Source organism: Rhinatrema bivittatum, chromosome 3 (genome assembly GCF_901001135.1).
Source record: "Rhinatrema bivittatum chromosome 3, aRhiBiv1.1, whole genome shotgun sequence".
NCBI lineage: Eukaryota > Metazoa > Chordata > Amphibia > Gymnophiona > Rhinatrematidae > Rhinatrema > Rhinatrema bivittatum.
This window is the reverse complement of record NC_042617.1, coordinates 330,309,682-330,381,770: the sequence shown is the minus strand read 5'-3', so window position 1 is coordinate 330,381,770 and position 72,089 is coordinate 330,309,682.

Sequence of the window (72,089 nt, the reverse complement as noted above, 5' to 3'; positions counted from 1 at the left end):
ACTATGGGCCAAATCTTAAAATCTACGCCCGATTTTATAACATGCGCGCGCTGCCGCGCTCATGTTATATTTTCCATAGGAAATAATGGAAATACCCATAATGCGTTCCAAACCTCCCAAAAGCACTCCTTACCTAACCATTTCTATAATAAAAAATGGTTGTATAATGTCTGTAATTACCAGAAACACCAATAATTTCCTAGTGTACTCACCAAAAAGTTATAAAATGTGCCTAGCCTACCAGAAACAACAATTTCACCTCCTCTACCAGTTCCTTTACGATATTGCATATGGACTCTCTACCTGGATAACAACAAGCTAGGTTGAGAGAACATTGCACAAATCTCATCTTTGGGTGAGTTTCCTCACTCCAAAGGTCTTCAAATCTTCACAAGAGTGCACTGTTCTGTTTGTACGCCACACTCTGCATGTCAAAGTGGCCCCTAACCCCTACACTAATACCTACACCTCACCTCAAATAACTAGGTGGGCCTCATATAGGGGTATAAATATCTACCTAGTACACTCCCAGAGATGAACATCGTGGAGACATTCACCTCTCACTCTACTAATAAGACAGCAACTGTTAATAGCACCTTTAATAATTCCCATACTGAAGAATCTGATGAATTGACCTTGGATGGCCCAATCTGGGAATGTTTGGACCACATTACAGCATCTGAAACTACCCAGATTATTAATAACTTGAAACCATCATCTAATCCACTTAACCAGTGCCATACTACACTGATTAAACTGAATATTGCTCATTTTATCACTAAGTTCATTAATTCATCACATCAATGTGGTGTCGTCCCTGACCCACTAAAACAAACTTCAATCCGGCCCATAATCAAAAGACCTTCAGCTGACCCATACTCTCATCTCCAATTACCGCCCGATCTCCTCTCTTTTATGGCCAAAGGCTTGGAAACAGCAGCTCTTCACCAACTCTGCAACTTTATTGACTCTAATAATATCCTTAACCAATATCAGTTCACATTCAGGAAGCACCACAGCACTGAATTACTGTTGCTCTCCAGCTTTGACATGGTGAGATGGGGTTTTGACCAAGGCTCAGCATTCCTTCTGTGTCTCCTTTACATTTCCGCTGCATTTGACACTGTTAATCATTCCATCTTATTTTAAAGATTGAGCTCTATTGGTATAACTGGTTCTGTTCTGACTGGATTCTCTTCCTACCTCAACAACAGGACCTAACAAGTCCAAATTGACTTTACTTCCTCCATGGTGCCTCTGAGTTCTGGAATACCCCAAGGATCTGCTCTTTCTGCTGCCTTGTTTAACCTTGATGCTGCACCCTTTCTAACCTTGGAGTTCAATATAAAATTTATGCTGATGATATTCAATTCTTTTTTCATCTGAAAGAAACATGGGCCCTTACAGAATCTTTCCTCACCTACTGTCTTACTGTTGGATTCGTGGACCCTTGAGCCGGCAGGGACAGATGAAGACTCACCGTGGGAAGGCCCACAGTGGATGTCGAAGCCGGGAGGCGACACTGAACAGGAGACCAGAAGGATCTTCACCACTGGAAGCCCGAGGTCCCCCCAGGAGGAGCCCATGAGGATCCGAGCTGCTTGGACTTAGGAGGGGCCTCCTGGAAGTAAGCTGGAGTCTGAAGCCAGTAGTCTGAAGCCAGTAGTCTGAAGCCGGGGTCGGAAGCCAGTAGACGAAACAGCAACTAGTAGCTCTCACCAGAGAGTGAACCTTGTTGTAAGGCAAGGGAGAAGGGCGTCCAGCAAGGTTATATAGCTTCAGTGCCTGATTTCATCCTGAGAGGTGGAGGCTTCCTTTCCTGTGCTGGGGCCTTTAAATGTCAGGGCCTTGTGTGCGCGCGCGCGCGCCTAGGGGGCGGGGTTTGAACAGACGTAGGCAGCATCTCCCCTGCAGAGGGGACGCCGCGCCGGAGGCTGCAGGCCTGACCAGGCCTCAACCACGCTGCCGCTGCCACCAGATACCTGGAGATAGGTGGGGGGCCAGCCTGCGGACCTCCATGGGTCGGGCACGCAACAGTACCCCCCCCTTCTACGCCCCCTTCTTGTGGGCTTCGGTTTGGCAGGATGACATAGATGGAACTGTTGAAAAAGAGCTTTATCCAAAATGTTGGGGGCAGGCTCCCAGGAATTTTCCTCAGGGCCATAACCCTCCCAGGAGAGGAGGTACTCCCATTGTCTGAGGTGGACTCGCACATCTAAAACCTCTTTCACTTGGTAGACAGTGTCCTCCTGAGCCTCAGGCGTGTTCGGCTCTGGGATCTTTTTATGGAAGTCAGATAAGACCAAGGGCTTGAGCAAAGACACGAGGAACACATTGGGTATCCTAATCATTGATGGAAGACAGAGGCGGTAGGTGACAGCGCCCACCCGGTCCAAAATTGCGAATGGGCCGATGTACCATGGAGCCAGCTGCATCGAAGGAAGCTGCAGGCGAAGATGTTTACTACTCAGCCATACCTTTTCCCCAGGAAGAAATGAGGGGGCTGGACATCATAGGCGGTCGGCATACTTCTTCGCCGTGACAGCCACGTGGAGAAGGTTCTCCCAAGTAGCACCCCAGAGGCGTGCTACCTGGGAGAATCTGTTTGGCTGAGAGTTGTACGGCTGGGGACGGTACCATCAAAGGCAAAGGCAAGGGTGGTTATAGACGTTTCCCATAAACTATATGGAAGGGAGACCTGCCAGTAGCAGAGTGTCTATGGTGATTGTAGGAGAATTTTGCCCATGGAAGTAAGGCCACCCAATCATTCTGTAGGTCTCCCATGAAGACTCGGAGGAAGGTCTTCAAGGTTCGATTTGTGCGTTCCACTTGGCCATTACCTTGAGGGTGAAAGGCAGCCGTGAAATCCAGTTGAACCCCGAATTTCCTGCAGAGTGCCTTCCAATACTTTGCCGTGAATTGTGATCCCTGGTCAGAAGCAATATGAAGAGGGAATCCGTGAAGGCGAAAGATTGTGGTGTGTGAAGAGGTTCGCGAGCTCAGGTGCTGTGGGCAACTTGGCGAGAGGGACGAAGTGGGCCATCTTCGAGAATCTATTGATCATGACCCATATTACCGTTTTTTCTTCTGAAGCGGGTAAGTCCACGATGAAGTTGGTGGACAAATGAGTCCATGGTTCGGTGGGGATAGGTAACGGTTGAAGGAGCCCCCACGGGCGACCAGTCGGTGTCTTTTGTAGAGCACAGGTCAGGCAGGAGCTTAAGTAGAGGCGAACATCTCTCTTTACCTGAGGCCACCAGTAATGTTCGGTGAGCCGATCCAAAGTTCGTGCGACCCCCGAATGCCCTGCGGTCAAGAAGTCACGAACCCAAGACAACACCTTCTTGTGCAGGTGCACGGGTATGACCATTTTACCCATAGGAACCACCTCTGAAGCTGCAAGAAGGACCTTGGATGGATCGAGGATATAATGTGGTAGATCTGGGTTATCCTCTGTTTCAGCTGTGCGAGAGAGGGCGTCCGCCCTAATGTTCTTGGAGGCTGGCCTGTACCGGAGGAGAAAATTGAACCGGCTAAAGAAGAGCGACCATCGGACTTGCCGAAAGTTGAGGCGTTGGGCTCGGCACAAGGATTCCAGATTCTTGTGATCCGTATAGACGATCACGGGGTATTGGGCCCCCTCCAGCCATTGTTGCCACTCCTCTAGTGTGAGTTTAATGGCCAGGAGCTCCTTATTGCCGATACTATAATTTCTCCCCGCCAGAGAGAATTTTCGGGAATAATAGGAACATGGTAGGGATTTGCCTTTCGTGGATAATAGGCTCAAAACAGCCCCTACCACCACATCAAAGGTATCTACTTCCACGATGAACTGATGCTGCAGATTCGGATGGTGGAGACAGACATCAAGGAGAAAGGCTTCCTTCAGCTTCTGGAAAGCATCTATTGCCATCTGGGACCAATTCTTTGCATCGGCACTCTTCCTGGTAAGGGCCGTAAGTGATGCTACCATCCAGGAGTAATGGGGTATGAACTGGCGATAGAAATTGGCAAAGCCCAGGAAGCGTTGTAGGGCTTTGACCCCTACCGGCTGTGGCCAATCTCGAATGGCCACCACTTTATAAGGGTCCATATGGAAGCCTGTGGATGAAACTATATATCCGAGGAATGGCAAGGACTTCTCTAGCTTAGCAAAGAGACGATTGTCCCGAAGTTTCTGTAGTACTTGCCGCACTTGTACTCGGTGCATGGGCAAATCCTTAGAGTATATCAACACGTCGTCGAGGTACACTATAACCGAGGTATTTATTTATTTATGCAACATATCCCTCAAAACCTCATTCATGAGATTTTGAAAGACCGCAGGGGCATTGCACAAGCCAAAGGGCATGACTAAATATTCATAATGGCCATCTCTCGTACTGAAGGCAGTCTTCCATTCGTCGCCGGGTCGCCGGAGTCACCGTAGATCCAACTTGGTAAAGACCTTCGCTCCTTGCAGCCGGTCTAGTAACTCTGGAATCAAAGGCAAAGGGTACCTGTCCCGTCGCGTGATGGCGTTGAGGCTGCAGTAATTGATGCAAGGACACTGTGACCCATCCTTCTTGGCCACAAAGAAGAAGCTGGCCCCGGCAGGGGACTTAGAGGGCCGAATGAAACTTCTGTCCAAATTCTCTTGAATATATGAAGACATGGCCCGAGTTTCCGAAAGCGACAAGGGGTAAATCTGCCCCCTGGGAGGCGTCATGCCTGGGACCAGATTAATGGTACAGTCAAAGGGCCAGTGTTCCGGGAGAAGTTCAGCCTTCTCCTTAGAGAAGACATCTTCAAAGACTTGGTACTGTGACAGGAGAGCCATGGGCGTGGTCAAGAGCGGTACACTGGGATGAGGAATACTCGTCAGACAGGAGCCAAAACAAGATGGACCCCAAGCTGCGATCTGAAGGGTATCCCATTGTATGACTGGGGAATGTTTCTGTAGCCAGGGTAAACCCAAGATGATAGGATGCATGGACTTCTCCAGATAAGAAAGGAGATCTCTTCCATGTGCAGGAGACCGGTATGGAGGTACAAGGAGGACCAGAATAGCGTAGGTGCAGGTAGTAATGCTCCCCGGCAGGAGAGTACCATGAATCGAGGATACCCAGATAGGAGGAATTCGGGTTGGACCCCAATGTGCAACTGCTGAACGAAGTCTGTGAGAATGAAATTCCCTCCGGCTCCGAAGTCGACCAAAACCAACGTATCAAACGTACCCCAAGGGTAGATGAGGGTAACCGTTACAGTACATGAGGAGGCGGAACATGTATTACCTAAGGTCAGCTCCCCATTGATCCCTTGGTCCTGGCGTTTCCCGGCCGCTCACCACATCGGGCTAGGAAGTGCCCCTTGCCACCGGAATATAGGCACAGACCTTGAGCACGGCGTCTTCTTCTCTCTTCCTGTGAGATTGGACCCTGGCCCAACTGCATAGGCTCTATGTCTTGATTCCCTGGAGAGGCAGAAGAGGAGAGTACCGGTTGGGAAAATGTAGTTCCAGAGTTACTGGGTTTACAACCGGACCTCCCTTCCCGGAACCAGCATTGGATACGGCGGTCCACCCGACCAGCCAAATCAATGAGGCTGTTCAGTTCATCCGGGAGGTCCCTTGCCGCCAGCTCATCTTGGAATTTTGAGGAGAGACCCTCCAGGAATATGCCGTGGAGACTGTCATCCCCCCAGTTCAGCTTGGCTGCTAGAGTTCGGAATTCCACTGCATACTTGGCCAGGAGCCAGTTGCCCTGGCATAGCTGAAGTAACTCAGAGGTGGCAGTGGCCCTGCGAGAGGGCTCATCGAAGATATGTCGAAAGGCAGAGACAAACTGTTCTAGATTCCCTAGGAGGGGATCTTTACGCTCACATAGTGGAGAAGCCCAGGCCAGAGGCTTCCCGTCCAACAAAGAAATTATATAACTGGTCTTAATCCGGTCCGTCGAAAACTGGGAAGGCAGGAGGTTAAATCGGATGAAACACTGATTAAGGAATCCGCGGCAATACTTCGCTTCCCCCCGAGTACCGTGACAGTGCCGGGAGCTGGATGGGCGTTGCCGGTCCGGAATTGGCAATGGCAACTGGCATAGGAGGTACGGGTTCGGGTGTATGATCAATCCGATTGGCCAGTCTCTCTACGGTCTTTATCACGGAATCCAGACAGATTTGCTGTTGCTGCAGACGCTGGGCAATTCAGGGGATGGCTTTCAAGCTGGCTGTGTCCGCTGGGTCCATGGCCTTGCAAACTGTTGGATTTGTGGACCCTTGAGCCAGCAGGGACACATGAAGACTCACCGTGGGAAGGCTCACAGTGGATGTCGAAGCCGGGAGGCGGCACTGAACAGGAGACCAGAGGGATCTTCACCACTGGAAGCCCGAGGTCCTCCCGGGAGGAGCCTGTAGGGACCCGGGCCGCTTGGACTTAGGTGGGCCTTGCAGGATCTCCTGGGAGAATAGAAGTCCAGTGTGCCCACAGACAGAGGGGGAGCATGGTCAGGTTCGGAACTGGAGGTCAGGTGGAACAAGGAGGACCAGAATAGCGTAGGTGATGACAAGGCTAGGAACAGAGCCAGTATCTAGAGACGTGGTCAAGCAGGCAGAGGTCAGAGTCCAGGAGTCAGTCCGAGAAGTAGTCAGCAAAGCAGAGGTCAGACGAGATCAAAGGCAGGCCGAGGTCTTGAGGCAGGCGGCAGGTAGGCGGGCAGGTCAGGAGCAAGCTGAGGTCTTTGAGGCAAGTGGCAGGCAGGCAGAAAGGTCAGGAGCAAGCTGAGGTCAATACCAGTAAGACAGCCTGAGGGTACTACCTGGGTAGACAGACAGATGAACACAGGAACAAGCAGGATGCAGGAACTAGGATGCAGGAACAAGTCAGGAACAGAACTGGAACAGAAGAATCCTGGAATGAGACTAGGAACAGGCAAGAGCAGGAACAAATGCAGAGGCAATCTTAGAACAAACTGATCCGATTGCCAAGGCAAGGAAGCATAGACAGGAACTTCCTTATATTGAGGGATCAATCAGGGTGTGCCGCGGAACCATGAAGGTGAGCAGGCCCGTGTGCGGGACGGCCGTGGGCGGGGTGCGTAACAAATGATAGGTTACAAACTTTTACTAATGGGATCTGAAATTTCATTTTTTAGATCTTTCAGAACCCTGGGGTGTATACCATCCAGTACAGGTGATTTACTACTCTTCAGTTTGTCAATCTGGCCTACTACATCTTCCAGGTTCACCTAATTTGGATCAGTTCATCTGAATCATCTCCCTTGAAAACCATCTCTGAATGGGTATCTCCCCAACATCCTCTTCAGTAAACACCTAAGCAAAGAATTTGTTTAGTCTTTCTGTGTTGGCCTTATCTTCTCTAAATGCCCCTTTAATCCCTTGATCACTTTTTAACCATGCTGGCAATCATTTAGCCTTCCTTCTATCTTTCTTAATGCATGGAAGTAATCTGGACTGCCCTTCTAAGATGGTATTTTTAAACAATGTCCACACCTGTTGCACAAGATTTACCTTTGTAGCTGCACCTTTCAGTTTTTTTTAAACTATTTTCCTAATTTTGTCAAAGTTTCCCTTTTGAAAGTTTAGTGCTAGAGCCATGGATTTACTTACTGTCTCCCTTCCTGTCATTAATTCAAATTTGATCATGTTATGATCACTATTGCCACAGTGGCTCCACCACTGTTACCTCTCTCACCAGGTAGGTGGGGTTGGATAGGAAAAAGATAGCATGCAGGGATGGGAGAGAGAAAGAAACATAACACCAAAGGAGGAGGGTCATGTTATTGTTTTTTAAAGATTTTGCCTTTTGTAAGTCAGATCTAATCTAAAAGCAAAAAAAAAAAATTTAAAAGTTTGCATCACCAGAAACACCCCCCCCCCCACCCCCCATCTGCGAAAGCAGGAGAAAGTTCAGCGTGAGCAGAGAGCAGAATTAAAAAGTTCTCAGGTTTGGTAACAAGTTCCGTTGGGGAGCGTCCCTTCCCTGTTCCCCCTACCCCTTTAATGCCAGTATTTCCTCTTTTGATGATGATGAGAACCATGTGAGGAGTGAGGGGAAGCAATAGATTTAAGGTTTAGCTCAGGTACTGGAATTTTTTACTGTGGCCCTGAGGCAAACCCTTTTGGAAGATCCTTCCTGGACAGAGAGAGAGAGAGAGAGAGAGAGAGCGCATAGAAAGGAAGCATTATTGCTGATGGTGAATTTGCTAACATTAGCCTGTGACTAGGGCAGATTAAACTTCTTATATTGATTTGTATGTTTATTAAAATATTATTTCTTGCCTTTGGGCATCTTTCAATATAATAAATCCAAATACCAGATCTATAAGTAAGCTCAAAGTGGGAATATATATTCCAGGTGAACCCATCTGTCATGGCTCAGGTCCTGGCTGGATGTAGGGAACATCACCCTTGGAGTGGCGCAGAACTGCAGGGCAAGGCTAGAGCTGGTCTTCCGCCTAACCAGCCCCCTGCCCTGCAGGTTGAGTCCTTGAGTGCTGGAGGCCAGCAGGTCTCTGCAGCGGCAGGCCATCATGGTGAGTCTGGAGCAAGGCTTGGACATGAACAGAGTGCAGCTAAGGGCAGGAACTGGAGCTTGAGTGCAGGCAAGGACTGGAATTGGAGCTTGAGTGCAGGCAAGGACTGGAACTGGAGCATGAGTGCAGGCAAGGACTGGAATGAGTGCAGGCAAGGACTGGAACTGGAGCTTGACTAAGACAGGACAGCATTGAACGTGGAATATAAAGGCCTGAAGGCAGCATTAGGCAAGGAATGCCCTGAGGGGCAAGACAATGGAAAGGCCAATATAGGCCATAGAGCAAGAGAAGGCCTAGATAGGCTGCAAGGCAGGGAAAAAGTACCAGGCCCTTAGGCCACAAGGTAGGGCAAGGAGCAGGAAGACCCTTAGGCCACAAGGCAAGACTAGGAACGAGAAGACCCAGAGACCATAAGGCAAAGCAAGGAGTAGAAGGCCCGGAAACCACAAGGCAAAACAAGGGTAGGCTTGGTTAGGCCACAAGACAACTGTGGCTAGGGCAAGGAGCCAAGGGCAACTTGAGGCAAAAGTGAGTAGGGTTTGGCTAGGCTGGGTTATGTAGGGCTGAGGCTTGGGTGTGGTACAGGCAAGGAGGAGGAGCTTGGCAAGGCTGGAGACATGGTTCACTGAGGACTCCTGGTGGCTAGGAGGCTGCACCACATGCTGAGTTTGATAAGCTGTGAGGAGCTCATGGGGATAGCATGGAACAGAGTTCCGAGGAGACCTCTGCTGGTAGGGAGGCATCATATGGTACAATGAGGCTGCATAGCAGGTGAAATCATAACGCCATCTTACTACTACTACTACTACTACTACTATTTATCACTTCTAAAATGCTACCAGACATATGCAGCACTGTACAGATACAAATAAGAGACAGTCCCTGTTCCATGGAGCTTACAATCTCATCAGGGCAAACATTCAGGACAAACAAGAAGCTAGAAGAGCATTTATTTTAGAGGAGTTTTTGGATTTAAAAGCAGGTTCAAAAAGGTGAGATTTTAAACTGGATTTGAATATGGTCAGAGAGAGAGCATGACGCATGGTCTCAGGAAATCTATTTAAGGCACAAAGTGGAAAGCATGGAGTCGGGCCTTGGTGGTGGAGGAGAAAAGCACATATAAAGGTGATCTCATGAATGAATGGCGTGCATGAGGAAGGGTAAATAGAGAGAGAAGAGAAGCTAGATAATCAGGTGCTGCAGAGCGAATGCATTTATAGCCGAGGAAGAGAAGCTTAAACTATGCAGAAGCGGACAGGGATCCAGTGTAGCAATTTGAGGAGAGGGGTTGCGTGGCTAATACAGTGACGTTGAAGACAGTTGACTTGTGCAGTTGAACTTTGGATAGATTGCTGTGGATACAGACAGTTCAGCAGGAGGCCTGCAAAGACCCAAGTTGCAGTGGTCTCAGCGGGAGGTGATAAGAGAGTGGACAAGTGTTTTGGTGGCATACTCAGAAAGGAAGAGAGGGATTTTAGCAATGTTGTAGAAGAAGAGCTGACACACTTTAGCATTGTTTTGAATGTGCATAGAGAAGTAGAGAGAGGCATCAAAGATGACCCTCAAGGTTACAGATTGAAAGAACTGAGAGGATGAGACCGCCATCCACAGAGACAAACGAGGAGAAGAAGAGGGTTTGGGGGGTTGAAAACAAGAAATTCTGTCTTGGTCATGTCAAGTTTATGGTGATGGCGGGACATCCAGGTGGCGATGCCAGACAGATTTGGGACTGGATTTATGGTGACATTTCTGGTGTAGAGAAGCAGATTTAGGAGCCATCACCAGCATAAAATTGGTACTGAAAGCTATGGGAGAAGCTCAGAGCATCAGGGGAAGAAGTGTAGAGCAGCGGTGGAGGAAGGACCAGCAGAGGATTCGGTAAAAGTACGAGGGGAGAGGTAAGAAGAAAAATAGGATAGAGCACAGTCCCCAAATCCAATCGCGTACAGCCTGCCAGGGAGTAGATGGCAATCAATGGTATCAAAAGCAGCTGACGGATCAAGTAGGATAAGAAGCATCCTTAGCCTTGGAACTAAAAATCACTGGAAACTCTCACGGTGTGGGGAAGGAGCAGTCGCAGTGTCTTTCAGGGGTGGCAGGAAGACGCTCACCTGAACAAAAGAGCTATCTGGTGAGAATTTTAGAGATTAATGGATCTTTGCTGGAGAGCCTTGAAAGGTTGCCAGTGAGCGCAGTCTGCATCCTCATGCAGGAGAGTGGAGCAGGGAGATGAACCCATCCTTGAAGCCCATTGCTTGTCTAACCTTCAATGTGCTGGAGGCTTGGCTCGGTGGACTGGGAGAACCTCATTTAGCAAAGAGGCGTCCTTGTGCTTATTGTCTGCTGCTGATCACTGCATGTGCGCCAGTGTGGACTATGCAGAAGCGGACAGGGATCCAGTGTAGCAATTTGAGGAGAGTGGTTGCGTGGCTAATACAGTGATGCTGAAGACAGTTGACTTGTGCAGTTGAACTTTGAATAGATTGCCTTGGATACAGACGGTTCAGCAGGAGGCCTGCAAAGACCCAAGTTGCAGCGGTCTCAGCGGGAGGTGATAAGAGAGTGGAAGCGCGGAGCAGCGAAGCGCGGAGGAGCGGAGTAGCAGAAGATGAGTCAATCCTAGGAAACACCGTTGAATTGCTTCTTTTGAAAATATCGTCCTACCTCTTTGAATCGAGTTGGTGTGTGCCGGATCCGTTTTCCATGTTTGTCCGAGTGTACTCCCTCCTCCTCCCCTTACAGTCTCATGAAGTTGCTTTTCCACTGAAAAATGTTGCCTCCTCATGCATTACTTCTACCTTTCAAGTATTTGAATGTCTGTCTCATATCCCTGTCCCCCTTTGCTCCCTTGCCTCCCCCAGCTCATGAACGCTTTTAATAAGTCCCACTAAAATCCTTACGCAACATTGAAAAGTCCTCTTTCATCCCTGCTTTGTGCAGAATGATCCTCCGTGGTCTTTTAAAAACGTAAACAGACTGGTTGAGAAAGAGCAGTAAATGTGTTTGCTAACATCCTTTGGCAGTGTGGGTTCCTCAGCTTGGGAAAAGACAAACAAACCATGATCACCTTTGAACATTTCCCTGTGCAAAGCAATTGATGATAAGCAGCTGATTCACTACATTTTTATAGGCTGTTTCTTTATGGGGGGGAAACTAATTCCTCTGACTGTTCATTATTTTTTCGCCTCCCTGTCACGGCTCTGATTCAGAAAACTCTGGTAACTGAGCCCTGCTAAGGAAGGGATAACTGCTTCTCTAGTTTTATTTTTATTTATTTATTTAACTCTTTTCTATACCTACATTCATGATAAGAATCATATCACATCGGTTTACATGGAACAATGGGTGATAACTGTAAAACAAACCATTTAACAAGAAGCAAAAGTTACATTAAAACAAGGAGAGAAGAACTTGGGGGGGCTGAGGTAGCCAGAAAACAAAGGATAGAGGGTAAAAAAAAAAATAACTGGCAGTGGAGGTCAAACTGCTTAAGTAGCTGGGATGACTAGGTGGCATCTTGTAGGTTTCTGAAGGTTAAGGGAAGGCTTGAAGGAATAGCCAGGTCTTGAGTTTTTTTCGAAATGTTAGGAGGCAGGGTTCTAGACTGAGGTCCGGGGGCAGGGCATTCCAAATGGCAGGTCAGGCTGTCGAGAAGGCCCGCTCTTTAGTGGCTGCATGAAGTGTGGCTTTCGTTGAGGGGACTTGCAGGGTTCCCTTGTATGCTTCTCTGATGGGTCTTGTGGAGGTGTGAAGTTTGAGAGGGGTCTGAAGGTCGAGCTGTAGCTGTTTGTGGATGGTTTTATGGATCATGGTGAGGGACTTGTGTAGAATTCTGTAGTTAATTGGAAGCCAGTGAAGGTTCCGGAGGATGGGAGCGATATGAGCTACGCGGCTGGAGTTGGTCAGGATTCTGGCAGCCGCGTTCTGGAGCATCTGTAGCGGTCTGGTTGTGGAGGTTGGGAGACCAAGGAGGAGAGCGTTGCAGTAGTCTATCTTGGCAAAGAGCGTGGTTTGGAGTACCGTTCTGAAGTCATGGAAGTGGAGGTTTTGTCAGGTACCCCAGAGTGTCTTGGGCCCATGGGCTACTTCCAGCCTGATCTGGTGTCTGTGGACAGAGGTTGTCAGATCAGTCACCCACAAGATGTGGTCAGTACCACTGGGATTTGCCATACCACTCCCCAGTGTAGTGTTATGAAGATTTCCCATTTTATTGAAACTGGGGCAAGCCCACGGCCTTCTGTTCAGACCTCCTCCTCCAGCAGAAACAATTGCCCCCAGAGGTTGCCTTTCTGTTGTGTGTTTTTCGCTTGTCCAGACAGATTTTACTGTTGTTCCGGCCCTCGGCCTTGCATGAGAAAGGAGCTGAAGAGCCAGTGCCAGGGATCTCTGAACTGGAGCCTCAAGGTCACAGGGTGGCCTGATTTTTCAGTGGGCAAATTTGCCTGATTTCCTGGCCCAAATGCATGCAAACACATCTCAGGAATATTCATTGCAAGTATCCTGAATAACAGACCCTTGCGCAGCCCTGGAAGAGCAGAATTAGGGGCCTTTAATCCGGTGGCCACAGCACGTAACTTCAGAACTCTCCCCAGCCATTCGCTCTCTGCAGGTTTTCTCTCTCTGCAGCTTAGTAAACTTATTACTAATAGCTATGTCCCTTCTCCCCTGTCCTCTTCAGAAGCTTACCTGCAATTTAGGTATCAAAAATGTCCTAACTTCCTAGCCACACAGAGAAGGCTGCATAAGTAATAATATGTTTCTGAAGTACTTCCTTGTAGGGATATTTGCATAAAGGTGCTTGTCAAGTGGGGGCTTTTTTTCCTGCAAGACTGGGATATGGGGGAGAGAGGAAAAGGAGGAGGAGGAGGATCCTTCCCCTCCCTCACTCCCACCTTCCCACTGCTCACTTGCAAAAATATATGCACCCTGGCACACACCCTGAAAGAAATTAGAGGGAAGGTTGCTTCAGACCCCAAATAAGTTAGAAAGAAACCTAGGAGCAGAAGGAAAACCCAGCTTAAAATGTCTTGTTCCCAGCTGGGCTCTAGAGGCAAAGGAAAGGGAGAGCAACTTGCCCCAAGGTCACCCCAGGGAGTTGGGGGGGCAGAGGAGAGGATTGAACGCGGGTCCCGAGAGTTCTGTTGGTTCGTGGGCCTGGAGAATTAGCCGGTAGGGTCATGCCACCTCCTCCCTCATGGTGGGAATGGCTCAGTAGGATCTGCTTTTAAAAACTCTAAGCATTTATTTCTCTTTTAAAAAAAAAAAAAAGAAAGAAACATTTTTTAAAAGGGGATCGTAATGATTTTTACCTACTATGCTATTTCAAGTAGCACCCAAACAAACAAAAAAATTGGTCAGGAGCTGCTGAACCGGTGGATGTAAGGAAAAGGCAAGATGATTCTCTGCATGATACGCAACTGGGGGCTGGCGAGCAGAAACCATAAAAGAAAGCAAGAAAGCCTCATCTGATTCTGCAGGCATAAAATAAATCCCCCCCCCCCCCCCTTCTTGTTGATCAAAACCTTAAAATGGACCTCTGGCATTTCCCTGCTTGGGCTGCATATCAGATCGGTGCTCAGCACCTTGAGATAAAAGTCAAGGAAACAATAGGAAAGTTGTGTGTTTACCAGCTCTGCAAGTCTAGACAGGACAGGAGGCAGCCGTGATTTCATCCTGCAGTGGCTACTGGGCTACCTAGGACCCTAGGACCTTTCCTTTTTATGGCCCAGAGAAATCAGTTTTTACTTAAACTGGCAAAAGCAAATAGGCTCTCCAGCAATGATTTACCACAAATCTTGTGATAATAGAACAAGCAGTAAAACTTGGGTTGTTAGTGGGATTTATGAAATGCTTGGTATGCAGAGGCCTTGTCCTTGGCCTTGTCCGTTTTCTTATGGGGCCGGTCCAAGGCTCCCACCAGTGAGGATTAACTATTCTGCCGCTATGGCACCCAAAATGCTAAAACATGCAATTTTTTTTTTTTGGTCTGCTTAAATTGCTTAAGCAAATTTAGATAACGAAGCAGAAAATGTTCTCCCTTATCAAGTGCTGAGAGCCTTCCTGGCCATTTATCAAAGTCTAGCTTTCCACTTAGGCCTCTGGTGCTTGTGTTTTTCAGGATGGAAGAAGGTCTAGGAATGCACCTGAAATTCAGTTTTGACAATATTATTGATTTCATTGTTTCATGCTTTCCCCCCAAAGACCATTGGGCCTACGTGTCTTCTTGTTCGTTACCTTATTGACGTTCTTGCCATAGATCAATCAGTCTCGAACTAGCCTGGTTTGGAAGAGAACAGTAGATCATCTTTAAAAAGGAATCTTAATTTAGAAAAGCAGCTGGGAATTCTTCAACCATTGTGATTGGTCGGATGGCATCATTTGAACTTTCTCAAAATCCGTATCACCAGAAACATGGAAATGATGGGGCTGCTTTAATCATGCCTGATGACAACACATTTACTCAACTGTCCTGTTAGCAGCTAGCTCCATTTTTTTTTCAGGACAGGTTGATCCAGTCCTGGTTATATGCACTATGTGAATGAACTTCTAGTTCAGGTTTTCCTAAGAAAAACAGATTACACCAGCATACAGTTCAAGCTCCTCTTACCCACCTACAAGAGCATTCACTCTGCAGCTCTGCACTACGTCTCCTCTCTTACCTCCCCCTACACGCCACTCATCAGGCAGGTACCTCCTATCTGTGCCCTTCTTCTCTACTGCCTCCGTGCTTTCCACCTGCCTGCACTGTGTGCTTGGAAGAGACTTCCTGAACTGGTGTGCCATGCTCCCTCTCTGGCCTTATTTAAATCCTGCCTAAAAAGCCACCTTTTTGAGGCTGTTTTCAAATCTTAGCCTGATTGTCCCACTAACAGCCTTATTAATTTTTAACCAATATCTTAAATGAAATTCCTAAAGTCTCTTTTGCCCTGCATGTTTGTCTTGATTAGATTGTAAGCTCTACTGGGCAGGGACTCTGTCTTGCGTTTTTATTGTACAGTGCTGCCTACGTCACGTAGTGCTAAAGAAGTGGTAAGTAGTAGTAGTATCTTAAAAAAACAGATTAAACCAACTGGTGAATCTGCTGACACTAAGCCCCAGATAATGTCAACAAGGAGAAATGCTTTCAAAGCTACAACTGAAATATTATGCAACTAGGGCTTTTTTGCAGATGCGCCTATACTATGTAACGCGCCACCTGTGCAGACCCAAGCAGAGTTAAATCTTTTAAAGTTCTGTAAGCAAGTTAAGACCCTTCTATTCCCAAATTAGATGTAAAAGGGTTCAGAACAGCAATTTGTGAAGCAGCCATCTAATGTCTTCTTGTGTTGTAATGTATTTATTGTTTTTCTGTGTTCATGTTGCGCATGAAGTGGACCCTTGGTCTGGGGCAGGGTTGGTCGGATCCGGAGGGCGCCTGCCACCAGAAGGCGGAGTACAGAAGGAGATGATCTCAGGTGGGCCTCGTAGGATCTCAGATAAGATAGTTCAGGTTAGGCCCTCCACCACAAGGGTGCATGGTCGTTGTCCACGGAGGAAGGCCGGAGGCCACAGAAGGCCAGCAAGAAGAGTCCAATGGAAAGCTAGGGTCAGTACCAAGAGATCAGTCCAGAGTAGTTAGCCAAGGCAAGGTCGGGTTCCAGAAGGCAGTCAGCGTAGAAAGGTCACAGGCAAAGGTCTGGGCAGGTGGCAGGCGAGGATGGTCAAGGAACAGGCAAAAGGTCAGTACCGAGAAGACAGTCCGGGAATACTACCTTGGAAGGCAAGATGAGGGAACCGGAGACATGGAAGACACTGAAGACACAAGGACGTTGGAACAGAAGGACGCTGGAATGGAAGGCACTTGGATCAGTAGCCATCAGAGTGGCAACCTGGCGAGGAATCAACCAGAGCAAATGTTCTTCCAGACCTGGGTCCCAGCCACCACAGAAGCGGACACCGAACAGAACGGAAGTCCCAGGAAGCAGTCAACCAGGACATGGGATCCGGAGCAAACACTGAACCAGGAGCAGTGGAACAACCCAATTCCAAGGCGAAGACTGAATGTCCACGAAGCCCTTTTGTAGGGCTAGGAGTTAACTCCCTGGGAGGATCTTACAGGTGGGGTTCAAGGGACCGCGCCCTCACAGTCCCTTTAAATAGGGAAGAGAACCGCGAGCCTGCCCCTTAGGAGGAGCTGTAGCAGGAAGCAGGACCCTGGACAGCGGCCATGCTGCTGCTGTTGTTCAGGAGGAGCCGAGGGAGGGCCGAGGACAGGCCCAGAGGTAAGCGACAGCATCAAAGCCACTGAAGAGGAACTGAGGGTGGCTCCAGCCACAGGAGAGGTCCCGGCTTCGGGAGCCTCCAGGCCGCGAGGCGCACAGATTCACCAGCGGCTTCCTACCGCATTAGGGAAGGCCCGACACGGCTCCTGCTGTGCCGGCAAGATGGCGGCCAGGCTGTGGGGATCTACGGCGTCGGTGGCTCCAGGATGGCTGTGGGAGCGGCGAAGATAGCGGCCTCTGGGCTGCGAGGAAAATCAAGCTGCAGGGGAAATCAAGCTGCAGGGGAGGTGAAAGAAGCTATTTTAGCCAAAAGATCTTCATTCAAAAATTGGAAGAAGGATCCAACAGAAGAAAATAGGATAAAGCATAAACGTTGGCAAGTTAAATGTAAGACATTGATAAGACAGGCTAAGAAAGAATTTGAAAAGAAGTTGGCTGTAGAGGCAAAAACTCACAGTAAAAACTTTTTAAAATATATCCGAAGCAGAAAGCCTGTGAGGGAGTCAGTTGGACCATTAGATGATCGAGGGGTTAAAGGGGCACTTAGAGAAGATAAGGCCATTGCAGAAAGATTAAATGATTTCTTTGCTTCGGTGTTTACTGAAGAAGATGTTGGGGAGGTACCCGTAATGGAGAAGGTTTCATGGGTAATGATTCAGATGAACTGAATCAAATCACGGTGAACCTAGACGATGTGGTAGACAGGGCCGGTCGCGCTAGTCACGTGGTCTGCCGAGCGTGGCCGTGACAGAGCCAAGCTCGGCAGACCACGTGATATCTCCTGGGCCGGCCTGGGCGGCGAACCCCCGGGCCAGTCTTCATCGGGAATCCGCCGCTGGTGGTAGACCTGATTGACAAACTGAAGAGTAGTAAATCACCTGGACTGAATGGTATACACCCCAGAGTTCTGAAGGAACTAAAAAATGAAATTTCAGACCTATTAGTAAAAATTTGTAACCTATCATTAAAATCATCCATTGTACCTGAAGACTGGAGGATAGCAAATGTAACCCCAATATTTAAAAAGGGCTCCAGGGGCGATCCGGGAAACTACAGACCAGTTAGCCTGACTTCAGTGCCAGGAAAAATAGTGGCAAGTGTTCTAAACATCAAAATCACAGAACATATAGAAAGGCATGGTTTAATGGAACAAAGTCAGCATGGCTTTACCCAAGGCAAGTCTTGCCTCAAAAATCTGCTTCACTTTTTTGAAGGAGTTAATAAACATGTGGATAAAGGTGAACCGGTAGATGTAGTATACTTGGACTTTCAGAAGGCGTTTGACAAAGTTCCTCATGAGAGGCTTCTAGGAAAAGTAAAAAGTCATGGGATAGGTGGCGATGTCCTTTCATGGATTGCAAACTGGCTAAAAGACAGGAAACAGAGAGTAGGATTAAATGGACAATTTTCTCAGTGGAAGGGAGTGGGCAGTGGAGTGCCTCAGGGATCTGTATTGGGACCCTTATTTTTCAATATATTTATAAATGATCTAGAAAGAAATACGACGCGTGAGATATTCAAATTTGCAGATGACACAAAATTGTTCAGAGTAGTTAAATCACAAGCAGATTGTGATAAATTGAAGGAAGAGCTTTGAGACTGGAAAATTGGGCATCCAAATGGCAGATGAAATTTAATGTGGATAAGTGCAAGGTGATGCATATAGGGAAAAATAACCCATGCTATAATTACACAATGTTGGGTTCCATATTAGGTGCTACAACCCAAGAAGAGATCTAGGCGTCATAGTGAATAACACATTGAAATTGTCGGTTCAGTGTGCTGCGGCAGTCAAAAAAGCAAACAGAATGTTGGGAATTATTAGAAAAGAAATGGTGAATAAAACGGAAAATATCATAATGCCTCTGTATCACTCCATGGATACTTGAATACTGTGTACAATTCTGGTCGCCGCATCTCAAAAAAGATATAGTTGCGATGGAGAAGGTACAGAGAAGGGCTACCAAAATGATAAGGGGAATGGAACAGCTCTCCTATGAGGAAAGACTAAAGAGGTTAGGACTTTTCAGCTTGGAGAAGAGACGGCTGAGGGGGGATATGATAGAGATGTTTAAAATCATGAGAGGTCTAGAACGGGTAGATGTGAATTGGTTAATTACTCTTTCGGATAATAGAAAGACTAGAGGGCACTCCATGAAGTTAGCATGGGGCACATTTAAAACTAACTGGAGAAAGTTCTTTTTTACTCAATGCACAATTAAACTCTGGAATTTGTTGCCAGAGGATGTGGTTAGTGCAGTTAGTATAGCTGTGTTTAAAAAAGGATTGGATAAGATCTTGGAGGAGAAGTCCATTACCTGCTATTAAGTTCACTTAGGGGCGGATTTGAAATGCCCTGCGCGTGCCGGCATGTGCAGAGCCACGAGATGCGCGTAAGTCCCGGGGCTTTGTAAAAGGGGCGGGGAGGGGGCATGTTGGGGGCGTTCCCGAAATGACGCGGAGTTTCGGGGGCGGGTCCCGGCATTTCGGGGCGGGCCCGGAGGCGTGGCGCCGGCCCGGGGGTGTGGTCGAGGCCTCCGGACCAGCTCCCGGGTTGGGTGACGGCGCGCCAGCAGCTTGCTGGCGCGCGCAGATTTACGCCTGCTTTTAGCAGGCGTAAATCTGCCAACAAAGGTAAGGGGGGGTTTAGATAGGGCCGGGGAGGTGGGTTAGGTAGGGGAAGGGAGGGGAAGTGGGGGGAGGGCGAAGGAAAGTTCCCTCCGAGACTGCTCCGAAATCGGAGCGGCCTCGGAGGGAACAGGCAGCGCGCGCTGGGCTCGGCGCGCGCAGGTTGCACAAATGTGCACCCCCTTGAGCGCCGACCCCGGATTTTATAAGATACGCGCGGCTACGCACGTATCTTATAAAATCCAGCGTACTTTTGTTCGCGCCTGGTGCCCAAACAAAAGTACGCGATCGCGCAATTTTTTAAAATCTACCCCTTAGAGAATAGCCACTGCCATTAGCAATGGTAACATGGAATAGACTTAGTTTTTGGGTACTTGCCAGGTTCTTATGGCCTGGATTGGCCACTGTTGGAAACAGGATGCTGGACTTAATGGACCCTTGGTCTGACCCAGTATGGCATGCTTTTATGTTCTTATATTCTTGCCAGGCCACAGGGCAGCGGCAGTGGAGGTAAGAGTTGGCTCGTGGCTCCAATCACGGGCCGCATCACAACAGTTTGTTATGTTGGATGGTTTTAATTGGCTTTTATTGATTCACGTTTTATTTTGTTTGCCTTGTTTCTATGACAGGAATATGTACATTATGATGTAAACCACTGCTATAATTAATTACTGGCAGGTAAGTGGTATATAAATTTATTTAAAAAAAAATTCAGTTAGGAAAAGGTTGAAGATGGCAGAGCTTACACTTGGATATCCTAAAAACTTAACTTGCTGTGAGGGGATTAGCAGGACAGGTTTGGGAAGCCCCTGAAGACAGTGTAGAACCTTCCAGGTACTGAATAAGACCATGCCCACAAAAGAATGCAAACCACCTATCCTCCTTCTTCTGTGCAGCATCACTGCATTCCTAGGTGTGAATTTTAGTCTTGTTAGCCGCATTATCTTCTGCTGTGAGCAGGCAGCCTCCCAGCTATGCAGGAATTCCTGTACTGTGCAGGGAAAAGTTTCCCCATTAATGGTGCAGGAGAAAAGAAAAATATTCCTAAACAATTTAATCAAAGGGACAAATAAGTAAATGGTTAAACTAATGTGCAATTTCACTACTGGTTAGGTGTGACCTAAACGCCAGATGATGAAATGGAGATGGGAAAAACCTGGAGGGATGAGTGCTACATTTTTACAATGCCCGGTTGGCTCCAGGTCCATCAGGGGCAGGCAGAGCCAGCCCTCGTCTTATTTCCTTGCATCTATGGCTGCTGACCTCCCTAGACATACAGGGCCAGGTCTGTCTAAGCTCAGGCCACCTAAAATCCATCTCCCGCCATCCACATGCCCAGGCTGCTTAGACACTGCTGCGGACAGAAGATGGTCTTGCCATCAGCAGCTAAGGGGATCCCCATTCAAAGTGCCACTTGAAAATGCCACACGGAAGTACCCTAGTGTTGCGCTCGGAGGTGAACCCTTGTCCTGGAGCAGTGGAGAACGGCTCCCTGGTAGGAACCAGGAAGCACCTGCCCCCAGGGGGTGGAGCACTAGAGGAAACAGAGGCTAGGATGAGCTTCACCACTGGAAGCCCGTGGTCCCTCCGGGTGGAGCCCGTAGGGACCCAGGTGGGCCTCACAGGATCTCCTGGAGAGGTAGTAGACAGGCCTGCCCACGGACAGCAAGGGAGCGCGGTCGGACTCAAGGCTGAAGGTCTGATGGAGCAAGGAAGACCAGAACAGCGTAGGCGATGACAAGGCAAGGGACAGAGCCAGAATCAGGAAAAATGGTCAATGGCAGCCGTGGTCAGCATCCGAGGATCAGTCCGAGGAGTAGTCAACGAGGCAGGTGTCAGGTTCCGGAGGTCAGACGAGGTCACAAGGCAGGCAGAGGTCAGGATCCAGGCAGCAGAAATAATGGTCAAAGAACAGGCCGAGGTCAGTACCAGAGAGACAGTCCGAGGGTACTACCTGGGGAGTCGAGACAGACGGACACTGGAACAGAAGGACGCTGGAACAGAAGGACACTGGAACAAGACTGGAACAGAAGAATGCTGGAACAAGGCTGGAACAAGACTGGAATGAGATTGGAACAAGGCTGGAACAAGACTGTGAACGCGGAAACAAACTAGTACACTTACAGTGCTGACCCGATTGCCAAAGCAAAGAAGTGCAGGCAGGAACTTCCTTATATTGAACATTCAATCAAGGCGTGCCGCGGAGCTAGGACCCGCCCCTGGCCCTACAAGAGACCAGGCGGCACACGCGCACGTAGGGGCATGGCCAACACCACTGGAGACGCCGAACTCTGGCGTGAGGCCTGATGCTTAGTGGAAGGCCCGGCGACCGCCGCTGCGGGACGCTGAGGCCTGGAGGAGCTCGCAGCTGCTGCTGGGAGGGCCGACCCGTGACCTGCAGAGGAGCTAATGAGGTGAGCAGGCCCGTGCACGGGCGGGGTGCGGACCGGATGCGTAACACCTAGCTCCTGGATGAATTTGCCAAGATAGGTTTTCATCTTTTGCTTCTATTTCTGCTGTTGCTGCTCCCTATTTTGTTTTTTACTCGCATCTAGGATTTGTTTGTATGTATCCATTCGAGCTGGGCCTATCCTATGCTATTACTTTTTTCTTAATATTTTAGTCTCAGTGTATATTTGATTATCTCTTGCATATTTTCTTGGCTCCCGCCACTGTTAGCTTAGTATCTGCAGGAAATATCTCACCTAAGGCATTTAACTTTTTAACTTTTGAGAGGAGTGGTCACTAGGACAAGATGTTTCTAGAGAATTTGAGAAGGATACAACATCAGGAACTGAGAGAGAGAAGGGTTGTGACAGATACAGGCATATATATTATCTTTTTTTTCTAACTCAGTGCTCCCCAGCCAGTGTGCCATGGTAACCTGGTGTGTCCTCAGGCCTGATCATGCATGCCATGGAGAAATCACCACTGTCTGATACTCAGATCCCCACCAGCACCTGGGCTCTACTCTCAGCACTTTGCAGCTACAAGAGATGCCAGCCTTGGCCCTTAAACATGTAGGAGCTCCTTTCTGAGAACCCGTGTAATCATGCATGCCTCCTCTTCCTAGCTACAGCATGAGCCCTGGAGTGTGCATTCAGGATAGAGATAGCCGGGCCCCGTTTTGTGCAGCACATACAGGGGCCGACGCAATAAGACAGCCTCTGAAAATGTATAGCCACATTCCCTGTGCGCCCGATGCACTATTTAAATGAGAGGAAAATCAGAGCAGAACTGTGCTTCTCTGGCACTGAAATGCCAGAGATCTTGTAGGATCCCAGATGAGATAGTTCAGGTTAGGCCCATCACCACAAGGGTGCACGGTCGTTGTCCATGGAGGAAGGCCGGAGGTCACGGGAGGCCAGCAAGAAGCGTCCAATGGAAAGCAAGGGACGGTACCAAGAGATCAGTCCAGAATAGTTAGCCAAGGCAAGGTCGGGTTCCAGAAGGCAATCAGCATAGTCAGGTCACAGGCAAAGATGCCCAACAACTGCAACAGGTGCTCAATATGAGCATCCGTTTTGATCGTGCTTTTTGATTATTTTGCTGAGGTGCTAATTTAAATGCTGAAGTTTATTATATCAGGCGCCCATTGCTAAGGTGTCTAAATTGTGCGGTCATAAGAAAGATGCGCTTCCTTTTGATCAAATCAATATACATATATTTTTTTCACTGCAATCAGTAAATTTAAGAGTCAGGATGATACTAAGGAGGATGACACATTTATCGCAACACAGAGGACCATATTTTTTAATGTTTCTCATGAGCTCTTGAGTGCAAACTAACTTTATTCCATCTCCAGAGCTGGAGTTAAATTCCCCATGCAACAGATGCCCAACCTTTGGGCGCGCTTTTCTGCATTGGAGCCTAATAGTCAATGCCTTCATCGACATGGAATTTACAGACATTGAGCGTTATCGGGTACCCGTTTGTTAGGACATGCATTTTGGGAGTGCTAATCTCCTTGCTGCAATGGATGCTATTCTTGCACGCCCAAAACACGTGCCCAACCGCAAGTAAACCCGTGCACCAGGCTGGGCGCACCTTATTGCATCAGCCCCTCATTGCACACAGTACATCTTTAGCTTTCCTCTGAGTCCTTCCAGTTTCTGTCTTATCCCCAGGCTGAGTGAGATGGGAAGAACATGCACTGAGTGCAGGCCCTGACTCATTCTGAGTGATGGGAGCAGCAGCCATGGAGGAGCTGAGGTAATTAGCTGAGCTGGCTGCCCACCTACTTCTCCCTTCTTTTGCACTTGTATAGAGAGGGAATTGGTCCATTATGATAAGTTAATGTATGTTGCCCCCTCACCCTTTCCTTTTGTTTCAAAATTTGAAAGAGAAGACTGGTGGGGCTTTCAGTGTTTCCCTAGCTCTTCTTTTGGCCATACAAGTCCTTTCCATGTCCACACTGCCTGCTGCATGGAGGTTGGTGTGTCACTCAACATTTTTGTTTACATAGATGTACCTTGGATTTGAAAGGTTGGGAAACACTGGCCTAACTGCACTAATATCAATGGGAGGAACTGTCTTAGTAAACATTCCCTTAATTTCTGAGGGCACTCGGAAACCATCACTGCCCTCATAAACCCTCTCATAAAATCTCAGGCTTTTTAATGCTCATTCAATAAGAAATAAAATTCCTACTCTTTATCACCTGTTAATTGATGACTGTTGATATTGCCTTATCACAGAGATCTGGCTAAGGGATACTGATGTTCCTATTATTGCACAAATCTGCCTCTCAGGTTTCTCATATATTACACAATGAAGATTAGCCTCCTCACTAGCCTTGGGGTACACTAGATTATACACAGATGATATCCAGTTCTTCTTTCCTGTGAACTCATTTTGGGATGAAACTCAAAAACTTGCTTCACTTTGCATTTCCTGGCATTCTGTTCTAATAAGCTTTCACTTAACCTTGATTAAATTGAAGTTCTCATTCTCTCTCTACGTTTCTGTCTTCCTCTTTTCCATCATCAATCACACTTAATGACTGTCAAATACTTATCTCTGACACAGTGCACAATCTTGATGTTTTGATAGATCCTTCACTTTCAATGCATGCCCATGTCAACTCATTGTCTCGCTCTCTTCATTTCAAACTCCAATTACACAGTCACTTAAAATCTCTTTTAGAACCCTCTAATTAGCTTCATTCTTTCATGTTTTCAAGTCTTGTTTACTGTAATTTGCTATTAACTGGTGTTCCATTTCAAGTCATACAAAATTCTGCTGCTTGTCTCTTAACTAGCACACCCATCGAGAACATATTACACCTGTTTTGCAATCCCTTCATTGACTCCTAGTTTCCTATCGTATTCAATATAAACTAGTAATCATTGTACACACGCTAATGAATAATGTTGCCTCTTCATGGATCTCCTCGACTTCAAAGCTCTACACACCCTCCCGCTCATTGCGCTCCTCCGATCGTACTGTTGCGATGTGGACCCTTGGGCCAAGGCGGGGTTGACACTACCTACAGGGGGCGAACCACACTGTAGGTCCCCACCGTTGGCAGGCAGCCCAAGGTGTTGCAGAGACCCTACTGAACCTTCACCATTACCAGCCCTTGTTCCCCACAGGTTGAGCTCTTGGGTGCCGGGGCCAGCTGGACTTAGGTGCAGGTCTCTGTACGAAGGTTCCAGGTGGACGTTGGGCTAAGGCAGAGTCATACGGGCCAGAGTCAGGGTAGGGAGCGAGCAGATGAATCCAAGGGACAAGCTGAGGTCAAGACAGGCAGCAAGTGGTCAAATCCAGAAGACAGGCCGAGGTCAGGGTAGGCAGCGAGCAGGCGAATCCAGGAGACAGGCCGAGGTCAGGGCAGGCAGTGAGCAGAGGAATCCAAGAGACGTACCAGGGTCAAATCCAGAAGAGCAGTCCCGGGAGCTGGAGCGGGAACTGGAGCTGGAGCAGGATCAGGAACTGGAGCAGGAGCTGGAGCAACACACTACCCACGTGGAGCTGAGCCGTTGCTGAGGCGATTCTGGGAGGGGAGGGCAGAGCTGCCCTTATATAGACCTTCCTGCTGATGTCATCAGATAGGGCTGTGGGTGAGTTTTCCGCCGTGGCCCCTTTAAAGGTCAGGATGAGCCATGTGCACGCACGCGCCTAAGGAGCCCTATGGGGGAAGGCGCGCTAACGTTGGCATCAGGTTGCTGCAGAGGAGGGCGGCGAAGGCGGCTTCCTCGGGCTGCATCCATGGGGCAAGGTGAAGGGCCTTGGCAGGGAGTGAGTAGAGCTGGCCGCGGAGCGCGGCAGCCAGCCACCGCAACACACACCCTCTGCGAAGCTTGCCTACCTTGATGAAACTACGGAAGGCCTTTTCCACTGTTGCTCCAACTCACTTGAACTACCTTCCAGCTCATTTAAGGAGCCTAAAAGATATTAAATCTTTTAAAAGAACCCTCAAAACTTATTTTTTCAGATTGGCATTTGATACCACCTAGCCAAGATGATCTGTGAAACTTTTGATGTCTTTCTTTTGTCTGACTATCTGTCAAGTAAGATGATTTTATGATTTTTAAATGTATGTTTTCTTTGTACTCCACCTTGAACTATGGAAGTGTGGGTAATAATCAATATTTTAAATAAATACATTTACTTTGGGGAGAGGGGTGGCTATTGGTTTTTTTATTCTGACATTATTATCACTCATGTTCAGCCTACCCAAGCACATTTGTAAACATTGAGTCTAGCAATAAAATACTGTAATTTTATTATTGCTATATCAAGGCCCAAGAAATAATAATGTTTCTCTACAAGCTTACGAGAATTAATAACCAAACTATTTTTATCAACTAAGAAGCTTACTGTGTTAGGTGACTTCAGTGTCCTTTGTAATGATATTTCTGATAACTATGCAGGTGTTAGGTTTTTTTCATGTAATAGATGGTCCTACTCACATGGCAGACCACACAATACTTGCAGTATTTTAAAATGAGCTATTTGAGGATCAGAGAATATGTCTCAGATTACTTTAGAACATTACTTTCAACCTTTTATTAGCCAAAAGGGCAGCCCTAGATTGTCAATAGGTATTATACCTGTACCTAGGGCAGCAAACATTTAGGGTCAGCAGGCTGTCTAAATTTGCAGCCTTCCAACTCTGCTAAATCTCATTCAGCAGAGAACAGCCTTCTACTGTCCTGTAACAGATTCTTATAGGAGGTGGGAATTAAAAGCACCAAAAGTGCCTAAGGGACAGCAAAATCCTAAACCCGTCCCTGCAGAAGATGCAAAAAGAAAAATTCAGGCCAAAGGCCAGGTCAACCATCAGTAACTTGCAACAGGAATTAATAAGTATCCTAAATAAATTAATAGACCTTCTTGTAATTATGGTGGGCTCCTGGAATCTGGAAACGGAGAAAGTGAGAGATCATGTTGCTCCCATTTAAGGCTTATTTGGTTAAGCGAACTAGAAATGCCCCCAATGTATACCTACCTTCAGAGAGCTGAAAAACCACAGCAAGGAGGCTGCAAAAGAAGTGGAGGAATTCCCTATTAGCAGAGGATAAAGAGAGTTGCAGGTTAATTTAGAAGATGTACAACTCTGAGATCATAGCTGCCAAGAAAGCCACCTTTCTGAGTCTCCGTTTTCATTGAATAACAGACCCAAAATATTGTGTAGGGTGGTATCTGACCTGCTGAATAGCAGCTGTAGATGTATACTGTAAAAGATTTGCTGAATCTGCTCAGAAAATGTTAAGAAAAGGAAGAACTTAGATTTTAACACATTGTCATCTTCTCCATCTTGTTTAGTCTCTACATCAAACATCTGCTCAGTTCTTTGGAGGCCATTGACTTAGAGAAGACAATAGACCAGATCCTGAGTAAGAATAGACCAATCACCTGCCAACTAAACCCCTATAGTTCTTGGTGGTCAAATTGGCCAGGCACAATTATTAATATAATCTATGCATCCCTGATAGAAGGTTGTAGAAACTAACATGTTATCTGTTGCCGTGTTTGCAATATTAGTAAATTGATCGAAAGAGATGTTGCGACACAGTACAACTAATTTGTGGAAGGTCATCAAATTCTAGTTATTGTGTAATTCAGACTAAATTATTGACTTTGTTAGATTCTCTCCATAGATTCATGGATAACGGGATTAACATAGAACATAAGCTTTGCCATACTGGGTCAGACCAACATCCACCAAGCCCTGTTTCTAACAGTGGCCAGTCCAGGTCATAAGTGCCTATCAGGATCCCAAAAGATAAATAAATTCCATGCTTCTTATCTCAGGGATAAGCAATGGATTTCCTCAAGTCCACTTTGATAATGGTTTATGGACCTTTCCTCCAGGATCTTGTCTAAACCTGTTTAAATGCTGCTACATTAGCATCTTTCATCACATCCCATCACGGATCATTTTCAAAACACTCACTATTTTGCATAAAGCCATCTACAAAGATAACTTCTCCTGGCTGTCTGAACCGATCCGTTTCACACAATCAACCCGCCCCACCAGAGCAAACTACACTTGTACTCTGCAAATCCCTCCCATCAAGAGAGCCCGACTAACCTCCACCAGGGTTCGTGCCTTCTCCATTGCAGCCCCAACCCAATGGAATGCTCTCCCCTTAAATCTACGTCTGGAGTCATGCCCCACCAAGTTCAGAAAAATGCTAAAAACCTGGCTCTTCCTGGGATTCCACCAAGCCTTCCCGGACTAAATCTGCCTTACACTTCTCCCACCTACTGCTGTGTAAATATTCATCCCCCTTCTCCTTCCTAAGCCCAGAAAATAGTTCTCTTTCTCCCTCATACATACCCCTCCCCTATCGTTCAGTTTTATTTCTTCGGGCTCTCGGTTAGAGCCCCTCTAATTCTTGCTTGATATTTGTCCACTCCCCCATCCCTGTTTGATGTACTTTCCACCTGCTGTTACACTGTAAACCGATATGATGTGTATTTTAATGTCGGTATAGAAAAGCTGTTAAATAAATAAATAAATAAATAAATAAACATCCTTCAGCAACGAATTCCAGAGCTTAATTATGTGTTGAGTTAAAAATTATTTTCTCCTATTGTTTTAAATGTATAACTTAGTACTTTCATTGCATGTCCCCTAGTCTTTGTACTCTTTGAAAGAATAAACAACCAATTTGCATTTATTCGTTCCATTCCACTATGATTTTATAGACCTCTATCATATCTCCCCATCAGCCATCCCTTCTTCAAGCTGAAGAGCCTTAGCTTTTCCTCATAAGGGAATTGTTCCATCCCCTGTATCATTTTGGTTGCCCTACTCTGAACCTTTTTAATTCTGCTGTATCTTTTTTGAGATACAGTGACCAGAATTGTACACAATCCTCAAAATGGAGTCACACCATGGAGGCACTATAGTATTGTTTTATTCTCCATTCCTTTCATAATAATCCTTAGCATACTATTTGCTTTCTTGGCTGCCGCCACACACTGAGCAGAGCATTTCAACATATTATCCATGATGAAGCCAAAATCTTTCTCCTGAGTGGGAACTCCTAATTTGGAACCTTGCATTGTGTGGCTATAATTTAAATTGCTCATCCTTAAATCCATCACTTTGCACTTGTCCACATTAAATATCATCTGCCATTTGCATGCCCAATCTCACAGCCTAGCAAGGTTCTCTTGCATTTTCTCACAATCCTCTTGTGATTTAACAACTTTGAATAATTTTGTGTCATCTGCAAATTTGATCACCTCACTCATTGTTCCCAATTCTAGGTTGTTTATAAATATGTTAAAAAGCACTAGTCCCAGAAAAGATTCCTGGGGTACTCTACTATTCACCTGTCTCCATTGAGAAAATTGACAGTTTGTCATGATTTTACCTGCTATGCAGCCTCTCTGGGCCATGGTTTTGCCTGCTGTGCAACCTCCTCTCCACTAGGAGTCCTCAGTGAGCCTCGCTCTCAGCTGTACAAGTCACCACTTCACTGATCACCTGATGCTTAATCCCCTTATAGAATAAGGGGTTGTGGATGCATGTCCAAAACCTGCGTCCACCCACAGGTTATTAAACAGTGCGCTCTGCTGAGTGTACTGTATTGCATCGGCCCCATGCTAGTTTCAACCATTTTACCCAGCACTGAAATCAGGCTCAATGATCTATAATTTTTTGGATCATCCCAGAACCCTTTTTAAGAATTTGATGAAGCAAAGCCACATACTCCTAATTAAGTTGTTGCCCAAATGACGGACTTGATTCCTGTTCTAATTTTCATAATAGCAATGATTGTGAATGTTTTTATGTGACCCATCCCAACCTCTGAAGGGTGCAGGATATAAGTGTTTTTAAAGAAAGAAAGAAATTGGTGTTATAATGGCAACCCTTCAATCTTCAGTACCGTAAATAATTCTAAAGTTAGTTTACAAATTGCTAATAGTATGTCTGAAATTTCATTTTTCAGTTCTTTGAGCACTGTGGGATGTATACCATCTGGTCCAGATAATTTGCTACTTTTTAGTTGGTCAATTTACCTTATTACATCTTCTAGGTTCACTGAGATTTGTTTCAGTTCCTCTAAATCATCATTTTTAAATATATTTTCTTTAGTGTTCGGGTGGGTCACTCCCAATGAGTGGGTTATGCACCTCTGCCAGCAGATGGCGATGGACAATGTACCTAAAAAGTTTTTATTATGAATTTTTGCTTCCATAGCAAGCTTATTTTCAAATACACTCTTTGCCTTTCTTTTCAGTGCTTTGCATCTAACGTGCAAGTGCTTTTGCTGTTTCCTCTTTTTTTTTCATTTGGATCCCTTTTCCAATTTTGTGAAAGATGTTCTTTTAGCTATAATAGCCTCTGTCTTCTCACCTTTTAACCAAGCCAGTAGTTGTTTAGCTTTCTTTCTGCCTTTGTAATGTGTGGATTATATCTGGTCCAGACTTCCAAGATGGTATATTTTTAACAAGATCAATGCCTGCTGTAAACTCTTGCAAGTGAATTTTCAAAGAAGTTATTTATGTAAATTTAACATACTATCATAGCAATTTTCAAAAGCCATTTACTCATGTAGTACACTTCCCAGTTTTAAGTGTATAAATGCTTTTGAAAATCAGGACCTTAACCTTGGTAGCTACTTAATTTCAGTTTTTTCCTCACCATTTTCTTCATTTTATTATAGTCTGCCATTTGAAAGTTAAATATCATCACAGCATCCAAGGTGCCCCAAAACTATTACTTCTCCCACCAAATCCTGTGTTCCACTAAGGACTCGGTCTAAAATAGTTTCCCCCTCTTGTTGGTTCTTGTACCAGCTGCTCCATGAAGCAGTCAAATAATTGATACAGTTATCAAGTTACTGTCTGCTTTATCTTCCTCTTCCCAGTTCTGGCACCCCTGTTCATTGTAACTTTTGTCTTCTCTATACCATGTTAATAGTTAGTTAGGTTACGACCCTTGTTATTTGTAAACCGACATGATATGATCTGTATCATGAATGCCGGTATAAAAAAGCACTAAATAAATAAAATAAATAAAATCTAGGAACTTTACCTCTCTAGAATGTCCTGATGTGACATTCACCCAATCAATACTGGGGTAATTGAAATCACTCATTATTACTGTGCTGCTGATTTTGTTAGCTTCCCTAATTTCTTTTAGCATTTCATTGTCTGTCTGTTCATTCTGACCAAATGGATGGTAATACACCCCACTGCTATTTTATTCCCTTTTTCATCGGAAATTTCTATCCATAAAGATTCAACATTGCATTTTGTTTCCTGTAGAACTTTTATCCTGTTTGACTCAATGCTCTCTTTAACATATAGTCCCATCCCTTCATTAATTTGATCCATCCTATCATTTTGATATAAATGGTACCCTGGTATCCCAGTGGCCCATTGGTTATCCTCCTTCGACCAGGTCTCTGAGATGCCAATTATTAGAGATGTGAATCGTGTGCCAGATCATCTTAACGATCAGATTAGGCTGGGGGGGGGGGGGAATCTGATCGTTAAGATATGTGAATTGGAATCGTTTCCGATTCCAATTCACATCGCTAATTTTTTTTTTTAGGGAGGCCCGCGCCGCTAAAAAAAAAACAATCCACCCGACCCTTTAAATCGACCCCACCCTCCCGACCCCCCCAAAACCTTTTAAAATTACCTGGTGGTTCAGGGGGGCCTCGGGGAGAGATCCAGGGGGGCCTCAGGGAGAGGAGAGATCCAGGGGGGCCTCGGGGAGAGATTTCCCGTTCCCAGGCATCAGCTGTTCTAAAAAAAAAATGGCGCCGATGCACCTTTGCCCTTACCATGTGACAGGGTATCCGTGCCATTGGCCGGCCCCTGTCACATGGTAGGAGCACTGGATGGCCGGTGCCATCTTGGCGCGGCCATCCAATGCTCCTACCATGTAACAGGGGCCGGCCAATGGCACGGATACCCTGTCACATGGTAAGGGCAAAGGGGCATCGGCACCATTTCTTTTTAGAACAGCTGATGCCTGGGAATGGGAAATCTCTCCCCGAGGCCCCCCTGGACCACCAGGTAATTTTAAAAGGTTTTGGGGGGGGGGGGTCGATTTAAAGGGTCGGGTGGGTTTTTTTTTTAGTGGCGAGGGCCTCCCTAAAATAAAAGGGTCAGGAGGGTGGGGGAGGCTAAGGGGGGTCGATTTAAAGGGTCGGGTGGGTTTTTTTTTTTATCGGGCCATCGGCGCCATTTTAATTAGTGGCAGCCAAAATGGCGCCAATGGCCCGGAGCGGGAGATCGCACCAGGACACCCCCCCCCCCCACTGGACCACCAGGTAATTTAACATTTTGGGGGGGTTCGGGAGGGTGGGGGAGGGTAAGGAATTGGTTTTAAAGGGTCAGGGTGGGTTTAGGGGTTGTTTTGGTGTGCCGGTTTTCCCGCCCTCCCCCAAATGATTCCCGTGCCCTATTTAATGATACAATACAAATGCCCCTGACGATAAATCGGGGGCATTTGTATTGTATTGTGCACTCTAATGATTTAGGACGATTTTAAAATTATCTGACGATAATTTTAATCGTTCAAAAACGATTCACATCTCTACCAGTTATATCTACCTCTTCATCCATAGCTATACACTCTAACTCTCCCATCTTATTTTTTAGACTTCTAGCATTTGTATACAGCAAGTGCAAACAGTAAAACTGAGACAGAAAATCTAAGCATGCAGCCCTCACTCACGCTTGACCACAGACTCTGCTTTGATGTGTGAGAATTGTATAATGCATTGCATGCTTCTTCATGCCTACAGCTACCATTGAGGCAGCAGAGAGAGCTGCCACAAGAAAAAAGCATTACCAACATGAAATAAGATAAAAGATCAGATACTTATCTTCCCTCAGTAAAGTTCACTTCCTGCTGAGCCTCTATTGTTTCACTCATACTCAGCATATCAGTTTGTCAATGTCACAAGATACAGAAGCGAGAAAGGAAAACGCTTTGTTTAGTTTCCATATATTCCTTTCACTGTCCACACCTTTCACAGTCCCACTTACTATTTCCATGTTAAATTATAAGAGAGCATAAGCCAAGAATCATATACATCCCAAGGCATGGGTCAGGTGAGCTCGACAAATATGGCACCTCCCAGGGAGAAGTGAGTTGATGACTTGTAGAAGGCTTACTAGAAACTTTAATAAACAGCCACAAAGTCACATTGCAGTCACATTACGTTTCAATCTGAGTAGTCTGCATGATAAAGAGATGCTATATTTAACCAGTATGTGGAAAACCATGACTGGGATATGGTTATGCTGGGATAAATCTATTCGGGAAGGACTGGGTAGGAAGAAAGAGAGGAGGAGTAGCACTTTATAGAAAAAATAATAGGGATGTGCACTCATTTAAAATGAAATAGACAATGTCAATGACATTTCATTGGAACCGTGAAACAAAAGAAAAAACACCAACATTTTTCTTTCTTTTTAGTTTCGTATTAGTGTTCACTGACCTCAAAATTAGAGAAAATATAAAAAAAAAACCCAAAAATTAACCATTTTAAAAATGAAATCAAGCATAAAACAACATGAAACAGAAATGACACAAAAACCCCCACTGCACACTACTAAAAAATATTAAAGCAACAGAATTGTAGGGTTTATTAGGTAAGGAGGAGACTCCATGGATTAATCTGGGAAGTGGGAACAGAGCATCTGTTTATATTACTGCAAATACAGACTTCCACCACAGGCAGAGGAAACAGAGATTTAATAGAGGATATTCACAAAATTGCCATAAAACGAGAGGTGCTATTGGTAACCTTAAGATAGCGCAGCAAAACCCTTTTTTACATGCGAAAGCCTCAACTCACTCGCGTGAGGTGCAAATGGATCCAGATTCGGAAAAGCCGGTAGCATTACTAGTTGACAGAACAGTTTTCCCTGCAGATAATCCAAAATCTTCCTGCTTTGGTAAGACACTGCAGCTTGTTCTCTTTCTTTTTTTTTTAACTCTCTGAGAACAAATAAAGATACGTAGAAACCAATACTTTCGTTTGGTGCAGAGGTTCAGGTTCCAGGAGTGCAGGCCGTATGGCAGATCAGAAAAGAGCCAGGCCGCTGGCTCTATCCGTCTCCTTTCCCAAAACTTTAGCGACCCAGCCCAGGGCAAACCGTATAAAAAGGATCTCTGAAAGATTGGTAGGGATTGTACACCTGAGCAGTTGGTATGGCCTTTTTCTGCTGTCATTCTTCTACGTTTCTGTTTCAGTAGGTATGGGAAATTAATACGCCCAGTTCCATTGAGCACAGGCGTCCAGATCTGTTATTGTCCTGAATCGGCGCTTTAAGCATAGATTTTGCTTTCAGTGCAGGACACTTGGTTGAACCATGCCATACTGCCATGTCATGAATATATCACTGCGCATATTCGTGCAGTTTTCAAACCATAACCCTTTAATGCTCCTTTGCATGTAATTGTAACCCACAGGATATTTTAGAAATCAACAAAACTGTCATTGCAAACAATTCCAATATTGATATAATTCAAATTATTATTATCATCGGGAGATGCATTTTCTATATTTAAATTTGAGAGGGGGAGGGGTTCATGGAAAGTGTGCCAAGAACTCATGAGGGACTAGGTAGGCAAAGCATGGTAGGGACCAAGCTAATAATTCATTGAAAGCATTCCAATAACAGATAGGAGAGCAAGCCAATCGCTTATTTGTGGCAATGCTTAGTCAATAACTTAAGAGGGAACAAGCCAAAAGCTCAGTGAGGAAAGCTTAGGCAATAACTGATAAGCTCAAACCAGTAATTCATGAAACAATAAGCTAATAACGTTTGGACATCAAGGTAGCAATTCATGAGGAGTGGGGGAGCTAATATTTCCTGACTTGTAAATCTTTTCTGATTTCACTGTCCCCCACACTGGGATCATGAGCAGGGAGGGCCTGAGGAGTAGTATCTGCAATATTCATTCTTTCCTGTCCTCACTGCATGTCTCACTGTGTAGTCAGACAGATATGCTAAGCTCTGCTTTCAACTTCAGAGATGGAGATTGACCCGCTTCTTAAGAACATAAGAACATAAGAAAATGCCATACTGGGTCAGACCAAGGGTCCATCAAGCCCAGCATCCTGTTTCCAACAGTGGCCAATCCAGGCCATAAGAACCTGGCAAGTATCCAAAAACTAAGTCTATTCCATGTAACCATTGCTGATGGCAGTGGCTATTCTCTAAGTGAACTTAATAGCAGGTAATGGACTTCTCCTCCAAGAACTTATCCAATCCAAACTTCGACACATTTCTTACAGAGCGACAATCAAATAAACAGAGAATTTACTGTAAGATGAAAAAGAACTAAAATAATTATACAGAGTCTCTGACTTATTACAGCTGTCATGAGTCTTTCTCAGAATACTGAAGCCCTCTCCTGGACGCACCCCTAACCATCTGGGTTTTCAGGATATCGTAATGAATAGGTACGAGATTGGTTTGCATACCTGGGAGACCTAGCGGCGCAAATCTCTCTCGTGCATTTTCATTATGGTAATCCTGGAACCCGACTGGATAGGTGCACGTCCAGCATGGGGTTGGGAAACCCTGTTTGAGCTGAATACAGAGGTAATAGACAATGCTTCTTCAGGGGCCTGAGAGAAAGACAACTGCAAGCTGAGCCCAGATCTGGTGCCTGAAATGAGACTTTTCACTTCCTGTAGGTAAACAGGTTCCCCATGTTGCCCTGCTTTTAGGATAAAGATTGGACTAAAGGTTACACCCTGAATTAGGCAATGGGAAGCAGGGAAAAAAAGGGGAATCCAGCACAATGAAACATAGAAACATAGAAACATAGAAATGACTGCAGAAGAAGACCAAACGACCCTTCCAGTCTGCCCAGCAAGCTTCACACATTTTTTTTTCTCATACTTATCTGTTTCTCTTAGCTCTTGATTCTATTTCCCTTCCACCCCCACCATTAATGTAGAGAGCAGTGATGGAGCTGCATCCAAGTGAAATATCAAGCTTGATTAGTTAGGGGTAGTAACCACCGCAATAAGCAAGCTACACCCATGCTTATTTGTTTTACCCAGACTATGTTATTCAGCCCTTATTGGTTGTTTTTCTTCTCCCCTGCCGTTGAAGCAGAGAGCTATGCTGGAAATGCATTGAAAGTGAAGTATCAGGCTTATTTGGTTTGGGGTAGTAACCCTAATGAATGCAACACTAATGAACTATTGGATCAATGTTTTTAGTGCCCTTACAGTGTAATTGAGTTAATCAATGTGACCACAGGTCATAGGATGGCAGCGTAACAAAAAAAATATGATATATATAATAAAACAGATTCTATGAACTCTTCAAATAATTTGCATATATATATGTGCACAATGTTATGAGAAATAGAAAAAACATATTGTGAAGTACAGTGTAAATTTTAGAGAAGGAACATGTTGTTTCTGTTGAAAACAGTAAGTATTTCATACAGCATGATATGGCACCCAGATCTAATAGTCAAAAACGTCCTGGGAAAAAAAAAAATTGGATTCTTCATAGGCTGTGATACCTTGGCCTGACATAACAGTCATGTAAAGGACACGAGAGAGAGAAATACCGCAAGCATAAGTGGAACAAGAAGAGAGCGGCACAAAAGGCAACAGAAGACAATCAATAAATAAATGTATAAATGATTAATAAGCAAAAAAAATCAGTAAAAGAATTTTATTATAAGCACATAAAACATGAAACTCACACAAAACCACTTATTTATTTATTTATAGTCTTACTTTGATCTTTGGTACTGCTTTCTTGTTTTTCCAAAATAACAATTATCCAAAGATTTATGAGAACATTTGAGAACAAATTAGGGGATATGTGACACTAAATAGACCTGTTCCTATATTTAAGAGGCAATAAACAGTCTTTAGGAAATTTGATTTCCAAAACTGTGTAGCCAGTGAATTTATTTAAGCAATCTTCATAGATGGTATAGTCCCATAATATGGCCGCATTTCACCAATGAGGCTGCTTCAGGAGGGACACACAGTACAGGATCTGTACAGAAAGCAAATTCAGTGTAAGAACAGATGCAAATACATTAAGGAGAGGAGACTGCAATAAGAAAAACATACCAGAATACCATGTTTACAGTTAGGCTTATGGAAGGAACCTCAAAAAAACAGAACTTCTGTAAATTTATACAAAGCTGAGAGTTAAAAACTGACACAATACATATACTATAGAAAGGCAAATGGACCACAATGCCGCATACAATAAATTGACCTGATACGCACTCCGTTTTGAGGTGCATAGAAATTTTGAGGTCACATCTGAAGAAAGGGCCTATGAGGTGTTGAAAGCTCATGTGCATCATCCTTTATTTATTTATTTATTTTAGGAACATTTTGTGTACCGTCATTTGTAAAAATACATCATAATGGTTAACAGAAAGGTCACATAGAACACAAGGTATACATTAAAAATTATAAATACAATAAAACTCTTACATTAAAAAGGAAGGGAGACAATTTTTTTAAAAAATAGAATAGGCATAAAGACAAGCTTTAGATCTTAATATGGTATTATTATTAGTCTTGTCCTAGGTAGGCTGAGTAAGCTTGTTCGAAAAGCCAGGTCTTCAAAGCTTTTTTAAACTTTTTAAGCTCATTTTTGAGTCTTAGTTCGGCTGGCAAGGTGTTCCAGCGCGTGGGTCCTGCAATGGAGATAATTTTTTCACGTACTAATGTAAGATGGGCAGTATTTACGGATGGAATCTGGAGTAGTCCTTTATTCGCAGATCTTAAAGTTCTGTAATCGAATAGTAAAATTCAGCCAGTCACTTTTCTGGCCGTAAATTGCTTTATGGAGCAAACAGCAAGTTTTATAATATATTCTTGTGTGATTGGGAGCCAGTGCAAATTTATCAGAATGGGCGTAATATGGTCACATTTTCTGCAGTTTGTCATCTTTGGATAAAGTCTTAGGTAGATCTAATGAGTGGTACCATAATCCACAAAGAATCCCAACTGATGAAAAATATTTATCTGTAAACAATTCCTAGTCACATTTTTTTGTTTGTTTAGCCTAGATGTTGAATATTCAGTCAAGGCAGAGCTAATATTTCTTGATCTAATTACCGTGTGCAATTTTAAGATTGTGATATTAGCTTATAAAAATCTGAATGATAAGGGTCCATTCTTACTGAAAGAAGGCCTAATCTGCTGTACCTCTACAAGAATGTGAGGCTATGTATACCTGCTCTCTTTGTAGTGAGACTAATAACAACCCAATTACAGGCATTCTCAAGCATTGCCCCATAGTTATCGACCTCAATTCTGTCTCAGATGTGAGACTAAAACAGATTTTCTAGCTTTCAGATGTTATCAAGACCTTCCTGTTTCTTCTGCTTTTTCTGACTGAGTTTATGATGTAGCACTCTCTAGATAAGATCTCTTTGATTTTGTTATGCAATATAATTAATGTGGTTTTCTTGTTATGATAGATGCTATTATGTTTTGTAAAAGCTTCTAGTATTTAATTCTATATTATTCTTGTTTTGATTGCTATTATTTGTTTTTACTGTACAATAGCTTCTTAAGTTTTCAAAGTTTATTGTGCACTATTCTGTTTGGCATTTATTATTATATTGTCATTTCAGGATACTTTACAAAAGTATTTGCGCACAATAGTTTATGAGTATAAATCGTCTTTTGAAAATTTTTGGGGTGGGAGAGGGTGTGCAGGTAAAAGAACACACGTAATTTGAATACATGCGTGCTTTTCCCTGCAATCCTGTAGGCATTGCAGGGGGCAGAGATGGAGCGGGGGAAAATATTTACAATCATACGATCCATTTTTCAAAGGTATTTTTATTTATTTATTTATTTAAATAAAATATTGAATTAAAATTTAACCTTAAAAATGATCAAAAGCGTGCAAGCAAGCGCACATGCAGAAAGTTACACCTGCTCTGGAGAGTACGTGTATGCGTGATACTGGCACAATCCAGGAATTTTCTCAACAGGCTTTTGTGCATAAATTTGCTTTGCTAATTTGGGCTGAAGTCTGAGAGTGCATTTTACTGTTGATCTTTTAGAAGACATCTTCAGTTGTTAACTGCTTGTGCTTTTCTTATTTATTGTGCTTTTTGTAATGTTTTGGTTTTTAAGTTTTGTGATTATATCTCGCTTTGCTCGATGTGTTTTTTAAAAAGGTGGATACAAGTATTCGTACATACATATTTGCACAACCCTGGCTACTAAATATCCTAACAGATAATCTTTGAAGACGTCATTGTAGTTAGTGTCAAGTGAGCCATCAACTGAATGGGAGCTACGACCAGTGCCAGGGAGGGGAAGGTTTGCTAGAGTTTCTGCCTGTGAAAGTGACAGATTGTTGGAAGAAGGAGTATCTATAACGCAACCACTTATTCTGGCTTTTAGGGTCTTAAATCCTATATCCTTATAATGCATATTTAGAATAAGCTTTCTCATACTGATATCTTTGAATGCTACTTTTAAACATTTTAAAAAATATAATTAAAAAAAAAATCATAGAGCAGTAAAATACTTTTTATCTTAAGAATATAGGGCCCAATATTCAGTTAGCCGGAGATTGGACAAGTTATCTGGCTAAAGTTGTCCCGGATATTCAGTGGAATAAACGTCCCGCTGAATATGCTCACCCAAAGTTATCTGGTGATTAAACAATCTAACCGGCTGTGTTTGAATATAGCCAGTGAGATGTTTTAGTTATGCAGCCTTGTGCGGATAACTCACGCTTTCAGAGTCGATTCTTACAGAAGCAGTGTCGGGGTGCCGGGAGCAGGTAAGTTTATACCTCGCTTCCAGCAGGGATTATTAGATATTGGGGGTGATGGGGGACAGATCTGAGTTGGTTGTGTATGGCTCGGGACTTGCATTTTGAGTGGGTGGGGTTGCCAGGGGGGTCCTTAATTTTATATCTATTTACAGAGCTGGGAAAGGGATTGGGGGGCCTGACCTGTGGACCCCGCGACATGAGAGGCCATGTTTGGGGGGGGGGGGGGTTAGGAGGTAGGGGTGCATGAGAGGGGGAAGAGGGAGGAAGAGAATTGGGCTGCAGACCTGTTTACAGGGGTTTTGGTTTTTTTTTGTATTATGATAGCGCTAATTAACCCAATAGCTTTGAAGATATCAGATTACATAACTTGTTATCTGGCCATACAAGGATAAGTGGCTCAATATTCCAAACTTTGCCATTTAGCTAGATAACTTGTAAGTCATTTGCCTAAATGGCTTTGTATAATGATCTCATAAGAACATAACGTCAGACCAAGGTCCATCGCGCCCAGCATCATGTCTCCAACAGTGGCCAGCTCGGGTCACAAGTACCCGGCAGATCCCCGGCAGATCTATTTCTTGTATTTCACTCCCAGGGATAAGCGTTGGCTTTCTCAAGTCTACCTGGCTAATAACTATTTATGGACTTTTCCGTCAGGAAACTTATCCAACCCTCTTTTCAGTCTTGCTATGTGAGTTGCCTCGACCACGTCCTCCGGCAACAGATTCCATAGCTTGATCGTGCGCCACGTGAAAAAATGCTTCCTAGGATTTTGTTTTAAAGCTGCTGATTGCTAGTTTCATGGAGCATCCCCTAGTCCTAGCATTATTTGAAAGGGTAAATATCCGTTCCACTTATGATTTTATAAATTTCAATCCCATCCCCTCTCGGTCGTTATTTTTCCAAGCTAAAGTGCCCTAATCTGTTTAGCCTTTCTCTGTAAGGGAGCTTTTCCATACCCTTTACCAGTTTTGTCGCCCTGCTCTGCCCCTTTTTCAATGTCCGCTATATCTTTGAGATGGGGGTGACCAGAACCGCACACAATAATCAGGGTGCGGTCGCACCATGGATCTATACGAAGGCCCGAGGATATTCTCAGTGTTGTTCTCTCTTCTGTTCCAAATAATTCCTAACATTCTGTTTGGCCAAGGAAGATGGCAACTCTGAAGGAAAAGCACAATTACCAGTCGCGTCTTTTATCTTTCCACGTCTTTATTACAGAGGGGACATAACTGCTTCTCAGACAACATTGCCAAATCTTAACGCCGTGCACAGTGTTTAATCAGAGGGAGGGCAATTCAAAGCCCAGGTCCGCGGGTAAAATGGCCACTTACTCCTGGGAAGAGGGGCGCTGGAACATTTCCCGCCCTGCGCGGCGAAGGAGAGGCATTCCCGGAGGCCGGGCTGGGGAGCAGTTTGTGCTTCCACATGCATTTTTGGATTGTCCCTCACAAGCAAAGCTGTGCACAGACGTTTACTTAGGAAACTTTCAAAGGGAAAGGGGTTTTTTCCCCCCCCCCTTGAGAACTGGTGAGAGGTCCGTGGGTAAAAAGCAGCCAGGGACTTTGCACTTCTGCAAGCAGTTTGACAACTGAAGTAACATAATAATCTTAACTTTGTTTTCTATATAAACGTTTTATCCAGCTAAGAACCCAATCTGCTCTAGCAATTGTTCCCTACTTCTGGAAAGTACCTCCTGTAGCCCCATTCACAGCGTGACTTGGTGCACTGCACTGGTATCCCACTCCCAGCTCTGGAGGGCCTCCAACAGGGCAGGTTCCCAGGATAATCCCTGTGAGATGGATTTGCCCACAGTGGAGGCAGCGTGCGTGCACGTCTATGTTGCATCCTGTGAGTCAGTAAGAGAATCCAGCAGCAGAAGCCAAGTGATTTCCATTGGCAGCAAGGAGACTTGTTGAAGTTCATCGTCTCCGTGTTTGGGCTCATCCTTGCCCCTAGGAGAAAGAATGCAGCACAGCTCGACTGAATCATCTCCTTCCCAGGAGGAAACTTAGGGTTCAACTTTAAAACTGTGAATAACCATGTGCGGGCTATGAACCTTGGAGTCAGGGAGTGGATTCCCCTCAACAAGGAGGCAGTGCCAGCTTGGGCTGATTAGGGCTTCAATCTGAGGGTCCAAGGTTCAACCAGAATCCAATATGTGATTCTGAAACTGTGAATTTCTGCTACTGCCACGTGTTCTACTATGTCAAAAAGCATGTAACCCCTGTGTAACCCCAGAACAATTATTAAGGTGGAGTTACAGAAATCCACTTCTTATTCCTGGGATAAGCAGCTTGGAATCTATCTACTCCTTGGGATCCTGCCAGGTGTTTGTGACCAGGGTGTTTGTGACCAGGGAAACAGGATGCTGGGCTTGATGAGATGGGCTTGGTCTGACCCAGTATGGCAAACCTTACGTTCTTAAGTGCCTCTGGATGTGGACTTGTAAATGTATCTCTTTATCTGACCTGTAAATAAATCAGACTTGCAGTGGTATCTGGTCTCTGCATGATGAGGAAAGTGCCATATTGTCACAGATTCTGGAGGAATTCCAACAGCGTACAAGGAAGAAAATAATTTTCCATCTCCAGAGAGGTCTGGTCAACGTTTCCACAGCGAAGTTTCAACCCAAAGTCCGCTGCAGCATCTGCTTGACCACAGCTAATTAAGAATGCTGACCTGTAATTGGGACCTACTCCAAACTTCAGGCTACAATGCGCTAGCGCTGTGGCAATGCCATGCCCAGTCTGGCTTGGGTCATAGGCGCCTGTGCCAGAAAGGTGACTGTGACCCTGCTACTTCTGCAGCCCAGGGAGAAAAACAACAGGAAGAAAAGGGCTGGAGAAGGAAGCAGAATAGCTCTTCTCTAGTTTGTTCTGCTCGGTCCACTCTAAATTCTCCTCCTCCCCAAGGCCAGGGCTTCTATTAGGCAAACTAGGCAGTTGCCTAGAGAGCACCAAAATGTCAAGGGCAGCCCTGGTCCTCCCCTCCTGGTTCCTGCAAGACAGTAGGAGAGGGGCTGGAGTAGGTTGCAGACTAGCTCTTCTCTGCTCTGTAAGCTCCAGCCTCCGCCACCCTTACCCTGCAGGAAGGCTGTACACTGCTGAGTGAGATTCAACACATAAAACCCTGGGTGGCTATGGCTAGAGAAGGGGAGAATGCCGGGGTAGGGCATGGGGATAGAGGGAAGAGTTCTGGTGGTCATCCCTGGAGGTGGGGAAGACAGAGACAGAATATGTGTATGAGAGCATGGTGGGGGGAGGGCAGGATTGGAAGAGAGAAAGTTGATGCATGCATCCCTCCCCCCAATCCACGCTGAATCTAAGGGTGACTTCCACTCAAAGGTCACTGGGTATGGCATTTCCAGAGAGGTGACTAAGTGAGGAAAAAGGCTGGAAGAAGGCTTTGCAGTTTCATATAAATCTCATGCACTGGATGTGTGACAGAGCCTGGCAGTGTCATCAGAAGTGGGGTAAGTGCTGATCCCATCCACAAATAGTACAAAAAAAAAAAAGAGACTGTGTTAGAAAACTAACCAGCTGACAAGACAAGTTGGATTTGTTTCAAACAGAGAAATGTGGTGCGAGATGAAGCAGTGAAAAGTGTTTAGTGGAAAAGTAGGTCATCCAGGTGTGCAAAAGGCTTTAGCTAACAGGAGCCGCAGGCCCTGCAGTGAGGCTGCTGCTGTGTGAGTCCTGGGTGTTAGGGCAAGTTTGCTATAAGTTCCTGAGTGTGTTTTTGGCAGGGTTTGTGGTGCCTCACAGTGTGCCTGGTAGTGGAGGGAGTTTGCTCTGCTGTCAATGAAATCTAGAATATAATTCATTTAATATAATAAAAAGTAATATAATTCATTAGGATCAAAAAGGACGTGCCGTCATCAGGGCTTAAAGGTACACCCTGCCTTTTCAACCCCTACTGCTTAACAAAGTAGAGGTTAAGAGTCAGTTTTTACAGAGGTTAAGGACTGCATCTGTCAAGACCTAAGGGTCACATTCTTGAGGCAAGAGTCACATTTGTATCTACTTATAAGTTATAAATCATAATATCCTTATGTTTTATATATTTGTTTTAATTCCGAACATTTAACAGAGTCTCCCAGCTCGTGGCATCATGTGTTATGTACAGGGTGGGGGGGAACACTTTTTCACTTGCCCATAAGTGCCAAATTGCCTGGCTATGGCTCTGCTTGTCACTCTGAAGCAGGGTTCCGAATAACTACACGAAAGCTCCTTTCGAGGATGCTTTAAATTTGTATTTCCATAGTAACATATATAGTAACATAGAAATGACGGCAGATAAGGATCAAATGGTCCACCCAGTCTGCCTGGCAAGCTTCTTATGGTAGTATCTGCCGCGCCATGCACGTTACCTCCATGTTTCTCCTTAATTTCTGGCTTGTTTCACTGATGCAGCATAGCATCCACAGAAACATAGAAATGATGGCAGAAAAGGACCAAATGGTCCATCCAGTCTACCCAGCAAGCTTCTTATGGCAGTATCTGCCGTGCAGGCTACCCCCATGTTTCTCTTAAGGGTGGCAACTGCTGCTCTGTGCTGTTATCCCCAAGCTTTATGATAACCATAAAAAAAGTTACTGCTAGCAACATTTTTACTGGTGATGAGTCTTCTTGAAAATTCAGACAGTGCTGATGTGTTTTGCTTATGGACTTGGCCGTAGAGGCAGTCCTGTGCTTTTCCCTTATGTCTGCATATCATTACCCTGGACTGGAAATGTCAAGGCCCTCATTGGTTGCTGTCTGAATCCAATTCTCCTTTACCCCCTGCAGTTGAAGCAAAGAGCAATCTTGCAGTTGCATGAAAAGTATCGGGCTTATTGGTTAAGGGTAGTAACAGCCGCATCAGCAAACTACCCCTAAGCTTATCGGTTCCCCAGACCACAAAATTTGTTGGTTGTTGTCTGAATCTAATTCCCCTTTTACCCCTGCCCTTCCCCTATGCCACCCCCCCCCCCCCCCCCCCCCCCCATCCTATCTGATTTCCTGAACGTTCCTCTTACAAATCTTTCCTCTGAACTGCAATTCTAGCATAAGACATCACCTCACTGAGCTGACAGGGAGGGAAGGCACATGTGCGGTAAGGCCCCTCGCACTAAATTATGGGTTTCCTTTTCATATACACTGGAAGAGGCGGAGCACTGCAATTAACTACAGCTGGTTACCGAAACAAAAGGTGCGTCCCCGGATGGATCAGACAAGAGGGAACCAGCTTCCCGTTTTCTAGCATTCATCACTGGAGGAATGAAAGCAAAGAGCAGCAATTTTCATTTTTGGGTTACAAACAAAGTTCAGCGACCTTTCACGTCCCTCCTCCCCTCCCTCCCCTTCTCTGATGATCCTGCTTCATTCCAGAGCCATCTAAAGGAGAAACTTTAGAGACCCTTCTGTTAATCTTGGCAGCAACGTTACACTATCGGGGCCTGCGTACTAACCAGCATTTAACGTGTATGAAAATGGACGTTACCAATCACCCACGTGGAACAATGTTTTATTTGCATGCGTTGACGTTGCCATGCAGTAACGTAATGCGCATGCAAATGAGCAGATTACGTGAAAGAATTGTCATTAACAACAGATAATACATGCAGCATTAATGCATAAGCAGGTTAACATGGGCCACTTAACTTTCCTGTCAACAGTCCACATTAGTGTGCAGTGCACCATCGGAACCCCCGGCTCCCCTGCCAAAGCAGAAGCAATCCATCGCAACACCTCCCAGATCCCTAAATTCTTCAAAGCAAATGTGGTCTTCACTGCCTCATCCTCTGGAAGAGATGATTGCCTCTACTCCCCAGCGCCCCCATCCAGAAAAGAAGGTAACCTTTCTGACAGTCACATGCCCTTCAAAGCCTAGGGCTTCATTACAGGACTGGTTTCTTTTCAAATATGTTTATTAGCGAAATTGCTGAGGAATTTCAGGGAAAAAATATGCTTGTTTGCAAATGATAGAAAAGTCTGTCACAGAGTAGACACACCAGTAGAGGTTAAAGGAATGGAAAAGGATGTTGATAAAAGCTGGAAGAATGGTCACAGTTTTGGGAAGTGAGCTTCAGTCCTGAGCCACAGGACTGGCACAAGTGGAGGTTCTCTGTAAACCAATGGGCAGGCCTTACCAGTACGACGGTATCTACATCCATGGGATTTGTAAGTAAATAGCATCAGAGTTGCTAGCAATCTTGACCTGCCCCTCATCATGTTGACATGAGAAGGAGTGACAAACCCACATTTTTTTGCATGGTGGCCAGACAATATCATACTGCTGAATGCTACTGAAGCTAACCACAAGGGCTGGACATCGATGGAATCTTTTCTGCCTCAAACAAAATCGTTTTGCCTGTGTCCTACAGACCTGAAGCCCAAAGCTTTAACTCAATCCATTGGAAAGTTTGTATCTCTAGCACAGAGGAGCAGGAGGAGAGTAGAATATACCTGTTCAGCACTAATAGGAAAACTGACTATAAATAACTATGTTTTTCATTCTACTGTAAATATTTATAAAGCCTAGCTCAAATAAATGCAAACTATTGGGAACACCAACCTGGTATGTGGAGTCACTGTTTGCAGCAACTCTGGGTTCCTGGGCATTGTGGCTCCAATCCAACGCCTTTATGAGCCTTACAGTGGAACCTACTAGGGTGGAGATGGCTACCCCTATGTCAATTAGAAGGACAAGAACTGAAAACTGCCAAGAAAGAGATCTAGGATTAATCATCTCAGATGACCTCAAAGTAGCCGGTCAATGTAATAAAGCAACTGGAGAAAATAATGGTATGCTGGGTTGCATAAGTAGTGGCATCCTCTAGGGATGAGCATTCCTTCCGAAACAACATGAAAAACGCAAAAAAACCACACTCTTTTATTACCTGTCATTTCAAAACGTAACATAAGAGAAACACTCAACATAATGTATTGGGCTTTCCTTTTCATTTTAGCATGCAGCCTACTGCCTGCTGCCAAAACGAAAGCCTCCCCATCCACCACTACCACCACCACCACACCAAGCGCTACCACAATAAAAAAAATGATCCCTCCCCCAAGCCTTCTCCATCTCCCCAATTTTCCTGTACGTAAATTGCCCCATTCATGAGGGTCATAGAAGTCCAAATGAGGCAGGAACCACCACCGAGTTCCATTTTCATAATGGCACCAACCAACCCTGAGGCCGGCATACAATAATAATAAATAAATGATACACAAGAAATAGATTAAAACCAAACAGGAAGACAAAAAGACCTGAAATAGCCTAGCAGCGGAGGTGACAGAGGCCGGCCCTGTAACAGAACTTAAACATGCTTGGGACATGTGGAGAGAGGGCAGTGGCAGGATCAGGGCAAAGAGGGCAGACTGGACAGAGAGGAAGACGAAGGGGCAGACTGGATCCTTATCTGCCGTCATCACCTCTGTTACTGAGTTAGGCGGGCCTGACCTATAACTCGTTTAAAAGCTCTGCTCCGCTGTTTCCCTTCCTGTTCACAGCCACCGGCATTCTTTTGATTCCAAATCAAAACAAAGAAAAAAGGGACTCGTTCCTGTGTGTGACGCACCTTGCCTTCCTAAAAAAAAAAACACAGCAGCAGTCGTGCGTGCTCAGGAGGAGGAGGAATGGAGCCAGGGCATGTGCCCAGTCGACTAATTTCTGTAATCCCCAGGCCTGTAATTTACTTCTGCCTCCAAGAAGGCCAGCAAAAGCCAGCCAAAAGAAGGCGTTTACTCAGGTGTGAAACCATGCAGAGGAAAGCAAAAGTAAAGCAGTGCAAAGGGAGCAGGGAAGGGAAAATACGGGAGCAGCAAACCAACAAGGACACCTCAGCCGGGCCTGCTCCCCCCAGGCAGCAGTGAAAGACGTCGGGCCTGGCACTCCACGCCAGACGAGGGCCGGCCCTGAGGCGTCCCTGCTCGGGAGAAAAAGAACCGCAAATGGCGCATTCAGATGTTAATTTTGATGGCCGACAGCAGCCGGAGTTCATTTTAAACTTTAAATTTGGATGTTGCAGAATATAAGTGTTTTTAAGTAGATAAATACATTTGCTTCGATCGGACCTGCCCCTATGTATACTAAAAGGTCAGCGAGGTATGCGCCTACCCACCGAAACGGATGTGACGAATGCACATCCCTAAATTAAATTGCTCATTTTTCTACGTGGTACATTTTTTTTATCAGTATGTAGTTTAAGTGCTTTTAAAAAAACAAAAAAAAATGAATGGTTTTTAATACAAAACTGACTTTTTTGTATAGTCAGAGGTGTGAATCTTTATGCAAAATTATGCAAACTTGCCGCAGAATTGAAGCAGAAATTTCTAACTCTTGCTGCAGCATCTTGAAAGATGTGCCACAGGAAACCAGTAACTCAGCTCTTGCCTATCAAGGTTTCAGCAAAGACTTTGATTCAGTTCTACACAGAAGACTAGGAAAGCAAACATACAGTTAGGAACTAGGGCAGAAAGTCGTTAACTTGGGCTCTGCTTTAATAACATGCAAAATATGTGCCCTGAACTTCAGCACACATTTTCTTTACTCATATGCTTAAAAACATGAGTTAACTCCTGATGCAATGAACTAATGGTATATAATGTATCAGGAACTTTACAAAGCGCGCTAACCCAAAAATGCACCCACAAAGACAAGTTTACCACATATAATACATGACTTATATACATAAGCAATGTTTCCAACACAGAAAAAATGTTTTATGTGCACCAGTCATAAACATGATTTCTGTACGTAAATCATGTTTTATGAGCAAAAATCCCAAGTAGAGGATCTGTGCCTTATGAATTTCAGACTAACACTAGCCCCAAACTTTACGCCACCTCTAGAAACATAACATAAGAATATAAGTACTGCCATACTGGGTCAGAGCAAGGGTCCATCAAGCCCAGTATCCTGTTTCCTACATGGGATTGCCAACTGGCTCCAGATTTTCAAGACAGGTTGATCCAGTCTTGGTTTTACTCCCTTGCATGTAGATACTTATAGTCTTGCTTTTCTTAGGGAATGCAATAAGGAAATCAGAATAAGTCCCACCATGCAATGGGGTAAAACCAGGATTAGATCAACCTGTCCTGAAAATCTGGAGCAGATTGGCAACCCTATTCCAAGTCACAAGTTCTTGCGAAGATCTCAAATAATGGACTGATTTCATGCTGCTTATCCCAGGAATAAGTATTGGATTCCCCCAAGTCCACATGTTTAATAACAGTTTATGGATTTTCCACCAGGAACTTATCCAAACCTTTTTTAAACCCAGCTAAACTAACTGCATTTACCAATTCCTCCAGCAATGAATTCCAGAGCTTAACTGTGCATTGAGTGAAAACCTATTTCCTCTGCTTTGTTTTAAATATGCTACTTTGTAACTTCATTAGTTTCACCTAATCTTTATATTTTTTGAAAGCTTATACAACCAATTCACGTTTACGTGTTACATTCTACTCATTATTTTATAGACTTCTATCCTATCTCTCCTCAGCCATCTCTTCTCCAAGCTGAACAGCCCTAACCTCTTTAGCCTTTCCTCATAGAGAACCCGTTCCACCTTCTATCATTTTCATCGCCCTTGTCTGTACCTTTTCTAGTTCCACTATATCTTTTTTCAGATACGGTGACCAGAATTGCACACAGTACTCTAGATTCGGTCACACCATGGAGCAATACAGATGTATTATGATAATCTCTGTTTTATTCTTGCCATGGTTTCTCTGCTCAGGGTCTGAGTACATCACCCCAGGAGCAGTACAGGACTGCAAGGCTGGTTGCTGAGCAGGACAAGGGCCGGTCTGCTGCCTAGCCAGCCCCTCCCTCCCCCCACAGATTGAGCCCTTGGTTTCTGGGGGCCAGTAAGTCTTTGCGGTGGCAATACATCATGGTGATTCCAAGGCAAGACAGGCTAGGCGAAGCTGACAGACTGGAGCAAGGGTGGGCAGTCTGAAGTAAGGCTGACCACTATGAGGTAACGCTAAATACAGGTACAGGTTAGGCTTGGACACAGAATGCAAGCTGGACTTGGACATGGAGTGCAGGCTGGGCCTGGACACAGTTTGGTAGAGGCTGGACGAGGTAAGACTTGGTTCAGGATTGGACTGGACACTGGAGCTGAACAAAGACTGGGGCTGCATATAGACAAGAAAAAAGCAAGGTAGTAAGCATGATTGGTGATAAGACACAATCAAGGCAGTATACAAGACAAGAACAAGAACTAAACACAGGCTGGGGCAAGACAAGGTACTGATAAGACAGAGAATGAATACCAGGAACAAGGTTTAGCCTGGGTATGGCAAGGACAAACGGAGACAGGACTGGACAATAAGGGTGTGCATTCGTTTTCGACGTATTGTGAATCCACAACGTATATGCCATATTCGTTGTATTCGTGGGGGTTCCAAAATGTATGGTGAACCTCCACGAATACAACAGATCACCAACGAATAGGCCCCCCACCCTCCTGACTCTCCCAAGACTTGCCAAAAGTACCTGGTGGTCCAGCGGGGTTCCTGGAGCAATCTCCTGCACTCGGGTCATCGGCTGCCAGTATTCAAAATGGCGCCGATAGCCTTTGCCCTTACTATGTCACAGGGGCTATCGGCGCCATTTTGAATACTGGCAGCCGACGGCCTGAGTGCAGGAGATCGCTCCAGGAACCCCGCTGGACCACCAGGTACTTTTGGCAAGTCTTGGCGGGGACTCCTGACCCCCAAAGACTCCTACCATGGGACAGGGGCCGACCAATGGCACCGGTAGCCCCTGTGACATAGTAAGGGCAAAGGCTATCGGCACCTTTTTGAATACTGGCAGCCGACAGCCCGAGTGCAGGAGATCGCTCCAGGAACCCCGCTGGACCACCAGGTACTTTTGGCAAGTCAGGAGTCCCCGTCCCCCCCAAAGACTTGCCAAAAGTCCCTGGTGGTCCAGCGGGGGTCCTGGAGCGATCTCCTGCACTTGAGTCGTCGGCTGCTAGTATTCAAAATGGCGCCGATAGCCTTTGCCCTTACTATGTCACAGGGGCTATCGGTGCTATTTTGAATACCGGCAGCCGACAGCCCGAGTGCAGGAGATCGCTCCAGGAACCCTGCTGGACCACCAGGTACTTTTGGCAAGTCTTGGGGGGTTCAGGAGGGTGGGGGGTTGTAGATAAATAACTTTAAAGGGTTGGGATGGGGTTTTTGGGGGGGAACGAATGTATTTTTGACATATGAACGGATCGGGGGCCCCCGAGAATGATGTAACGGATTTGAGCCCCTACGAATCCGAATCCCAAATGGGACGAATCCGTCCCTGCTGCACATCCCTACTGGACAAGACAGACCAGGCAGGGCCGAACAAGGACAAGGCAAGACAACACAGAACAAGTAACATTGAAGCACAAAAGCAGTAATGCAGAAGGCCCGTAGGCCACTAGGCTACAAGCCTGAAAGCTGCTTGGTATAGAGAGAGGCCTGAATAGGCCACAAGCAGAAGAAAAGAATAGAGCATGCCCGAAGGCCACAAGGCAAGGTAAAGTCTAAAGTAGGCCACAGAGTAAGATCAGGGAATGGTCTAGATAAGCTGTGAGGGAAGATAAGGCCTGAGTAGGCCACAATTCAAGGTGCAAAGAGCAAAAAGGACCGGAGGCACAAGGCTTAGAGCAAGGTAACAAGGACCAGGTCAGAGAGTCAAGAGTGACTCCATGAAGAGGCAAGAGTGAAGTGGCAAGGCCGGGATACATAGGGCTGGAGTTTGGGTGTAGTGCAAGCAGCAAGGAGAAACTTGGCCAGGCCAGAGTTTAAGCTTTCTGAGGACCCTTGGTGGATAGGCTGAGTCAGGAGGTCATTGAGGGGATGGCTCAGATAGTTCTGAACAAAGCTCACTGGAGGCCCCTGCAGGTGAGGAGGTGTCATAGTCAGAATCAGAGCACGGTGAGACTGCATGGCAGATAAAATTGTAACAATTTTCCATTCCTTTCCTAATAATTCCAAACATTCTGTTTGCTTTTTTGATCACTAACACACATTGAGCCAGGGGGTTCCATTTCCAACATTAATAAAACATGAGTTGAGTCAGCACTTCTGTCTGCATTGGGGAATAATAGCTAATGTGTTGATTAATGTGAGATTTGCATTTAGGAGCACTAATTTGTGTGCACAATTTTACTCACATTTGTGGGCACATTTTTTGTGCACTAACCTTTTTAATTTGGGAAATGTCAATACACAAAAATATGTGCACAAGCATATGTTAATAGTCTTATGGTAGGTTTGCCTCTACAGTTAATTCAGCATGCTGCTGTACTGATCTTAACAGGCTGTGCCAATTACATTGCCTGCCACCTTGTGGAAAACTAGCGGTATATAAAAAAATACAAATAAAGATGAAGTTTGTTTGTATGTCCATGTTGCTTGCCAAAAAATTAATCGTACTGAAGTGGAAAAGGGACAAATTGCCAACTTTTAGGCAATGGAAACTAGAGATGAGAAATTTAGCTACCATTGAATTATTGTGAAAAGGAGAACTTTTTTGTAGCAGGAAAAAGATTATATAATATCAATATTTTGGTTATCGGGAGGCTGTTCAGAATGTATTGAAATGAGATGATTAGGTTATATTGTGGTGGTGTTTTCTGTCATGTATAAGGTTCACATTATATTTACTGTGGTGTGTGTGTGTGTGTGTGTGTGTGTGTGTGTGTGTATGTGTGGGGTGTGTGAAAGGGATTCAATAAAAATTGATTGAAAGTGTCAACACTCAGTCATGTTTTATTTGTCAAGATCTATTTGCTGTTTATTCTCAGTTTTGACTTTAGGTCATGGTTTTTGCCTTATTCTTGTACTAATCTATACTGAACAATAAAGATATGTTAAAAAAACATATATATACAAAAAAAAAAAATTATACAGAATTAACATGTGCGCACAGCCAGGCACATCTTATTACACTGAGACGTTTTTATGTCTTCGCCAACATTGTTATGTCTCCTGATATTTTGGGAAACCAGGAGAATAACAGGAGAGTGGCCTTGCAGTGTCTGCACACACACACATGATCTATAGACAGCTCTGAGCAGATTTAAAATATATGTTCATCCTGGCTTTTCACTAGCCTCAGCATCTTGTTCTATTCCATCTTGGTTAGCATGAGTGGGCCACAGAAGTCAGCGTGAGTCTTGTCTTCGGCCTGTAGAACTGTACGTGGAATCCTTGACTCCCGTACAATCCAGAAGAACCAAGACCCGACCGCCTCCATGCACGTCACAAACAGCTTATTAATGTCTCTGGAGGGCAGACTTTCACAGCTTTCAAACATGTTTGTGTGATGAGTAACAGCAGCACAATCACCACTCAAAAGAGGGTTACAGGATCCCATGTGAGAGGCACCAAAGTGCGCAGCACTCATTTTTTTCTCGGATCTTCTTTTTCCCAGTGAACCTGCAGCTGCCAGAGATATTGCAGGTGCCCGTCTCCTCTGGAAGGATCCCCCTGAGCTCCATTTTTGAGTACAAATACAGAGACTGAACTGATGATCATTTTACTGAAATGCATTAATTACATTTTTTCTTTTTATTGCCACATTGTCAGGTGCCTTGACAGCACATTTCTCGGATTTATTTTGCTGTTTTGGCTGCAGATTAAGATGTCAGGCTTTGAAAATAAGTTAGGTTGCTATGCTCTAGGACGCCAGTTGAGGTCGAGTCAGGGGGCTTTATTGATCATTCTAGCTTTCAGGAGAAACAGAGTACATGTGACTGCGAGCTGGGGGTCTTAGTTGCAGCTACTCTGTGGAATTCTTTGCCTGTAGATATGAGGTTGGAAATGAATTTTTGTACCTACTTGAAAAATGTCAAGACATGACTTTCTTCTCAAGGGTAGTCAGTTGGAGTTTGCCTCCATTGGCAAAAAAAGAGGTTGGGAGCATTGACTTAATCTAATAAATTGATTTAATTATGGGTTCAAGAATATGCTTGTCAGGGATTGGTTCTCTCTCTGTCAGATTGTATTGCAGCAATTATTACACATTTATTATTATTGTTCTGTTTATTTTATGTGTGTTGAATGTTGTTCATGTTTTCTTTGTATACTACCACATCAGATATTCCTTTCTTGTGTTGGGGAAAAGGTTTATAAGAACATTTAAACAAATAAAAACAATTTTCCATTCCGTCATGTCAATGCACTTTAGAAATCTCCCAGATTGCCATGGTTTTTTGTTTTTTTTTTAAACAAAAACAAAACTTTTTGTGTAATTCAAAGTGAATATAAATAGAATGACGGGTTGTGCAGCCCTAAAGAGAAACACATTTCCCACGTTTCTGGGGTGCTTCAGATATGTGGTCTCGAGTGTCATGCCTTAGGAATGTGTAATGCAGTTTAACACTGCACGCCCTGTTGTGTGTTATGGCCGATTAATTATGTTTATTCCAAGCACCATTCCAGCTTTCAGGAATCCTTACACAAACACCTTCCCTTTCATGTTGCAACTTCAAACCAGAATCCCGAGTTGAAATAGGGTCAGGCAAATAATTTGCTTTCCAAACCCAATTATGAGACTAGTAGCAAATTCGGGGCCTGATTTACTAAGGCTTTTCTCCCATTGTGTCTATGGGAAAAATGCTTAGGTATGAGACCCTCAGTTGGGGAGGCCATTGCAATTTGAAAGAAATAATCTCTCTCTCTTACTGTACGTATATATATATATATATGGTATGAAAAAATAAGGCAGTGAATATATTTACTAGTGTTCCTGATGTGTGTGTACATACAGTAAATATTGAAGAATAGGAACACCTTAGGGAAAGGCACAAAAATAACATAAAATCTATGTATTAATTTTTCACAATTATATAAAATAATACAATATAGGAAAGGATTGGCCAGCACCAGATGCTGAAAAGGATGAAAGTCCAAAAATGTCTTTATGCAGATATGTTGTTGATACCAGTGGCATAGCTACGGGTGGGCCTGGGTGGGCAGTGGCCCACCCACTTTCCATTCAGGCCCACCCAAATTTCTTTGCAAGACACTGCAGCCAATAAAAGCAGGCAGCATCAGCAGGCACCCAAGGGAGAAAAAAAAATAAAATCAGCTGGTGTGTTGCGGCTCCCGGTGTCCCACAGCCCCAGTAATACTTCCCTTTACCTTCTTCCTGCCCCCGCGGGCCAATGGGAAACCTCCTATCTTCTTCCTGCCCCCGTGGGCCAATGGGAAACCTCCTCCCTTCGACCTGCCCCCGCGGGCCAATCGGAAGCCTTCTTCCTGCCAGTGGAAGGAGGAAGCCTCTGATTGGCTGGTGGGGCAGGAAGAAGGGGGTCATCAGGGTGGGAGGAGTGGCAGTGTTCAAGCCACGGGCTGTAAATGCAGGGCAGGGAGGTGACTGGGGTGTGTGTGAGACAGAGACTGGGCAGGGAGGGTGACTGGGGTGTGTGTGAGACAGAGACTGGGCAGGGAGGGTGACTGGGGTGTGTGTGAGACAGAGACTGGGCAGGGAGGGTGACTGGGGTGTGTGTGAGAGACAGAGCCTGGGCAGGGAGGGTGACTGGGGTGTGTGTGAGACAGAGACTGGGCAGGGAGGGTGACTGGGGTGTGTGTGAGACAGAGACTGGGCAGGGAGGGTGACTGGGGTGTGTGTGAGAGAGAGCCTGGGCAGGGAGAGTGACTGGGGTGTGTGTGAGACAGAGACTGGGCAGGGAGGGTGACTGGGGTGTGTGTGAGACAGAGACTGGGCAGGGAGGGTGACTGGGGTGTGTGTGAGACAGAGACTGGGCAGGGAGGTGACTGGGGTGTGTGTGAGACAGAGACTGGGCAGGGAGGGTGACTGGGGTGTGTGTGGGGTGTGACTGGGGTGTGTGTGAGACAGAGACTGGGCAGGGAGGTGACTGGGGTGTGTGTGTGAGAGACAGAGCTGCTGCTCCTGGTATGTGCTTTCAAGGGAAAGGAGTAGGAGAGTTGCTGGAGATGGTAAGTAAAAGTGGCATTTTAAGTTTATTTTTCTTGATTGACTGCCATTTTAATTATTGAGTATTATGTGATGTGTCTGCTGTTTTGAAATATTTTATTGATATTTGGACAATGTTTAATAATTTTTATGAGTTTTGTTGGATGTTATTCTGTTCATCAGCTGTTTTGAAACATTTATTAATATAGTTTTACAGTTATTTCTGTGTGGGACTCTATAGCAGCTTGGCTTGTTCTGTTTTCCTAATAGGAGGTGTATTAGTGTTTAGGACCTGATTTAATATTTGTAGTGTTGCCTTTTCATAGATAGGGTTGTTATATGTTCCATAATGCAGGTGTAACTTTGTGCGGCTTAGTTTGTGTGCATTATTGCAGATCCTGGGACTGTTAGGTGCTATATTTCTCTTTCCATTTCTCCAGGTTTGCACTGCATGCAGAGTGGCTTTTTTTGGTTTTCCATTCCAGTTTCTATCTCCATATTTATAATGTGTGGTCTTTCTGTACTTTGGTGAAGGTCGGTTCTGTGTGTGTGCCTGAGGTGAGGTATTTTACTAGCATGTAGGCAATTGAATCAATCTTATTTGTGGATGCAGAGTGTATGTTTACATGATGATAGCTTAGTAAATGACAGGGCTGGATAGCCTTTTTCTCCTGTCTACCCAGTTATCCTCTCCACACTGCTAAGGATACATCCCAGCTGTCAGCCAAAGGGTGTGACCACCTTCAAGACATCTCTTTATCCAGAACAGTCTTTTTTTCTGTTCTTCCTTTGTAAAGAAATGGGGATGAATGTCAGGAGCCCCTGGACTCGATTCAGCAAATGTCAGCATCAGAGGAAGACTAAAACTAAATAGTTGAGTCATAGGAAAGGAAAATAAATCTTCAAAGATATTTATCTGTTTTATTGATACAGATTAATAAGGCATTTGCTCAATTATGGTAAATATTTTGGTACAAATTCAATGATGAAGGAACCCTCTTTCCTATTTTCTTAAACTTATCAAACGCAGTAATTCATGACCATCATAATAGGCATCATTGTGTGGTAAAGTATACCTTTGTCACTCTGCCTTATGCTTAATCATAGGTCAGTCCATATTTTTAAGTGTTTTTGTTACTTAATTCACCCCAGTGATATACTCCAAATTTCTAGCAATAATCTTGTGTTACATCAATTCAAGGTTACTTTTGTTGAAAATTATGAACCAAACTTATCTGGATAATACAATGTTATTACTTCTTCTTAACCACCATCGACTTTGAGCTTGATGCCCTCAAACTGTCAGCAATATGAGAATTCACTATATTGCTGTTCTATGCCCGACATTGCACAATGTTTCGGACTAGCATCGAGTCCTTCTTCAAGGGCGTAATATATTCCACAGCATGGCGTATCTTGGCGTAGCATCAAGCTCAAAGTCGATGGTGGTTAAGAAGAAGTAATAACATCGTATTATCCAGATAAGTTTGGTTCATAATTTTCAACATAAGTAACCTTGAATTGATGTAACAAGATTATTGCTAGAAATTTGGAGTATATCACTGGGGTGAATTAAGCAACAAAAACACTTAAAAATATGGACTGACCTATGATTAAGCATAAGGCAGAGTGACAAAGGTATACTTTACCACACAATGATGCCTATTATGATGGTCATGAATTACTGCATTTGATAAGTTTAAGAAAATAGGAAAGAGGGTTCCTTCATCATTGAATTTGTAATTAGTTTGAACCTAGTTCCATCTTAAAAGTACATTGCCTTTCTGAGCTTTTTTCAAGTAGAAATATTTTGGTACAACATTCCAGAGGGTTTTAAAACATCTCACAGAATACTGTGATGTATGATGAGATATCTGTCTTTATAGTAGACTAGTATATGGTTCTTTGTAAGTTATGAGATACTGCCACTTGAGATCTCTTTAAGTATAATTGAAATGCTTTCATAACTATATATTAGGTTTAGCATTGGTAGCTGCTTGAAGTAATTGAGTTTAAAATATTAAAAGTATAACAGCTGTAGCAGATTATTTAGAAATCTATTGTCAGGTGTGTGTGTGTGAAAGTATTTATCAATAAGAATATGAATTCCATGGCTCAGACTTTTAGTGCCCACCCATGTTAACCTTGGGCCCAGCCAAAAATTCATTTCTGGCTACGCCATTGGTTGATACAAAGTCTTTATAAATCCTGTGGGGGCAGGGATCTGCTCCAAATTGTAGGAGAAATTGATGTTTGAAAATATGTGCAGCACAAATGTTGCTTAAGGACCCATACTTTTCAATATATTTATAAATGATTGGAAAGAAATACGACGAGTGAGGTAATCAGATTTGCAGATGAAACAAAATTATTCAGAGTAGTTAAATCACAAGCAGATTGTGATAAATTGCAGGAAGAACTTGTGAGACTGGAAAATTGGGCATCCAAATGGCAGATGAAATTTAATGTGGATAAGTGCAAGGTGATGCATATAGGGAAAAATAACCAATGCTATATTACACAGTGTTAGGTTCCATATTAGGAGCTACCACCCAAGAAAGAGATCTAGGCATCATAGTGGATAACACATTGAAATCAACAGTTCAGTGTGCTGCGGCAGTCAAAAAAGCAAACAAAATGTTGTGAAATATTAGAAAGGGAATGGTGAATAAAATGGAAAATGTCATAATGCCTCTGTATCGCTCCATGGTGAGACCGCACCTTGATAGCTGTGTACAATTCTGGTCGCCGCATCTTTAAAAAGATATAGTTGTGATGGAAAAAGTACAGAGAAGGGCGATCAAAATGATAAAGGGGATGGAACAGCTCCCCTATGAGGAAAGCCTAAAGACTAAAGAGGTTAGGACTTTTCAGCTTGGAGAAGAGACAGCTGAGGGGGGATATGATAGAGGTCTTTAAAATAATGAGAGATCTAGAACAGGTAAATGCGAATCGGTTATTTACTCTTTCGGACAATATAAGGACTAGGGGGCACTCCATGAAGTTAGCATGTGGCACATTTAAAACTAATCGGAGAAAATTCTTTTTCACTCAACGCACAATTAAACTCTGGAATTTGTTGCCAGGGGATGTGGTTAGTGCAGTTAGTGTAGCTGGGTTTAAAAAAGGATTGGATAAGTTCTTGGAGAAGTCCATTACCTGCTATTAAGAACATAAGAACATAAGAACATGCCATACTGGGTCAGACCAAGGGTCCATCAAGCCCAGCATCCTGTTTCCAACAGTGGCCAATCCAGGCCATAAGAACCTGGCAAGTACCCCAAAACTAAGTCTATTCCATGTTACCGTTGCTAGTAATAGCAGTGGTTATTATCTAAGTCAACTTAATTAATAGCAGGTAATGGACTTCTCCTCCAAGAACTTAGCCAATCCTTTTTTATACACAGCTATACTAATTGCACTAACCACATTTTCTGGCAACAAATTCCAGAGTTTAATTGTGCGTTGAGTGAAAAAGAACTTTCTCCGATTAGTTTTAAATGTGCCACATGCTAACTTCAAGGAGTGCCCCCTAGTCCTTCTATTATCCAAAAGAGTAAATAACCGATACTGAGGTCTTTTTTCCGTAGTAGGCTAAATACTTACTATGGTCAAAAAGTATGGATCTTTCCTGATCTCACTAAATCTACTCAGATTCGTAGGAAAAATGTTTTGCAATATAGGAGGGTAGTATTAGATAAGGGGGGATATTTCAACTTAAAATATCCATGTAAGTGTATTATTAAGTTGTAGGGATGTGCAGACAAAATGTTTGCGTTCATAAGTTGATAAGTTGAAGGTGAGGGTCGATTTCGTTCAATATGGACATATGGAGAATCTCATAAGTTGAGGGTCTGTCCATACGTTCACCGGTTCCCTAAATAAAAATTTAAACCCCTCACCCTCCTTAATCTCCCCCCAAGACTTACCAAAACTCCCTGGTGGTCCAGCGGGGAGTCAGGAAACCATCGCTGTTTTCCTTTGCGAGGAGCACGTGACGTCGGCGTCACGTCGGAGTGACGCAGACGTCACGTGTTTCTCCGCGCCTCCACTCCGGGACCCCAGTTGGACCCAACCGGAACTTTTGGCCAGCTTGGGGGGGCCTCCTGACCCTTTTGAAAGTTTAGCACGAGAGCTGTGGATTTGCTTACTGCCCCCCTTCCAGTCATTAAATCAAATTTGATCATATTATGATCATTATTGCCAGCGGCTCCAGCATGTAGGAAGCCCCGGGGGGCGGCTCCAGCCACCACTCTGGCCCGGGGATGTGGCCTTCACGCCATGAAGATGAGCAAGACGTCAGTGGTGTTCCCGGCCGCGCTGAAGAGGGCAAAAGGCTCGCGGTTCTGGCCGCGATGGAGGGAGACCCGATGAGCAACCTCCAGGCCACAGGGGAGCGCAAAGTCCGCGGCTCCAGCCGCATGGGAAGGCCAACAGCGGCGTCCTTGCGCGTCGGCAAAGCAAAGAACAGCATGGGGTGAGTGGCTGCTCACACAGAGACCTGCGGGCAGAGGGATTCATAACAGCTCCAGTATTATCCCCTTAAGGTCTTTAACGGGAACTCAGTTATTTAAAAGAGGAGCAAAAACTTGAATCTTTAAGTCCTTTTTAAAGGTTTTGTCACATGAGAGTATCCGAACTGACATGGGTTCCAGTAGATTGGACCTGCAACAGAGAAGGCCCTCTCTCTGGTGATGTTAAGGTGCGCAAGTTTTATTGAGGGAAGCTCGGACACATTTTTTTCTGCAGATCTGAGTGAATGAACAGGTTCTCAGGACTGAGCTGACCCAGCAGTTCGTATCATGGTGAATTAATTTGAAAATGTGTACAGGATGCTTCATTTTATTGGCAGCCAGTGAATTTCATATAGAAAAAGTGTTATTCGTTCATTTGGTGCCAGTCAAAATGCGGGCTACAGTATTCTGTGCAAGCTGAAGCAGGCATAATGCAAAGAGTGGAAGAGCCACATAGAACACATTCTAGTAATCTAGTTCACTCAGAATTAGGGACTGAAGTATTGTGCTAAAGTCCTCAGGCTCCAAGTTGGGACGCAAACTTCTCATCATACCAAGCTTATAAAAGGATGCTGTAACAGCCCTCCTAAATCCACAAGACTTCAGAACCATCCTTCAATCCCTGATATTCAAGAGTTTTGATTACTGCAACTCTCTCCTATTAGGCCTCCCCAAAGCCACAATACGACCACTCCAAATTCTGCAGAATACAGCTGCAAGAATTCTAACCGGCCATAGTAAATCTGAACACATAACACCTGTACTAAAAGCCCTACACTGGTTACCCATCAAAAAAAGGATCGACTTCAAAGTTCTAACCATATTACACAAATCAATTTACGGAAAAGAAATCGATTGGCTGAACAATGCTATCCAAATATACACCCCACAACGAAACACAAGAGCAGTCAATAAAGCATTACTATCAATACCCACACTCACCTCCGCCAGACTTACTTCAGTCTGGGACAGAGTGATCTCCCTTGCAGGACCAAGCCTCTGGAACACCTTACCAGAAAGATTACGAAAACAACTTTTCAGAAAACTCCTAAAAACCTGGCTCTTCGAACAAACATATAAAGACGGTATCGGATAAATACTCTCTCACCTTCTCAGATCCTCCCCCCTATCCTAACATGGACTATCCATCATGATTAGCACTAGTCCTTAGCAATGAACTAAAACAATTACTATATTAACCAAGACTCTCTCAATATATAAAGTACCATCCCCTATTATCCTCGTTCCCATACCCTCCCATCTCCTCCCCCCTCCACTTCCCTCAGAATAATTATCACTCCTTTGCTCTTCCCCCCCTTATTGTTTGATATCTATCTTATATATAAACCAATTTCCCTTTACATCATTTCCCCAAGATTTCTCTCTATAATTTTCCCTGTTGTGCTTTTGTTTTGGTTTTTTTTCTATTTTGTGTAATCAGTAATCAGTTATAACGCCAGTTAACAGTTATGTAAAAGTCCCTCTCCCCCCCCCATACTATTTATTATAATGTTCTTCAATCCTGCGCTCTGTTATTTGTAATAAGCTGTTATGTCTGTAACCCACTTGTTATAATGTTTTCAATTTTTCAATTTTCAATTTTTAGCTCTGATATATGTAATAAGTTGTTACGCCTGTAAACCATTGTGAAGGCTTGTTCCAAACAACGGTATATAAAAACCGATAAATTAAAAAAAAAAAGTGGTTCTAATGAAAAAAACACTGATCAATAGTAATTCCTAAACTATGAATTTGAGAGCGCACTGGAATACAGACATCTGTGAAATGGAAACTGGATGGAGCACTGTGTGGTAGAAACCTACTCAAAATAATAATATTGGGTTTTTTGACGTTTAAGAGATGTATGTTATGCGAAAGCCAGCTATTTGTGCTTTGCAAGCAGAGGGATACATAGTTAAAGGTTTCAGTCCAAGAAGATGAATAAGGGACAAAAAACTGAATGCCATTAGTGTAAATAGGAGAAAATCTTACATAATGGGCCAAGATAAATGATAGAAAGAATGGCAGACAAAGCAGGCTCTTGAGGTACTCTGGTCTGCACAGTATTCCATGCCTTCCTAATCTGACTTTTTGTGACTGTTGGAAAGGAATGACCTAAACCAGAGAACAAGCAGCTTGGAATCTATCTACCCCTTGGGATCCTACCAGGTACTTGTGACTTGGATTGGCCATTGTTGGAAACACGATACTGGGCTTGATAGACAAGTATAGCAAGTCTTATGTTCTTATGTTCTTAAGGCCGGAGATTCCAAGGGATTCTTATCTAGACAGTAGAATTGCATGATTAATGGTACTGAAGGTAGCAGATATGTCCAGCAAAACCAGAACATAATGAATTCCGCTGTCAAAACCGTGGACAATGGTGTTGAAACTGGATAAGAGTAATGTCTTTTGAAAGCCAAATTGGAATTTGTCAATGATAGCATGCTTCTCAACAAAATATGATAATTGATCATATACAATTGATTCTTTTATCTTTGCCGGTCATGGTAAATAGGAGATTGATTTGAATTTAGCCAGGACTGTAGGATCGGTCCCAGCTTTTTTTTTAATTAAGGGCCGACCACAGGCTTGCTTAAGTGAGACAGGCATTTGCCCTGAGGTGAGTGATAAGTTAACTATAGCTGCAATTATATCACCAAAATCTTCTCTCAGACATTTTATTAGGGCAGTGGAACATGGATTTAGAGGGTTAATTGTCTATACCACTGACAGTCTCCTCCTTTGTGACTAGTTCAACAGAGGTCCAAGAGATGTCAGAACGGACATTTACTATGGGTGACAAAGTGGAGCATCGATCAAAATTTTGACATATGGATTCAATCTTGTTCTTAAAAAAACAAACAGCAAAATCATTACAATGAGACACTGAATTCATTGTCTGATTGCAAACTCTGGAGCCACCTCTAGGCAGTTAGGGACTTGACAATATAAACCAGCTCCGAGGAGCTGTTACCAGCAGCATGAATTCTCATAGAAAAGTAGGATCAATTTGCCTTCTCGATCTCACTGCAATCGAGAGCGAGCAGCCGGTGAAATAGTGGCATCTTGGTTTCTGGCAGGGTCTGGTTCCTGAGTTGTTGATACTGTTGTGCAATTTGTGCTTGCTGGTGAGTATCTGTTTGAGGTTGGGAGAGGGGGGGGGGGGGGGGGGGGGGCTGCCGGTAAGCCAGGATAGGTTTGCCACCCATGGCCTGAGAGAGGGTGCTATCATTGCTCAGGATGGGTTGTAGATCCTTGAAGTTGTGTCTCTGTGGTTTCAACTGGGAGCTGAATGTAACAACCAGAGGTGTTCTGTTGTTTTCTTTTTCGAGATGATCCTGTGACAAGAGTGTTCCTGGGTAGTGGAGGGGGTTGTTCTCTCCTGGTTTCAAGCATTGTTTCCAAGTTAAATCTGATCAATCAATTTCATCATGGAAACCTCTAGTGAAAGGGGTGCCTCAGGGGTCCTCCTTTTCCTCTAGGCTGTTTAACTCGTATTTGATGCCATTATGTTGCTCTATAATTTCTTCCTTTGTGGAAGAATTTAAAATTTATGCTGACGATATACAGATAATTTTTCCATTCAATGCCCCCATAGCTCCGCTGTGCGAGATTAAAATGAATTATGTTTCTGCCGTGAAGCAGTGGCTTAAGCAACATGGTTTAATGCTTAATCTCACCAAAACCGAAGCCTTGTGGCTGAGTAGACAATCTCTTCTTTCTAATCCTCCGGATATTGCCGTGGATGGTACGCCCCCTTGTGTTCACCTCTGTTATTCGGGACCTGGGGCTTTTATTGGCTTTTGCCTTTGGTTTAAAAACACAGCATCTAGCTGTAGTTAAGTCAGCATTTTATAAGTTTTGGGCTCTCCGTCCCTTAAAATATCTTCTACCTGTCTTTGATTTTAGAATAGTGGTGCAAGCATTTATTTTGACCACACTAAACTACTCAGATTCTTTATATGCAGAGCTATCAAAATACATGATTGGGACACTTCAATTATTACAAAACGTAGCCACCCATTTAATCACTTCCTGCCCTCTTAGGCAGCATATCTCACCTGCGCTCTGCTTCTCCACTGGCTTCCTGTTAAGTACAGGATTCAGTTCAAACCTGTCGCCTCCAGACAGTTCATGCCAGGGTTTTTGCAATCCCTGGTCTTACTCTGTGGATTAAATGTCCTATTGATTATAAATCATTCAGAAAGCAACTGAAAGGCATTTCTTTCAATTGGACTTTTCCTCAAGTTTTAGGTTTTATTCTCTCTTCAGATGGATTTGTGTTTTGCTTTGTATTATGAATATTGTTGTGATGCTTTTGTAACATGATTTTGTATTGTCTGTGTTTTATAGGTGGTACAAACAAACCCGCAAATAAATAGATAAACAAATTCAAGCAAAATCAGTATGCAATGAACTAAGGGCTTCAGGAAGCACAGAGTCTTCATAGGAAGTACTGGTGATCTGGCGGTGTTAAAACTGCCTCCATACAGGCTGCAGAGTGAATCTCTGGAAAGTGGGGCTCTGTCATCTGATTCTAGATCATGAACTGCATTCGCAGCAAAAATGACGCCTCACCTGTTCTCTGTTAGAGGTTGAAACCATGCCGTGGTTACCCGGTTTTTAACCTGCTTTGGACGCATGTTTTGGACGCGTAAGGCGTACCCGCGATTCAGTATCGGCTTTTACTGCTTGCCGAAAAAGACGCATATCCCTTTCTGCCCGCTGCATGTATATGATATGTTAATGATCGGATTAGCTATTCCCTCCGATACAGTAATGTGCACCCAAATTATCGCCCTTTAACCAGCTTATTTACCGCGTATCGGACAGCGCCATGGACAACATGTATATACTGTAGGGATGTGAATCGTTTTCCATATCGTCTTAACGATAGAAATCATGTGGCAGGAGAAGAAAATCGTGTTTGGCACGATTATTTCATTGAAAAATCGTTAAAAATCGTTTTTTCCGATTAGTGCGCACTAACTCGAGTTAGTGCGCACTAACTCAAAATGATACAAATAGACACTTTCCAGGTCACTGAAGGTCAGTTAGGAATGAATATGTGTTCCTATTGGCTGGCTGCCCTCTTATCTATTGATGTTACCAAGGTTTCCACTGAGGTGATGGTTGGGGGGATGGGAAATGGAATTGGAAACTCATGAACACCAACAGAAAATGAAACAAAGTGTTCACACTTCCCAGGTCAGTAAAGGTCACTTAGGAATGAATATGTATGTATGTATTCCTATTGGCTGGCTGTGCTCTTATCTATTGATGTTACCAAGGTTACCACTGAGGTAATGGTTGGGGGGATGTGAAATGGAAACAGTTGGAAGCTTGACATGTGATGATCAGCACTCACGTGACTAGAACTTCTTTGTTTATTATTTTTGTTAGCAGGCACCTGAAATGCTAGTGCATGTTGAATTTGCCAATCACTGTGCATTTTAGAAAGGTGGTCCTGGCTGGAACTGTAGTTCAAATATATGTAATTGATTGTTGGTAAGTGTATTTTTTAAGTAGCCACACTGGCACAAGTATGTTTACTTGTCCTCCTACTTAACTCACTAGCTCAGCTTTGTAAGAAGGGCTTCTCTGCTTGAGTGAAGGTCAGGCAGCTCCCCCCTGTCTGTGAAGCCAGCCTCTCACTAGTAATGCAGGGAGGGAGCTGTCTCAGACTTCACCATCCTCCCCCCCCCCCCCCTCACCCACACACCATTCACTAGCTGGGACATGGGGGAAGTCAGGAGTGAGGGTCAGGCAGCTCCCCCCTGTCTGTGAAGCCAGCCTCTCACTAGTAATGCAGGGAGGGAGCTGTCTCAGACTTCACCATCCTCCCCCCCCCCCCCCTCACCCACACACCATTCACTAGCTGGGACATGGGGGAAGTCAGGAGTGAGGGTCAGGCAGCTCCCCCCTGTCTGTGAAGCCAGCCTCTCACTAGTAATGCAGGGAGGGAGCTGTCTCAGACTTCACCATCCTCCCCCCCCCCCCCTCACCCACACACCATTCACTAGCTGGGACATGGGGGAAGTCAGGAGTGAGGGTCAGGCAGCTCCCCCCTGTCTGTGAAGCCAGCCTCTCACTAGTAATGCAGGGAGGGAGCTGTCTCAGACTTCACCATCCTCCCCCCCCCCCCCCTCACCCACACACCATTCACTAGCTGGGACATGGGGGAAGTCAGGAGTGAGGGTCAGGCAGCTCCCCCCTGTCTGTGAAGCCAGCCTCTCACTAGTAATGCAGGGAGGGAGCTGTCTCAGACTTCACCATCCTCCCCCCCCCCCCCCCCCACCCACACACCATTCACTAGCTGGGACATGGGGGAAGTCAGGAGTGAGGGTCAGGCAGCTCCCCCCTGTCTGTGAAGCCAGCCTCTCACTAGTAATGCAGGGAGGGAGCTGTCTCAGACTTCACCATCCTCCCCCCCCCCCCCCCCCCCCCCCCTCACCCACACACCATTCACTAGCTGGGACATGGGGGAAGTCAGGAGTGAGGGTCAGGCAGCTCCCCCCTGTCTGTGAAGCCAGCCTCTCACTAGTAATGCAGGGAGGGAGCTGTCTCAGACTTCACCATCCTCCCCCCCCCCCCCCTCACCCACACACCATTCACTAGCTGGGACATGGGGGAAGTCAGGAGTGAGGGTCAGGCAGCTCCCCCCTGTCTGTGAAGCCAGCCTCTCACTAGTAATGCAGGGAGGGAGCTGTCTCAGACTTCACCATCCTCACCCACACACCATTCACTAGCTGGGACATGGGGGAAGTCAGGAGTGAGGGTCAGGCAGCTCCCCCTGTCTGTGAAGCCAGCCTCTCACTAGTAATGCAGGGAGGGAGCTGTCTCAGACTTCACCATCCTCCCCTCCCCCCCCCCCACCCACACACCATTCACTAGCTGGGACATGGGGGAAGTCAGGAGTGAGGGTCAGGCAGCTCCCCCCTGTCTGTGAAGCCAGCCTCTCACTAGTAATGCAGGGAGGGAGCTGTCTCAGACTTCACCATCCTCCCCCCCCCCTCACCCACACACCATTCACCATTCACACCCCCCATTCACCATTCACCATTCACCATTCACACCCCCCCCCCTCACCCACACACCATTCACCATTCACTAGGTTTCTATCAAACCCCTATTAAAAAAACCGAACCTTAATCCTAAAGATCCATCCAACTTCCGCTCAATATCCAACCTTCCTTTTATAGCCAAGGTTACAGAAAAATTAGTCAACACCAGATTATCAGAATACCTCGAAGACAACAACATATTATTCCCCACTCAATACGGCTTCCGAAAATCTTTAAGTACAGAATCACTTCTCATATCTCTGACAGATTACCTCATCATGGGCCTCGATAAAGGTCACGCCTACTTGCTGATACTCCTCGACCTATCGGCGGCCTTTGACACCGTGAATCACTCCCTTCTCCTAAATCAACTAGCGAACATCGGAATTACAGGCTCTGCTCTTGCCTGGTTCAAATCATTCTTGGGAAACAGAGGATATAAAGTCAAAATACATAACAAAGAATCACAGTTTTACCCTTCTTCGCTAGGTGTTCCACAGGGCTCCTCTCTCTCCCCCACGCTCTTTAACATTTACCTCCTACCCCTATGTCAACTATTAACCAATCTTAACCTCAAATACTTTCTATACGCAGATGACATCCAGATTGTCATCCCTATCAAAGAATCCCTTACAAAAACTATCAAAATCTGGGAAAACTGTCTTCAAAATATTGACAACCTCCTCTCCAGCCTAAATCTAATCTTAAACTCTGCTAAAACCGAAGTCCTCATAATTTCCCCTGAAAACAGTAACCTTACCTCAAATCCTCCAACCGGCTTTCAAACTTCACATGTAAGAGACCTAGGAGCCATTATCGACAATCGGCTAAATCTAAAATCTTTTATTAATCAAACCACGAAGGACTGCTTTTATAAATTACACGTCTTAAAAAGAATCAAACCACTTTTCCATTTCCACGATTACAGAACAGTTTTGCAATCAATAATCTTCTCTAAGTTAGATTATTGCAATTCTATTCTATTAGGTCTCCCGTCTTCTCATACTAAACCTCTTCAGATGGTTCAGAACACGGCGGCCAGAATTTTGACAAACACAAGAAGAAGAGACCACATATCTCCGATTCTCAAAGACTTTCATTGGCTGCCAGTGCACTATAGAATCTTATATAAATCCATTACTACCATCTACAAAGCATTCCATCAACTCTCTCCGCTTAACCTCCAAATCCCATTTAAAAAACATACCTCCATCAGACCTATCAGAGAGTCCTACAGAGACTCATTACAGGTGCCTCCTGCAAAAACCTTTAACCATAGGACTCTCAGAGACAGGGCTTTCTCTACAGCAGGACCTACCTTGTGGAATTCTATCCCACCAGAACTGAGACAGGAACCTTGCCTCCCCACTTTCAGAAAAAGACTTAAAACCTGGCTATTCTTGAAAGCCTTTCCAGACACCAACTGAACCCACTCTCAACTCAAGCAACTAAGAACTCCCGTCAGGGTAATCAACAACCTTTGACAACTCAATAATGTTTTTTTAATGAGGCAGGTTTTATTTACCTTGGTTTTATTTACCTTGGTCATTCTTTTGTTATCTCAGTGTTAATCTCTCTTTTGCCTTCTCTTCATTCCAAGTTGCATTTTATCCCTGTTTTATTGTAACTGCTACCTTATTCTTCTATCACATGTTAATGTTTTTAAGTTATTAAGTATTTATTCTGTTGTCACACCTTGTTATTTGTAAACCGGCATGATGCGACTCCCATCGCGAATGCCAGTATATAAGAAATTTAAATAAATAAATAAATAAATAAATAGCTGGGACATGGGGGAAGTCAGGAGTGAGGGTCAGGCAGCTCCCCCCTGTCTGTGAAGCCAGCCTCTCACTAGTAATGCAGGGAGGGAGCTGTCTCAGACTTCACCATCCTCCCCCCCCCCCCCTCACCCACACACCATTCACTAGCTGGGACATGGGGGAAGTCAGGAGTGAGGGTCAGGCAGCTCCCCCCTGTCTGTGAAGCCAGCCTCTCACTAGTAATGCAGGGAGGGAGCTGTCTCAGACTTCACCATCCTCCCCCCCCCCCTCACCCACACACCATTCACTAGCTGGGACATGGGGGAAGTCAGGAGTGAGGGTCAGGCAGCTCCCCCCTGTCTGTGAAGCCAGCCTCTCACTAGTAATGCAGGGAGGGAGCTGTCTCAGACTTCACCATCCTCCTCCCCCCCCCCCCCTCACCCACACACCATTCACTAGCTGGGACATGGGGGAAGTCAGGAGTGAGGGTCAGGCAGCTCCCCCCTGTCTGTGAAGCCAGCCTCTCACTAGTAATGCAGGGAAGGAGCTGTCTCAGACTTCACCATCCTCCCCCCCCCCCCCCCTCACCCACACACCATTCACTAGCTGGGACATGGGGGAAGTCAGGAGTGAGGGTCAGGCAGCTCCCCCCTGTCTGTGAAGCCAGCCTCTCACTAGTAATGCAGGGAGGGAGCTGTCTCAGACTGGTATCAGGGTTAGGGCACTGTGTGCAGGAAGATCACAACACTCCTGGTATTAATAGGGATAGGGCACTGTAAGAGATGACTGTAGTAGATTGAATAAAGATCTGATGTTTCTGCTCTCCTCACACCAAACAAAAACAACACACAAGCAGAGAAGCCCTTCTTACAAAGCTGAGCTAGTGAGTTAAGTAGGAGGAAAAGTAAACATACTTGTGCCAGTGTGGCTACTTAAAAAATACACTTACCAACAATCAATTACATATATTTGAACTGTGTACAGTTCCAGCCAGGACCACCTTTCTAAAATGCACAGTGATTGGCAAATTCAACATGCACTAGCATTTCAGGTGCCTGCTAACAAAAATAATAAACAAACAAGTTCTAGTCACGTGAGTGCTGATCATTACATTATTTTTTTGTCAAGCTTCCAACTGTTTCCATTTCACATCCCTCCAACCATTACCTCAGTGTTAGCCTTGGTAACATCAATAGATAAGAGCACAGCCAGCCAATAGGAATACATACATACATATTCATTCCTAAGTGACCTTTACTGACCTGGGAAGTGTGAACACTTTGTTTCATTTTCTGTTGGTGTTCGTTAGTTTCCAGTTCCATTTCCCATCCCCCCAACCATCACCTCAGTGGTAACCTTGGTAACATCAATAGATAAGAGGGCAGCCAGCCAATAGGAACACATATTCATTCCTAACTGACCTTCAGTGACCTGGAAAGTGTTTATTTGTATCATTTTCAGTTAGTGCGCACTAAATCGAGTTAGTGCGCACTAACGGGGAGTTAGTGCGCACTAACTCGAGTTAGTGCGCACTAACACGATTTAACGATTTTTAACGATAAATCGTTAGAATTTCTATTGTATCGTGTTCTATAACGATTTAAGACGATATAAACATTATCGGACGATAATTTTAATCGTTGAAAAACGATTCACATCCCTAATATACTGGCTCTGGCGATATTTTTCATTCGGCTGAGAAGCAGAATGAGAAATGCTCGATTGAGAAATGCTCAGCAGATTGGAGAGGCAAACAGGGGAGCCCAGCAGCAAGGAGAAACCATCTGACGGGAGAACCCAGCAGCAAGAACGGAGAACCCAGCAGCAAGACCGGAGGAGGTATGTGTTCTGTTTCGGTTCAACTGTACCATCCATCTCTGGGCGTCTCTGAGGCTCCGGACATGGATGCCTCTTCGGACGCCGGAGAGATGGGAGCCGCGCCAGGCTAGGGTTAAACTGTATGTCTCTGAGGCTCCGGACATGGACGCCTCTATGGACACCGGAGAGATGGGCATCCGCTAGGCGTCCTGAGGCTCCGGGGTCCAGAGGAGACATGGATGCCTCTACGGACATATATACGGATGCCTATACGGACCTTCCTGCCTGTATCTGGGCGTCCATGATCAGAGGCCCCGCTGCCTTTGGATGTCCACTAGGTGCTCCAGGCAGCATGGCCTACAGGCAGGAAGGTCCATGAACGGAAGCTGCGATCTCGGATGTCCAAGGTCGCGGCGTCTGTTCATGGACCTTCCCGCCTGTATCCAGGTGTCCATGATCGGAGGCACCGCTGTCTTGAGCGCCCGGCTGGATGGGTCGTGGCTTGGATGTACGGCCAGGTGCTCAAGGCAATGGGGCCTACAGGCGGGAAGGTCCATGAATGGAAGCCACGACCTCGAACGTCCAAAGTCGCAGCGCCTGTTCATAGACCTTCCCGCCTGTATCTGGGCGTCCATGATTGGAGGCACCGCTGCCTTGAGCACCCGGCCGGACGTCCAAGGTCGCGGCTTGGACGTCCGGCCGGGTGCTCAAGGCAGCGGGGTCTGTAGAAAAGAACCATCCACTTACCTGGTGGAATGACATTTCAAATGACATTTGAAATGACAGGTACCAGCGCACCCCGGATACTGTATAGGCGCTGCATACCGCTCTATACAGTAAAATGTATTGCGAACGCCTACCTCTTCATTGACGCGATTTGGCTGCTTGGATTTGCATCTAATTTGAATACTGAATCGAGTGGTATGTGAACCAAAATATGCGCACGGCAAAAGAGCGCGCGCCCAGCACCTCCGCACTGTTTCTTACGCGTCCTTACTGTATCGGTCCGAATGTAAGCACTGCTGCTGATCTTGCATAGGCCTGTGCCCCTCAAATAGTCATCATTGATCTACATTAGTATGACAAAGACAAAATGATGATAATGATCTTCCATGGATGCTGCTCGCTCACTGATATGCAGAGGACTACACTCCACCTAAGGAAGAAAGTTAACATAAACCCTTGAAACCAGTTCTTTCCTGGAACTGGAACAGATGAGCTAATATTTCCAAGATGTGGCATTTCCTTGACTTAATTATGTACTCAGGAGCTAGCATTTCAGCAATATATTTCATTTTCTAACCAATTTATGAGCACAATATGAGGGAGGGATTAGGCATACTATAGAGTTTCT